This window comes from Pristiophorus japonicus, unplaced genomic scaffold (genome assembly GCF_044704955.1).
Source record: "Pristiophorus japonicus isolate sPriJap1 unplaced genomic scaffold, sPriJap1.hap1 HAP1_SCAFFOLD_433, whole genome shotgun sequence".
Lineage (NCBI taxonomy): Eukaryota > Metazoa > Chordata > Chondrichthyes > Pristiophoridae > Pristiophorus > Pristiophorus japonicus.
The window spans coordinates 271,364-343,452 of record NW_027254235.1 but is presented as its reverse complement, the minus strand read 5'-3'; the positions used below and the strand labels follow the sequence as shown (position 1 = coordinate 343,452).

The 72,089-nt window shown below is 46.9% G+C and overlaps 2 protein-coding genes across 15 annotated transcripts in view; both read right to left on the bottom strand.

Annotated features, from left to right (window-relative positions):
* Positions 1 to 8,427, bottom strand: part of LOC139251723 (uncharacterized) — a 128,983-nt gene extending 120,556 nt beyond the window's left edge. For 12 of the 13 annotated variants that reach the window (XR_011591407.1, XR_011591406.1, XR_011591404.1 and 9 more), the window contains exons 1-3: positions 8,088 to 8,427; positions 6,669 to 6,824; positions 1,058 to 1,325 (exon numbers count right to left, since the gene is read on the bottom strand). Coding sequence is in view for 3 of the 13 variants with exons in the window: in XM_070873273.1 (XP_070729374.1) it covers positions 1,060 to 1,325; positions 6,669 to 6,824; positions 8,088 to 8,355 (690 nt within the window). In the remaining 10 variants the exon portion in view is untranslated. The remainder of the gene's footprint in view (positions 1 to 1,057; positions 1,326 to 6,668; positions 6,825 to 8,087) is intronic. The other variant, XM_070873274.1, reaches the window with a different exon arrangement.
* Positions 8,428 to 14,888: 6,461 nt separating this feature from the next.
* On the bottom strand, positions 14,889 to 48,387 carry LOC139251722 (interferon-induced protein 44-like). 2 transcript variants are annotated; one of them, XM_070873271.1, is made up of 7 exons: positions 48,283 to 48,387; positions 48,152 to 48,197; positions 47,828 to 48,029; positions 46,428 to 46,556; positions 23,553 to 23,715; positions 23,362 to 23,459; positions 14,889 to 17,345 (listed from the first exon to the last, which is right to left on the bottom strand). In XM_070873271.1, the coding sequence occupies exons 1-7, from the start codon at positions 48,290 to 48,292 to the stop codon at positions 17,181 to 17,183; spliced, it is 813 nt and encodes a 270-aa protein (XP_070729372.1). In that variant the 5' UTR covers positions 48,293 to 48,387; the 3' UTR covers positions 14,889 to 17,180. The 2 variants fall into 2 exon arrangements, with proteins under 2 accessions (XP_070729372.1, XP_070729373.1); XM_070873272.1 differs by lacking the exon at positions 48,152 to 48,197 and having other exon boundaries at positions 48,283 to 48,376.
* Between the last annotated feature and the right edge of the window lie 23,702 nt (positions 48,388 to 72,089).

Genomic DNA, 72,089 nt, shown 5'->3' with positions numbered 1-72,089 from the left:
TTACGAGAATGACACCAGAATGGAGAGGTTATACCCATCAGGAAAGATAAAAAGTCTGACACTCTTCTCTAGGAAAGAGACTGAGGGGAGACCCAATACAGGTCTTTATGAAAGGGTTTGATAGGGTAGACAGAGAATTTGTTTCCAATTGTGGGAAAGACCAGAACTAGGGACCATAAATATAAGATGGTCATTACTGAATCCAATAGGGAATTCAGGAGAAACCTCTTTACCCAGAGAGGGGTGAGAATGTAGAACTCGCTCCCACAGGGAGGGGTTGAGGTGAATAGCAGAGATACATTTAAGGGGACGCTGGATAAACACATGCAGGAGACAGGAATAGAAGGATATGTTGATGGGGTGGGAGGGGGCTCGAGTGGAGCATAAACATCGTCATGGATCTGAGAGTTGAATGGCCTGTTTCTGTGCTGTAAAGACTATGTAATAGAATGCAATGCAAGATGGTGGGTCTGTGTATTTGAAGACATAAATAGATGAGTGAAGATGCCAAACAGCTGCAGAGCATCGAGGGCAAGGCTCACCATCGACCATCAACACATTGTGGCTGCAGTGTGTACTATCCACAGGATGCACTGCAGCAACGCACCAAGGTTTCTTAGACAGCACCTCCCAAACCTGCGACCTCCCCACCTAGATAGACAATTATAGCAGTTGCATGGGAACACCATCTCCTCCCAGTCACACACAGTCCCAACATGGAGATATATCGGCCGTTCCTTCATCTTCATTGGGTCAAAATCCTGGAACTCCCTCCCTACCAGCACTGTGGGAGCACAGTGGCTCAAGAAGGGCGACTAGGGATAGGCAATAAATACCAGCCTTGCCAGAGACATCCACATCCTGAGAATGAATATTGAAAAAGACATTGTGTGGTATCTGAATGGCTCAGTTATGACACCTGACTGCCCCAACAGTTCTGTGAAGGCTAATGACTTCCATCTGCAGCGGAAGTGTAAACGTTATGTATGAAAACATTACATCAACAGTTCCTGTACCCCCTGTAAACGCGCACCTTGCATGTCACGATAGTAGTTACCTTCACTCACGCTGCCTCTTCTTGATGCTCTCAGTGACTTTGTACATCGCGTCCCGGTATCTGGGCCCCTCCTGAACTTTGTCACAGTATTTCCAGAAAGGAGGAAACCACTGCTGTAGGCTTGTCCCTTTCCAGAGAATTCGCACAACCGCAGTCTGGTCATCGAACACACCTCCGTGATTTACTTCTACCGGCTTATCGTCTTGATTCGAAGTCTTTTCCAGCAGGACCACAGCACATATGTCTTCCCTTTTTATCATCCGATCCCCTATTATGGAATTAACACTCATTTTAATAGCTTGTCCATTTGTGTATTTTTATTGCAACTATTCCCATGTCACAACAGATTAATATAAAAGAATCGTAGAATGATACAGCGCAGGAGGCCATTCGGTCCATTGTGCCTGTGTCGGTTCTTTGAAAGAGCAATCCAATTAGTCCCATAATCCGCTCTTTCCCCATAGCCCTGAAAAATGTTTCCTTTTGAAGTCTATCCAATTCTCTATTGAAAGTTCCGATTGAATCTGCGTCCGCCGCTCTGTCAGACAGTAAATGCCAGATCACAAGCCAGAAAAAAAAATCTTCTCGTGATCTCTTACAGCACAGGAGGCCATTCGGCCCGTCATGCCTATGTCGGTTCTTGGAAAGGGCGATCCACTTAGTCCCATATCCCAGCTTTATCCCCATAACCCCTGAAAATTTGCCCTCTTCAAATACATGTTCGATTGCTTTTTAAAAGTTCCTATGGAATCTGATTCCACCACTCTTTAGGTCGTATCCCCCAGATCATAACAACCCACTGTGTGAAAAATTCCTCTCACTAGTTCTTTTGCCACTTATTTTAAACCTATGAGCCCTGTTGACTGACCCACTTTCCAGAGGAAACAGTTTCTCCGGACTTGCTCAAACCCCTCACTATTGTGAACACCTGTATTAGATCTCCCCTTAGACTTCTCTGCTCAAACAATCCCAGCTTCTCTGGTCTCGCCACATAACTGCCACGTCCCTCGTCCCTGGTATCATCCTGGTAAACCTCCTCCACACCCTCTCCAGGGAACATCCTTCCTAAACTGCCCAGAATGGTCACAATACTCCAGCTGAGGCCTAACCAGACATTTGTAAAGTTTTAGCATGGCTTACTTGCTTTTGTATTCAATTCCTCCAATTACAAAGCCATGTATCCCATACACTTTCTTAACTGCCTTATCAACTTGCCCTGCCACCTTCAAAGATTTGTTAATATGCACCCCCAGGAACCTCCCTCAAAACAGTAAAATTAAGATTATATTGTTTCTCCATGTTTTTTCACCCCACTTATCCACATTAAATTGCATCTTCCATGTGTCTGCCCATTTCACCGGTCTGGCTATGTCCTCCTGAAGTCTGCTATCATGCTCACTATTTACAACATCGGCAAGTTTTTATCGTCCGCAAACTTCAAAACTGTACTCCCTTGGCAAGTCATCACACCAGGCGCTTCTATTTTCTGAATAAGTCTGTTATGTGGTACGTTATCAAATGCCTTTTGAAAGTCCATATATACAACATCCACAGCACTGCCTTCATCAACCCTCTTTGTTACTTCATCAAAGAACTGTGTCAGGTTAGTCAGACATGATTTGCCTTTAACAAGTCCCCGTGCTGGCTGTTCCTCAGTAACCCATGCTTCTCCAAGTGAGAATTAATCTTGTCCTTGACAATGGTCTCTCGTAGTTTCCCCACCACAGACGTTAGACTGATTGGCCTGTAGTTATCAGGTTTATCCCGCTCCCCTTTTTTGAACCATGGTGTTCAACAGTTCCAATCCTCCATTCCTCCGGCATCCAAGGAAGATTGAAAGATTCTAGTCAGAGCTTCTGCAATCCATACTCTAGCTTCCCTCGGCAACCTAGGATGCATCCCATGTAAACAGGAAATTAGGGATGAGTGCAATAAAGGTTCAGCAGTTATCACGGGCGACTTTAATCTACATATAGATTGGGCTAACCAATCTGGTAGCAATACGGTGGAGGAGGATTTCCTGGAGTGTAATAGGGAGGTTTTCTAGATCAATATGTCGAGGAACCAACTAGAGGGCTGGCCATCCTAGACTGGGTGTTGTGTAATGAGAGAGGATTAATTATCAATCTTGTTGTGCGAGGCCCCTTTGGGAAGAGTGACCATAATATGGTAGAATTCTTCATTAAGATGGAGAGTGACACAGTTAATTCAGAGACTAGGGTCCTGAACTTAAGGAAAGGTAACTTCGATGGTATGAGACGTGAATTGGCCAGAATAGACTGGCGAATGATACTTAAAGGGTTGACGATGGATAGGCAGTGGCAGGCATTTAAAGATCACATGGATGAACTTCAACAATTGTACATCCCTGCCTCGCGTAAAAATAAAACAGGGAAGGTGGCTCAACCGTGGCTGACAAGGGAAATTAGGGATAGTGTTAAATCCAAGGAAGAGGCATATAAATTGGCCAGAAAAAGCAGCAAGCCTGAGGACTGGGAGAAATTTAGAATTCAGCAGAGGAGGCTAAAGGGTTTAATTAGGAGGGAGGGAAATAGAATATGAGAGTAAGCTTGCAGGGAACATAAAAACTGACTGCAAAAGCTTCTATAGATATGTGAAGAGAAAAAGATTAGTGAAGACAAACGTAGGTCCCTTGCAGTCAGAATCAGATGAATTTATAATGGGGAATAAAGAAATGGTACACAGGAAGACACAAGTAACCTTCCGGAAAAGGGGGAACTGAAGGAAATCCTTATTAGTCAGGAAATTGAATTAGGGAAATTGATGGGATTGAAGGCCGATAAATCCCCAGGGCCTGATAGTCTGCATCCCAGAGTACTTAAGGAAGTGACCCTAGAAATAGTGGATGCATTGGTGGTCATTTTCTATCATTCTATAGACTCTGAATCAGTTCCTATGGATTGAAGGGAAGCTAAATGTAACCCCAATTTTAAAAAAAGGAGGGAGAGAAAAAACAGGGAATTATAGACCGGTTAGCCTGACATCAGTAGTGGGATAAGTGTTGGAATCAATTATTAAAGATGCATTAGCAGCGCATTTGGAAAGCAGTGACTGGATCGGTCCAAGTCAGCATGGATTTATGAAAGGGAAATCATGCTTGACAAATCTTCTAGAATTTTTTGAGGATGTAACTAGTAGAGTGGATAAGGGAGAACCAGTGCATATGGTGTATTTGGACTTTCAAAAGGCTTTTGACTAGGTCCCACACAAGAGATTAGTGTGCAAAATTAAAGCACATGGTATTGGGGGTAATGTATTGATGTGGATAGAGAACTGGTTGGCAGACAGGAAGCAAAAAGTAGAAATAAACAGGTCCTTTTCAGAATGGCAGGCAGTGACTAGTGGGGTACCGCAAGGTTCAGTGCTGGGACCCCAGCTATTTACAATATACATCAATGATTTAGACGAAGGAATTGAATGTAATATCTCCAAGTTTGCAGATGACACTAAGCTGGTGGCAGTGTGAGCTGTGAGGAGGATGCTAAGAGGCTGCAGGGTGACTTGGACAGGTTAGGTGAGTGGGCAAATGCATGGCAGATGCAGTATAATGTAGATAAATGTGAGGTTATCCACTTTTGTGGCAAAAACAAGGCGGCAGAATATTATCTGAATGGTGACAGATTAGGCAAAGGGGACGTGCAACAAGACCTGAGTGTCATGGTCCATCAGTCATTGAAAGTTAGCATGCAGGTACAGCAGACGGTGAAGAAGTCAAATGGCATGTTGGCCTTCATAGCGAGAGGATTTGAGTATAGAAGCAGGGAGGTCTTACTGCAGTTGTACAGGGCCTTGATGAGGCCACACCTTGAATATTGTGTCGAGTTTTGGTCTCCTAATCTGAGGAAGGACATTCTTGCTATTGAGGGAGTGCAGCGAAGGTTCACCAGACTAATTCCCGGGATGGCAGGACTGACATATGAAGAAAGACTGTATCGACTAGGCTTATATTCACTGGAATTTAGAAGAATGAGAGAGGATCTCATAGAAACATAAAATTCTGACGGGATTGGACAGATTAGATGCAGGAAGAATGTTCCCGACGTTGGGGAAGTCCAGAACCAAGGGTCACAGTCTAAGGATAAGGGGTAAGCCTTCACGAGAGAATTTGAGTATAGGAGCAGGGAGGTCTTACTGCAGTTGTACAGGGCCTTGGTGAGGCCACACCTTGAATATTGTGTCGAATTTTGGTCTCCTAATCTGAGGAAGGACATTCTTGCTATTGAGGGAGTGTAGCGAAGGTTCACCAGCTTAGTGTCATCTGCAAACTTGGAGATATTACATTCAATTCCTTCGTCTAAATCATTAATGTATATTGTAAATAGCTGGAGTCCCAGCACTGAACTTTACGGTACCCCATTAGTCACTGCCTGCCATTTTGAAAAGGACCCATTTATTCCTACTCTTTGCTTCCTGTCTGCCAACCAGTTCTCTATCCACATCAATACATTACCCCCAATACCATGTGCTTTAATTTAGGACAGAGATGAGGAGAAACTTCTTCACTCAGAAAATTGTGAACCTGTGGAATTCTCTACCACAGAAAATTGTTGAGGCCAGTTCGTTAGATATATTCAAAAGGGAGTTAGATATGGCCCTTACGGCTAAAGGGATCAAGGGGTATGGAGAGAAAGCAGGAAAGGGGTACTGAGGGAATGATCAGCCATGATCATATTGAATGGTGCTGCAGGCTCGAAGGGCCGAATGGCCTACTCCTGCACCTATTTTCTATGTGACTTGTCATCTGTCCCCTGGTTCTTTTGCCAATTACTTTAATTCGGTGTCCTCTACCACAACCCTTCAAATTTTGAACAGCTCTATCAAATCGCCCCAATCCCAGCTTCTCTAGTCCTTCCACGTAACTGAAGTCCCTCAATTCTGGTACCATTCTAGTAAAGGTCTGCACCCCCTCAAAGGGATTGACATCCTTCCTAAACTGTGGTGCCGAGAATTGGCCACAATACTCCAGCTGGGGCTAACCAATGATTTATAAAGGTTTAGCATATCTTCCTTGCTTTTGTACTCTATGCCTCTATTTATAAAGCCAAGGATCCCCCTATGCTTTTTTTTTTAAGCAGTCTTCTCAACTGGTCCTGAAACTATCAAGATTTCTGTAAGCAAACCCCCAGGTGTCTCTGTCCCAGCACCATCTTTAAAATTGTACCATTTTGTTTATATTGCCTCTCCTCATATCTCCTTCCAAAATACATCATCACATTTCAGACTTGCATTTAAACAGCATGTTTCACAACCTCAGGATGTCCCAAAGCGTTTTACAACCAATGAAGAGCTTTTGTTGTAAAGTAGGAAACGCAGCAGCCAATTTGCGCACAGCAAGCTCCCACAAACAGCAGTGAGATGAATCTGTTTTCAGTGTTGTTGAGGGATAAATATTGGCCCAGGATACCAGGGAGAACTCCCCTGCCCTCCACCTGAGGTGTTGGTTTAACATCTCATCAGAAAGATAGCACCTCCCGACAGTGCAGCACTCCCTCAGTACTGCACCGGAAGTGTCAACCTGAAATATGTGCACTACTTATGAGAGAGAGAGAAACAACAAGAAAGGCAAAGTGAGACAGAATAAAAATATTACTTTGAATCCAACGTAGAGCGTTGCGGAAATCCTCAGTGTCACGCGAGACTTTGTAAACGAATAGAACATATGGAATCCCAGGATCCTCTCCACATCTGGGAATGCCGATTCGTTTTACAATGTCGTCATGTACATTTCCTTGCCCGTAGTATTCCACTGGTATAAAACAGAACTTTTGCTGAATAATTCATCAATATACAGGGGCATTTTATTCAGTACAAGCAACAATATGATACTCGGGGACAGAGACGAGGGTCCATTAAATTTACAGCAATAGGAATGCAAGGTAATATCTTACACTGTCCAAACCACCACCCTCCTGTCTTCCTCCTTGCCCCTCCTCCTATCTCCTTCTCCCCTCCTCTATCTTTGCCCCCTACCCTCCTCCTGCCCTCCTTCCCCCCCATCCTCCTCGCTCCTTGGGAGGAAAAGCAATGTGTGAGGAGGACACAAAAAATCTGCATAAGGACATAGACAGGCTAAGTGAATGGGCAAAAATTTGGCAGATGGAGTACAATGTTGGAAAGTGTGAGGTCATGCACTTTGGCAGAGAAAAAAAAATCGAGGAGCAAGTTATTATTTAAATGGAGAAAAGTTGCAAAGTGCTGCAGTACGCGGAACCTGGGGGTACTTGTGCATGAAAAACAAAAGGTTAGTATGCAGGTACAGCAAGTGATCAGGAAGGCCAATGGAATTTTGGCCTTTATTGCAAAGGGGATGGAGTATAAAAGCAGAGAAGTCTTGCTACAGTTATACAGGGTATTGGTGAGGCCACACCTGAAATATTGCATACAGTTTAGGTTTCCATATTTAAGAAAGGATGTACTTGCTTTGGAGGGAGTTCAGAGAAGGTTCACTCGGTTGATTCTGGGGATGACTTATGAGGAAAGGTTGAGTAGGCTGGGCCTCTACTCATTGGAATTCAGAAGAATGAGAGGTGATCTTATCGAAACGTATAAGATTATGAGGGGGGCTTGACAAGGTGGATGCAGAGTGGATTTTTCCAATGATAAGGGAGACTAGAACTAGGGGGCATAATCTTCGAATAAGGAGCCGCTCATTTAAAACTGAGATGAGGAGGAATTTCTTCTCTCAGAGGGTTGTAAATCTGTGGAATTCTCTGCCCCAGAGAGCTGTGGAGGCTGGGTCATTGAATATATTTAAGACAGAAATAGCCAGTTTCTTAACCGATAAGAGGATAAGGGGTTATGGGGAGCGGGCGGGGAAGTGGAGCGGAGTCCATGATCAGGCTCGAGGGGCCGTATGGCCTACTCCTATTTCTTATGTATTTTCTTATGTGCTTCCCACCCCGCTCCCTTCCCCCCTTTCCACCCCGCTCCCTTCCCCCCATTCCACCTTCCCCGCTTCCCACCCCGCTCCCTTCCCCCTTCCTTCCCTCTTCCACTCCCTGTTCCGTACCTGTGTAACGGAGTTCCGGTGTGGCGCGGCCCCGGGAAGACAAGAGCCACCGCAGGATCCCGGTCGCGATGAGGAACCCGGTCCCGATCCACAACCCGCTCCCGTTCGGGTTCCAAATCCAGATCCCGATTCCGGTCCAGATCCCGATCCCGGTGCTGATCCTGATCCGGAACCCGGTCCGCTTCAGAATGACGATCCCGGCCCCGATGAGGATCCCGGTCCCGATGCATGTCTTGATGGGATGGACCGAGGCCCAGTTCCTCATCATGTCCCCGCTCTGTGAGTCATCGCGCGCGCATTGCTCCCAGCGACTGCCGCGCTGAACCCGCCCAGCACCATTGGTCCGATTCACACCCCGGGCCCTGATTGGCTCCCACACACCGGGCACTGATTGGCTCTCACACACCTGGCCCTGATTGGCTCTCACACACCTTCTTCATAGGCAGTCCCTTGTGTCATTTGGGGAATTCACAAAGAAGGGAAATTGTACAACTTAAGAGCATGCTGCAAAAAGTACACCTTCCTGGTGATGGAAGAAACAAGAGTATTTAAGCAAATAGTAGACAACAACTGCACTAACCCAGGAGAGGCCGAGGGCCCAGGGGCAGCACGGGCCAGCCCACACTATGATCTATTGATAGTAGGAGCATGCGTGCGCACTAGGTCCGTGCAACAGAGCTGGTCTCCAGTCGTCTTGGTTAACCCTTGCCACTGGACCAAGACCTAGCTCTGTCAAGCCCGTGTGGTGGTTGGTGTGCAATGGCCACCCCATGTTAAAAGAATCCATGCACAGGCATCTTCCACCCTTCAGTATCTAGTTCGGGACCTAGAATGTCATGTCCCTCATTGAAACACCTGTGAACTCATTCCTTTTTGGTGTGGAAGCAAGTCATCCTCGATATGAGGGACTGCCTAATACTACTATACCCTCGGAGTCGAGGAAGACTTGCTTCCACTCTAAAAGTGAGTTCCCAGGTGACTGTACAGTCCAATACGGGAATTATAGTCTCTGTCACAGATGGGACAGACAGTGGTTGGAGGAAAGGGTGGGCGGTGTAGTGTATGAAATGATACAATGAACTCCGTACGGTGAGCCAGTGACTAGGTGTAACCTGGTTATGAGCTTGGTGACAGTTTTGAGGGCCTGATCTTCAAACACTCTTTTCCTCAGGTGGCCGAAGGCTGTACTGGCACACTGGAGGCGGTGTTGGATCTCGTCGTCAATGTCTGCTCTTGTTGATAAGAGGCTCCCGAGATAAGGGACGTGGTCCACATTGTCCAGGGCCGCGGCGTGGATATTGATGACTGGAGGGCAGTGCTATGCGGCGACGATAGGCTGGTGGAGGACCTTTATCTTACTGATGTTTAGCGTAAGGCCCATGCTTTCATACGCTTTGGTAAATACGTCGACTATATCCTGGAGTTCAGCCTCTGTGTGTGCACAGACGCAGGCGTCGTCCACGGACTGTAGCTCGACGACAGAAGTTGGGGTGGTCTTAGACCTGGCTTGGAGACGGCGAAGGTTGAACAGCTTCCCACTAGATCGGTAGTTTAGTTCCACTCCAGTGGGGAGCTTGTCAACTGTGAGACGGAGCATGGCAGTGAGGAAGATTGAGAAGAGAGTTGGGGCAATGACACAGCCCTGCTTGACCCTGGTCCGGCTACAGTGCCGTAGTAATACCCACCCTCCTGTATGGCTCAGAGACGTGGACCATGTATTGTAGACACCTCAAGTCGCTGGAGAATTACCACCAGCGTTGTCTCCACAAGATCCTACAAATCCCCTGGGAGGACGGACGCACAAACATTAGCGTCCTTGTCCAGGCCAACATCCCCAGCATTGAAGCACTGACCACACTTGATCAGCTCCGCTGGGCAGGCCACATAATTCGCATGCCAGACACGAGACTCCTAAAGCAAACGCTCTACTCGGAACTCGTCCATGGCAAATGAGCCAAAGGGGGGCAGAGGAAACGTTACAAGGACACTCTCTAAGCCTCCCTGATAAAGTGCGACATCCCCACTGACACCTGGGAATCCCTGGCCAAAGACCGCCCTAAGTGGAGGAAGTGCATCTGGGAGGGCGCTGAGCTCCTCGATTATCATCGCCGAGAGCATGCAGAAACCAAGCACAGGCAGCGGAAGGGGCGTGCAGCAAACCAGGCTCCTCGCCCACCCTTCCCCTCAACGACTCTGTGTCCCACCTGTGACAGAGACTGTGGTTCCCGTATTGGACTGTACAGCCACCTAAGAACTCATACTAAGAGTGGAAGCAAGTCTTCCTCGATTCCGAGGGACTGCCTATGATGATGATGATGATGGTAACCTGGTCAGTCCTTAATGGCTTCCAGAAGTGAAGGTACAAAGGTGAAGTTCAGGTTATATACCGGGCCCAGCACGAGTGTACCTATGACCATAGGACCTCTGACGGTAGTGCCCTCTGTTGGTGAGCAGACCTTATGTACATACATTACATCATTCCCCCCCAGCTCTTGGCACAAGTCCATATTACAAGTTCAGACGGTCCGGAGCCCTTCCCTCCCTGGTTGACCGTCTCAGTACAATCCCAGTGCTTTCCAAGTCTCTCACGACTTCGGGCTGGGCGTTGACCACAGTGGGTTCTTCTGATGGTTGGATGTGAGTTGGTTGGTCATCTAAGCTCGCGGTGTCTTCTTCCAACTGTCCGGTGTCTTAGCTTGATTTGATCAATGTGTTTCCTACACATCTGCCCATTCTTGAGCTTAACCATATACATTCAGTTACCCTTCTTATCCGTAACATAGCCCGGGAGTCACTTGGGCCCTTGACCATGGTTAAGTACATACACTGGGTCGTTTACAGATATGTCCCGTGACACTGCGGCGCGGTCGTGATACCACTGCTGGCGTTGACGTTAGGTTTTGACATGATCATTAAGGTCAGGATGGACTAGAGAGAGCCTGGTTTTAAGGTCTCTTTTCATCAACAGTTCCGCATGCGAGACCCCGGTGAGCATATGTGGCCTTGTCCTGTAACTGCACAGTATGCATGACAGGCATGTCTGCAAGGAACCGTGAGTTACGCGTTTCAGGCACTGCTTGATGGTTTGAACTGCCCGCTCCGCTTGACCATTGGATGCGGGTTTGAACGCGGCTGACGTGTTTTATGCTGTTGCGTTTCATGAACTCGTGAAAAGCTCCAGGTTCGTGAAACACGGTCCACTGTCGCTGACAACGATGTCTGGCAGACCATGTGTGGCAAACATGGCTCTCAGGTTCTCAGTGGTGGCAGTGGAAGTGCTGGATGACATGATCACATGTTCTATCCATTTGGAGTATGCATCCACCACCACAAAAAACATTTCACCGAGGAAGGGGCCCGCAAAGTCGATTTGGATTCTACACCACAGTTTGGATGGCCATGACCACAGACTGAGCGGAGCTTCCTTTGGGGTATTGCTTAACTGCTTGCAAGTGCTGCACGCATGACCCTAAGTCTGAGTCAATGCCAGGCCAACAAACATGGGACCTGGTGATGGCCTTCATAATGACAATACCAGGATGTGTACTATGTAACTCCCGTACAAATCTCGCCCTGCCTTTCTTGGGCATTACAACATGATTACTCCAAAGTAAACAGTCGGACTGGATGGAAAGCTCATCCTTGCAATGGCTGTACGGTATGGTTTCATCACCCTTTTCCTTGGGGATAGTCAACCAGTCCCCGTTAAGAACTGAATATTTTACAACCGATAGAGTCGGATCCTGGCTGGTCCGGATCTTAACTTGTTGAGCAGTGACAGACGACCCTTCACTCTCAAAGGCATCCATGACCATGAGTAGCTCTGCGGGCATTGGCGTTTCCACCTCCGGGGTGGGCAACGGTAACCGGCTCAATGCATCAGTGCAGTTGTTGGTGCCTGGTCTATGGCGAATGACATAATCATGGGCAGATAATCTGCCGCCATTCAGTTAATATTCTGCCTTCGTGTTTTTGCCCCCAAAATGGATAACCTCACATTTATCCACATTATACTGCATCTGCCATGCATTTGTCCACTCACCTAAGTTGTCCAAGTCACCCTGCAGCCTCTCAGCATCCTCCTCACAGCTCACACCGCCACCCAGTTTAGTGTCAACCGCAAACTTGGAGATATTACACTCAATTCCTCCATCTAAATCGTTAATATATATTGTAAAGAGCTGAGTCCCAGCACTGAGCCCTGCGGCACTCCATTAGTCACTGCCTGCCATTCTGAAAAGGACCCGCTGATCCCGACTCTCTGCTTCCTGTCTGCCAACCAATTCTCGATCCACGTCAGTACATTACCCCCAATACCATGCGCTTTGATTTTGCACACCAATCTCTTGTGTGGGATCTTGTCAAAGGCCTTTTGAAAGTCCAAATACACCACACCCACTGGTTCTCCCTTGTCCACTCTGCTAGTTACATCCTCAAAAAATTCCAGAAGATTCGTCAAACATGATTTCTCTATCATAAATCTATGCTGACTTGGTCCGATCCTGTCACTGCTTTCCAAATGCGCTGTTATTTCATCCTTAATGATTGATTCCAACATTTTCCCCACTACTGATGTCAGGCTAACCGGTCTACAATTACCCATTTTCTCTCTTCCTCCTTTTTTAAAAAGTGGTGTTACATTAGCTACCCTCCAGTCCATAGGGACTGATCCAGAGTCAATAGACTGTTGGAAAATTATCACCAATGAATCCACTATTTCTAGGGCCACTTCCTTAAGTACTCTGGGATGCAGACTATCAGGCCCCGGGGATTTATCGGCCTTCAATCCCATCAATTTTCCTAACACAATTTCATGTCTAAGGATATCCTTCAGTTCCTCCTTCTCACGAGACCCTCAGTCCCCTAATACATTCAGAAGGTTATTTGTGTCTTCCTTCGTGAAGACAGTACCAAAGTATTTGTTCAATTGGTCTGCCATTTCCTTGTTCCTCATTATAGATTCACCTGAATCCGACTGCAAGGGACCTACATTTGTCTTCACTAATCTTTTTCTCTTCACATATTTATAGAAGCTTTTGCAGTCTATTTTTACGTTCCCTGCAAGCTTCCTCTCGTACTCTATTTTTCCCCTCTTAATTAAACCCTTAGTCTTCCTCTGTTGAATTCTAAATTTCTCCCAGTCCTCAGGTTTGTTGCTTTTTCTAGCCAATTTAATGCTTCTTCCTTGGCTTTAACACTATCCTTAATGTCCCTTGTTAGCCATGGTTGAGCCACCTTCCCCGTTTTATTTTTACTCCAGACAGGGATGTACAATTGCTGAAGTTCATCCATGTGACCTTTAAATGTTTGCCATTGCTTATCCACCGTCATACCTTTAAGTATCCTTTGCCAGTCTATCCGAGCCAATTCACGCCTCATACCCTTCTTTAAGTTCTGGACCATGGTCTCTGAATTAACTGTTTCATTCTCCATCCTAATGTAGAATTCCACCATATTATGGTCACTCTTCCCCAAGGGGCCTCGCACAATGAGATTACTAATTAATCCTCTCTCATTACACAACACCCAGTCTAAGATGGCCTCCCCCCTAGTTTGTTCCTCGACATATTGGTCTAGAAAACCATCCCTAATACACTCCAGGAAATCCTCTTCCACCGCATTGCTACCAGTTTGGTTTGCCCAATCAATACGTAGATTAAAGTCGCCCATGATAACTGTTGTACCTTTATGGCGCACATCCCTTATTTCTTGTTTGATGCTGTCCCCAACCTCACTACTATTGTTTGGTAGCCTGTACACAACTCCCACTAGCGTTTTCTGCCCTTTGAAATTCCGCAGCTCCACCCATACCGATTCCATATCATCCAGGCTAATGTCCCTCCTTACTATTGCATTAATTTCCTCTTTACCAGCAACGCCATCCTGCCTCCTTTTCCTCTCTGCCTATCCTTCCTAAATGTTGAATACCCCTGGATGTTGAGTTCCCAGCCTTGGTCACCCTGGAGCCATGTCTCCGAGATGCCAATTACATTATATTCGTTAATTGCTGTCTGCGCAGTTTATTCGTCCACCTTATTCCGAATACTCCTCGCATTGAGGCACAGAGCCTTCGGGCTTGTCTTTTTAACATACTTTGCCCCTTTAGAATTTTGCTGTAATGTGGCCCTTTTTGTTTTTTTCCTTGGGTTTTTCTGCCCTTCACTTTTACTATTCTCCTTTCTATCTTTTGCTTCTGCCTCCATTTTATTTCCCTCTGTCTCCCTGCATAGGTTCCCATCCCCCTGCCATATTCGTTTAACTCCTCCCAAACAGCACTAGCAAACACTCCCCCTGGGACATTGGTTCCGGTCCTGCCCAGGTACAGACCATCTGTACTGGTCCCACCTCCCCCAGAACCGGTTCCAATGTCCCAGGAATGTGAATCCCTGTGTTCTGCACCACTCCTCAAGCCACGTATTCATCTGAGCTATCCTGCTATTCCTACTCTGACTAGCACGTGGCACTGGTAGTAATCCTGAGATTACTACTTTTGAGGTCCTACTTTTTAATTTAACTCCTAGCTCCCTAAATTCATCCTGTAGGACCTCATCCTGTTTTTTACCTAAATCATTGGTACCTATATACACCACGACAACTGGCTGTTCACCCTCCCTTCACGTTGACAATGTGGTGACAAAAAGACATCAGCAGGCACAAATCACACATCCTGCAACCCACACCCTGAACCTCAGCAGAAGCTGAACAGCAGTTAGCTAAATTGTACCGTCACATTAAACTCTAAAGCGTCCTGAAATGAACAACTTGAACTATTTCATCATTTCTAGCTTCAGTGAGATAAAGTACAACAACAACTTCTTGTGTTTATTTTATGGTGTCTTTAACGTAGTGAAACGTCCCAAGGCGCTTCACAGGAGCATTTTAAGACAAAACAGATAAATTTGATGCTGAGCCACACAAGACGAAATTACAGATGACCAAAAGCTTCGTCAAAGAGGAAGTTTTTAAGGAGCGTCTTAAAGAGGATAGAGAGGCGGAGAGGTTTAGGGAGGGAATTCCAGAGCTTGGGGCCCAGGCAACAGAAGGCACGGCCACCAGTGATTGAGCGATTATAATCAGGGATGTTCAAGAGGGCAGAATTAGAGGAGCGCAGACATCTCGGGGGAGTTGTGGGACTGGAGGGGGTTACAGAGATAGGGAGGGGTGTCGGGCCTGGAGGAGGTTACAGAGATAGGAAGGGGTGTAGGGGCTGGAGGAGGTTACAGACAGAGATAGGGAGGGGCAAGGCCATGGAGGGATTTGTAAACAAGGATGAGAATTTTGAAATCGAGGCGTTGCTTAACCAGCAGCCAATGTAGGTTAGCGAGCACTGGGTGATGGGTGAGTGGGACTTGGTGCAAGTTAGGACACGGGGCAGTGAGCACAGTGGGTGATGGGTGAGTGGGACTTGGTGCAAGTTAAGACATGGGGCAGTGAGCACAGGGGGTGATGGGTGAGTGGGACTTGGTGCAAGTTAAGACATGGGGCAGTGAGCACAGGGGGTGATGGGTGAGTGGGACTTGGTGCGAGTTAGGACACAGGGCAGTGAGCACAGTGGGTGATGGGTGAGTGGGACTTGGTGTGAGTTAGGACACGGGGCAGTGAGCACAGGGGGTGATGGGTGAGTGGGACTCGGTGCGACTTAGGACACAGGCTGCCGAGTTTTGGATGACCTCACGTTTACGTGGGGTAGAATGTGGGAGACCAGCCAGGAGTGTGTTGGAATAGTCAAGTCTGGAGATAACAAAGGCACGGATGAGGGTTTCAGCAGCAGATGAGCTGAGGCAGGGGCGGAAATGGGCAATAAGAACATAAGAACATAAGAAATCGGAGCAGGAGTAGGCCATACGGCTTCTCAAGCCTGCTCTGCCATTTAATACAATCATGGCTGATCTGATCATGGACTCAGGTCCACTTCCCTGCCCGCTCCCCATAACCCTTATTCCCTTATCGGTTAAGAAACTGTCTATCTCTGTCTTAAATTTATTCAATGTCCCAGCTTCCACAGCTCTCTGAGGCAGAGAATTCCACAGATTTACAACCCTCAGAGAAGAAATTTCTCCTCGTCTCAGTTTTAAATGGGTGGCCCCTTATTCTAAGATCATGTCCTCTAGTTCTAGTCTCCCCCATCGGTGGAAACATCCTCTCTGCATCCACCTTGTAAAGCCCCCTCAATCTTATACGCTTCGATAAGATCACCTCTCATTCTTCTGAATTCCAATGTGTATAGGCCCAACCTGCAGGAGGGAAGAGATGAGGAGATGTTTTTTTTCAAATGCAGTGAGTTGTTATGATCTGGAACGCGCTGCCTGAAAGGGCGGTGGGAGCAAATTCAATAGTAACGTTCAAACTGGGAATTGGATAAATACTGGAAGGGGAAAAACATTTCAGGGCTACGGGGGAAGAGCAGGGGGAGTGGGACGAATTGGATCGTTCTTTCAATGAACTGGCACAGGCTCGAGTGGCCGAATGGCCTCTCTTTGTGCTATATCATTCTATAAATACATCTGCCATAAAAGTGCATAGAACAGAGAGTAAATACATCGGACACTCACATACCACTCACCCGTAAACTGACTCATAGAAACGTTTAAAATTCTGACGGGTTTAGACAGGTTAGATGCAGGAAGAATGTTCCCAATGTTGGTGAAGTCCAGAACCAGGGGTCACAGTCTAAGGATAAGGGGTAAACCATTTAGGACCGAGATGAGGAGAAACTTCTTCACCCAGAGAGTGGTGAACCTGTGGAATTCTCTACCACAGAAAGTAGTTGAGGCCAATTCACTAAATATATTCAAAAGGGAGTTAGATGAAGTCCTTACTACTCGGGGGATCAAGGGGTATGGCGAGAAAGCAGGAAGGGGGTACTGAAGTGCATGTTCAGCCATGAACTCATTGAATGGTGGTGCAGGCTAGAAGGGCTGAATGGCCTACTCCTGCACCTATTTTCTATGTTTCTATGTTTCTATGACTGTGCTAAAGCACAAATTAGAGGATAATGGTTTTCGAGTTCAGACTTTTAAGTGGACTTATTCAGCCACTATGATAGAGCAATAGGATTTGTTACACAGTTCTGTACAAGGTTAGGTTTGTCCATTAGTCTGTCGCTTTGAAGTATTGGTCAATGTTTCTGACTATATTATCCAGGGCGTACAAAGTGAGAATGCATTTTGTCAGCCCTATCGTATCGCCATTCCACTCATTTGAAATTGCAAACATGATGCGCTGTTTCATCCCGGTATCTTTTGAGAACTTTCCAAACTAAAAGAAAAAGGAGAGACAGGTTTTAAAAGTATTCAAAACTGGTCAAGGTGATTAAATGTTCTACATCACAAATCTGAACCAACATTCACTAAAAAAAATTATCTGGTCATTTATCTCATTGGCTGCCACGTTTCCTATATTATCAGTGGGTAACCTTTGGCATTGTTGCCAAATTAAGTTAATTTAAGGGTTAAGTCATGACAGGAGAGCCCAGACCCCTGTCATGCTCCTCCTGTGCTATGTGGGAAGTCAGGGACGCTTCCAGTGTCCCTGACTACAATGGGTGCAGGAAGTGTGTCCAGCTGCAGCTCCTGACAGACCGCATTGCGGCACTGGAGCTGCACATGGACTCACTCTGGAGCATTCACGATGCTGAGGATGTCATGAATAGCACGTTTAGTGAATTGGTCACATTGCAGGCAAAGGTTACATAGGCAGATAGGGAATGGGTGACCATCAGGCAGAGCAGTGGAAGGAAGGTAGTACAGGGGTCCCCTGTGGTCATCTCCCTCCAAAACAGATATACCGTTTTGGGTACTGTTGGGGGAGATAACTCATCAGCGGAAGGCAGCAGCAGCCAAGTTCATGGCTCTGCTGCACAGGAGGGCAGGAAAATGAGTGGGAGAGCTATAGTGGTAGGGGATTCTATTGTAAGGGGAATAAATAGGCACTTCTGTGGCCACAATCAAGACTCCAGGATGGTATGTTGCCTCCCTGGTGCAAGGGTCAAGGATGTCTCGGAGCGGCTGCAGGACAATTTGGAGGGGGAGGGTGAACAGCTAGTTGTCGTGGTGCATATAGCTACCAACGATATAGGAAAAAAAAAAAACAGGATGAGGTTCTACAAGCTGAATTTAGGGAGTTAGGAGTTAAACTAAAAAGTAGGACCTCAAAGGTAGTAATCTCAGGATTGCTACCAGTGCCACATGCTAGTCAGAGTAGAAACAGCAGGAAAGTTAAGGTAAATACGTGGCTTGAGGAATGGTGCAAGAGGGAGGGATTCAAATTCCTGGGACATTGGAACCGGTTTGGGGGGAGGTGGGACCAGTACAAACCGGACGGTCTGCACCTGGGCAGGACCGGAACCAATGTCCGAGAGGGAGTGTTTGCTAGTGCTGTTGAGGAGGGCTTAAACTAATATGGCAGGGGGATGGGAATCTATGCAGGGAGACAGAGGGAAGTAAAATGGGGGCAGAAGCAAAAGGTAGAAAGGAGATGAGGAAAAGTGGAGGGCAGTGAAATCAAAAGGTAAAAGTCAAAAAGGGCCACATTACAACAAAATTATAAAAGGACAAAGAGTGTTTAAAAAAACAAGCCTGGAGGCTCTGTATCTCAATGCGAGGAGCATTCGTAATAAGGTGGACGAATTAACTGCGCAGATAGCTGTTAACAAATATGATGTAATTGGGATTACGGAGACATGCTCCAGGTTGACCAAGGCTGGGAACTCAACATCCAGGGATATTCAATATTCAGGAAGGCTTGACAGGAAGGAAAAGAAGGTGGGGTAGCGTTACTGGTTAAAGAGGAGATTAATGCAATAGTAAGGAAGGACATTAGCTTGGATGATGTGGAATCTGTATGGGTAGAGCTGCGGAACACCAAAGGGCAGAAAACGCTAGTGGGCGTTGTGTACAGACCTTCAAACAGTAGTGAGGTTGGGGATGGCATCAAACAGGAAATTAAGTATGCGTGCAATAAAGGTACAGCAGTTATCATGGGTGACTTTAATCCGCATATAGATTGGGCTAACCAAACTGGTAGCAATACGGGGGAGGAGGATTTCCTGGAGTGTATAAGGGATGGTTTTCTAGACCAATACGTCGAGGAACCAATTAGAGAGCTGGCCATCCTAGACTGGGTATTGTGTAACAAGAGATGATTAATTAGCAATCTTGTTGTGCGAGATCCCTTGGGGAAGAGTGACCATAATATGGTAGATTTCTTCATTAAGATGGAGAGTAACACAGTTAATTCAGAGACTCGAGTCCTGAAGTTAAAGAAAGGTAACTTCGATGGTATGAGACGTGAATTGGCTAGGATAGACTGAAGAATGATACTTAAAGGGTTGTCGGTGGATTGGCAATGGCAGACATTTAAAGATCACATGGATGAACTTCAACAATTGTACATCCCTGTCTGGCGTAAAAATAAAACGAGGAAGGTGGCTCAACCGTGGCTAACAAAGGAAATTAGGGATAGTGTTAAATCCAAGGAAGAGGCATATAAATTGGCCAGAAAAAGCAGCAAACCTGAGGACTGGGAGAAATTTAGAATTCAGCAGAGGAGGACAAAAGGTTTAATTAGGAGGGGGAAACTAGAGTATGAGAGTAAGCTTGCAGGGAACATTAAAAACTGACTGCAAAAGCGTCTTATCGATATGTGAAGAGAAAAAGATTAGTGAAGACAAATGTAGGTCCCTTGCAATCAGAAGCAGGTGAATTTATAATGGGGAACAAAGAAATGTTCTTTGGTTCTGTCTTCACTAAGGAAGACACAAATAACCCTCCGGAAATACTAGGGGACCGAGGGTCTAGCGAGAAGGAGGAATTGAAGAAAATCCTTATTAGTCAGGAAATTGTGTTAGGGAAATTGATGGGACTGAAGGCCGATAAATCCCCAGGGCCTGATAGTCTGCATCCCTGAGTAGTTAAGGAAGTGACCCTAGAAATAGTGGATGCATTGGTGGTCATTTTCCAACAATCTATAGACTCTGGATCAGTTCCTATTGACTGGAGGGTAGCTACGGTAACCCCACTTTTTAAAAAAAGGAGGGAGAGAAAACAGAGAATTATAGACTGGTTAGCCTGACATCGGTAGTAGGGAAAATGTTGGAATCAATTATATAAGATGTAATAGCAGCGCATTTGGAAAGCAGTGACAGGATCGGTCCAAGTCAGCATGGATTTATGAAGGGGAAATCATGTTTGACAAATCTTCTGGAATTTTTTGAGGATGTAACTAATAGAGTGGACAAGGGAGAACCAGTGGATGTGGTGTATTGGACTTTCAAAAGCTTTTGACAAGGTCCCACACAAGAGATTGGTATGCAAAATTAAAGCACATGGTATTGAGGGCAATGTATTGCCGTGGATAGAGAACTGGTTGGCAGACAGGAAGCAGAGAGTGGAATAAACAGGTCCTTTTCAGAATGTCAGGCAGTGACTAGTGGGGTGCCGCAGGGTTCAGTGCTGGGACCCCAACTATTTAGAATATACATTAATGATTTAGATGAAGGAATTGAATATAATATCTCCAAATTTGCAGATGACACTAATGTGAGCTGTGAAGAGGATGCTAAGAGGTTGCAGAGTGACTTGGACAGGTTAGGCGAGTGGGCAAATGCATGGTAGATGCAGTATAATATAGATAAATGTGAGGTTATCCACTTTGATGGCAAAAACACGAAGGCAGAATATTATCTGAATGGTGACAGATTAGGAAAAGGGGAGGTGCAACGAGACCTGGGTGTCATGGTCCATCAGTCATTGAAAATTGGCATGCAGGTACAGTAGGCGGTGAAGGCGGCAAATGGCAAGAGGATTTGAGTATAGGAGCAGGGAGGTCTTACTGCAGTTGTCCAGGGCCTTGGTGAGGCCACACCTTGAATATTGTGTACAGTTTTGGTCTCCTAATGTGAGGAAGGACATTCTTGCGATTGAGGGAGTGCAATGAAGGTTTACCAGACTGATTCCCGGGATGGCAGGACTGACATATAAGAAAGACTGGATCGACGAGGCTTATATTCACTGGAATTTAGAAAAATGAGAGAGGGGATCTCATAGAAACATATAAAATTCTGACGGGATTGGACAGGTTAGATGCAGGAAGAATGTTCCCGATGTTGGGGAAGTCCAGAACCAGGGGTCACAGTCCAAGGATAAGGGGTAAGCCATTTAGGACCGAGATGAGGAGAAACTTCTTCACTCAGAGAATTGTGAATCTGTGGAACTCTCTATCACAGAAAGTTGTTGAGGCCAGTTCGTTAAGATATATTCAAAAGGGAGTTAGATGTGGCACTTACAGCTAAAGGGATCAAGGGGTATGGATAGAAAGCAGGAATGGGGTACTGAAGTTGCAAAAATGATCAGCCATGATCATATTGAATAGTGGTGCAGGCTTGAAAGGCCGAATAGCCTACTCCTGCACCTATTTTCCCTTTTTTTATGTTTTTATTACAACAGTTACTACATTTCATTGTCTGTGAAGCGCTTTGGGACAATCTGAGATGGAGAAAGGCGTTATATAAAAACCAGTCTGTCCAAATATGTGGCAGCCAATTTCTGCACAGCAAGCTCCCATAAATAACAATTAAATAAATCACTCGATAATCTGTTTTTAGTTCTTGATTGACGGATAAATGTTCACCAGGACACCTCGAGACCTCCGCTGCTTTTCTTCAAGCTAGTGCCACGGGAAATTTTACATCCACTTTGAGAGTTTAATGTCTCAGCTGAAAGATGGCACCTCCGACAGTGCGGCATTCCCTCAATACTGCACTGGAGTGGCAGGCTGGATTTTCAGCTCAAGTCTCTGGGGTGGGACTATTAACCCCCAACCTTCCGACTCAGAGGTGAGAGTGCTACCCACTGAGCCATGGGTGACACCCTTGAGAAGGCCATGCATGTCGTGTTGGCTGCCTGCGTTACCTCACTGTGACAGGTCTCACAACTAAACCTAGCCTCCTGTATTGCATGCATTTCAGTGACCCTTCAGTACTGCCCTCCTCCTCCCCGGAGATATGTACCCGACCAACTTGGGGAGGGGAAGAAAGCCCTGGCCAATGTCTATACTTTGGGGCTTACTGTATCAATACAACTATTTTCAGTGAGCGAACCTTGTTTTTAATCGCACACGTACTGTGACTGAAAGCAGCTAACACCATGATCCATGCCTCTAGCCAAGCTGTTCCAGTACAGCTACAGCACTTGCATCTACCCGACAATGTGGAAAATTGCTCAAGTATGTGCTGTCTACAAAAAACAGGACATATCCAATCCAGCCAATTACCGCCCCATCAGCTTACTCTCAATTATCAGCAAAGTGATGGAAGTGTCGTCGACAGTGCTATCAAGCAGCACTTACTCACCGATGCTCAGTTTGGGTTCCGCCAGAACAACTCGGCTCCATACCCTATTACAGCCTTGGTCCAAACATGGACAAGAGCTGAATTCCAGAGATGAGGTAAGAGTGACTGCCCTTGACATCAAGGCAGCATTTGACCGAGTGTGGCACCAAGGAGCCCTAGTAAAACTGAAGGAAATGGGAATCGCGGGGGAAAACTCTGAACTGGCTGGAGTCATACCCAACACAAAGGAAGATGGTTGTGGTGGTTGGAGGTCAATTGACCAGAAACCTAACTGGATCAGCCACATAAATACTGTGGCTACAAGAGCAGGTCAGAGGCTGGGTATTCTGCAGTGACTGTCTCAACTCTGCAAGGCACAAGCTAGGAGTGTGATGGAATACTCTCCACTTGCCTGTATGAGTTGCAGCTCCAGCAACACTCAAAAAGCTCAACACCATCCACGAAAAAAAAGTCATCTTGATTGGCACCCCATGCAGCACCTTAAACATTCACTCCCTCCACCACCGTGCAATGCCGCTGCAGTGTGTACCATCCACAGGAAACACTGCAGCAACTTGCCCAGGCTTCTTCGACAGTACCTCCCAAACCTTTAACTCTACCATCTCGAAGGACCATGGTCCAAGGCACGTGGGAACACTATCACCTCCAAGTTCCCCTCCAAGTCATCCTGACTTGGAAATATATCGGCCGTTCCTTCATCGGCGCTGGGTCAAAATCCTGGAACTAACAGCACTGTGGGAGCACCTTCACCACACGGACTGCAGCGGTTCAAGGTGGCGGCTCACCACCACTTTCTCAAGGGGGATTAGGGATGGGCAATAAATGCCGGCCTTGCCAGTGACGCCCACATCCTGAGAACAATTTAGATTTCAATTGTATTAATATCAATGCACCTGATTCTACAAATTAAAACACACTCATTACCTTCTGCTGTAGTGGTTTGTATTCATAAATGCGATGATAGTCTTTCTCTGATATTTCTAATCGGTCAATGTTGGTCCCAATCACAATCCTGTAAATATCTGAAAAGAGACATTTGATAAAAATATGAATGTTAAACATAAAACTGAATGGCGACAAAGGTTACGTAGGCAGAAAGAGAAACTGAGACATACATTTCTTCGCCACAATGGTTTGTAGTTCCTGAAACTGCTTCATCAAATCATCAGAAATGTTGTCCATGGTGTTGGTGTCAACAACGAATACGACTCCATGAATTACATTTTCCGGAACGACGGGATACTTGGCATAATTTGAATCAGGATTGAATTCCTGCATCTAAGTTAGAGAAAAGTGAATGGGTTATACTAAAAGCTACCAACGGCACAATGTTTACATCTACTCAGCACAATGGTGAATGATGACTGGAGGGGTTCCTAGTCCCATCAGACAAGGTCCATGCATCTCATTCACCAATCCTACTGAGATCCAGAGGGGTCGCGACCTCAGTCTTGGGTTTCGGTGTCAGTAAGGGTCTCCCCCACCCCTCCCCCCCCACCCGCCTCTCACTGTCAAACTCCAGCTGTGCCTATGCCTCTCCTACTTTCTGTATTTTTCTGTTTCATTCCCTTTGTGCATTTATCTTTTTATTACTCTGTCCCTGTGTGATACTCTGTAACCTCTCTATGTGTTTCTCTGTGTGTTACTCTCGGACTTTTCTCACTGTTTCTCTATTATTCTGCCTTGGGTTTGGTGTTTTCCTGACATTTTCACAGCATTGTTTACACAGCATTTTCCACTGCTACATATTTTAAAATATAACCTGGAATGAAACAACTTAATTGAAATCCATGAAAACTTGCTTTAACATAGAGGCTATTTTAATATTTCTATAATCTAAAGATTAATATGCCTTGTATCTAGCATGCTCCCTCAGATGATTTTTCGATGTTAAATGATTTTAAATATAAACCCAGTTACGAATGCCCTTTAACTGATTTCAGCAGTTTACAGTAGCACAGAAAAGCTAGGAATGGGAGGTGTGTCTTGTGTTTGGTACAGATTGTTGGTAGGAGAGTGATTGAGGGTGTGGGGGTCATGCATTGAGCAGTGTGTGAGGCTAGTGGTGCAGCTAGTAGGAGACTGCTTTTGAAGCAGCATTCACTGACCTTGACCAGTGGCCTGAGGTCATGTAGCTTCTTTGGCACTGGAGCCATGTGGTGGGGAGGGGTGGGGCGATGGCAGGGGGGTGGGGGCACGACACTGCTGGCAGCGAGGGCATTGGTGATGTGGTCCCACAACCTCCTTGCTTGAGGGCCTCCTGGCCCTTGTGGGTAGAGGGCCTGTTTTGCAGTGCTGATCCTCTGCACAAAGCTGGAGTGCTGAGTGAAAGCCCCTGGATGCCCCTTCCCTGACTTGCTGAGCCACTATTGTTAGTGCTGAAGCACTTTTCCCATTTTACAAGGTACGGAAGGCAATGCAGCTTTAAGAGCTGAAGACTCCCATTCGGGGATTCTTTTTAACGTAAATTTTTTTGTGAGAAGGCAGTTGAGCCTTAAGGGCTGAAAACCACTTATTGTTACATGATTTTTATCATATTTCAGTTTATGTTCCTGTGAAGAATCATCATGTCTGGAAGAGTTAAAAGGAGGCAAAGGACTGGGAAAAGGCGGAGACACGCGGGGTGCTGAAGGTTTTCCTGAAGAATGTGATCAGGGATGCGGTCACCTACACTGAGCACGCCAAGCGCAAGACGGTCACTGCCATGGATGTGATGTACGCTCTGAAACTGCAGGGCAGCACTCCCTATGCTCGACCTGCGTGAGAACACCAGCGGCAGGTCAGGGCCATAAAAGGAGCGGAAGTGCGATGCCTGGGAGCAGCGTGGAGGCATATGCCACTTCAGGGAGCAGTGTGAGCTGGTGCAGGAGGGCGAGCGAAGAGAGACATCATCAAGAACCAGTTCGGTGATTGGAGAGTGGGCAGATACAGCAGGAGCGGCGAGAGACTGTAGAGGGATGTGATCGAGGCCCAGGAGAGGCGTGAGTTCTAGGCCTTCAAATCTACCACCAAGCTCATGGTCTACAGGACTGTAGTAATACCCGCCCTCCTGTATGGATCTGAGGCATGGACAATGTCTAGAAGGCACCTCAAGTCGCTGGAGATATATCACCAACGATGTCTCCGCAAGATCCTGCAAATCCCCTGGGAGGACAGGCGCACCAACATCAGTGTCCTCGACCAGGCCGACATCCCCAGTATTGAAGCACTGACCACACTTGATCAGCTTCACTGGGCAGGCCACATAGATCACATGCCAGATACGAGAACCCCAGCCTCCCATAAGCAATAAGCAAATGCTTTATGCGGAGCTCCTTCTTGGTAAACGAGCCAAAGGAGGACAGCGGAAGCGTTACAAGGACATCCTCAAAGCCTCCCTGGTAAAGTGCGACATCACCACTGACACCTGGGAGACCCTGGCCGCAGACCGCCCGAGGTGGAGAAAGTGCATCCGGGAGGGTGCTGAGCTCTTCGAGTCTCAACGCAAAGAGCGTGAAGAGGCCAAGCGCAGGCAGCGGAAGGAGCGCACGGCAAACCAGTCCCACCCACCCCTTCCCGCGACAAATGTCTGTCCCACCTGTAACAGGGTCTGTGGCTCTCGTATCGGACCGTTCAGCCATCAAAGAACTCACTCTGGGAGTGGAATCAAGTCTTGCTCGATTCCGAGGGATTGCCTATGATGATGACACAAGGTCTTGCAATTGTGTGGGACGGGCTTGATGGACCAGATGGTCTTTACTTGTCCTTCATTGTTTGTATAGTGTGGAGCCCACAGTACTCAAACTGAGGGCTTAAGGTTTTCTATCAGCTGATCATTACCTCTTGGCTATTTTTATTCTACATTTCTTCTAATAAAATCGAGAATGCCACTAGTTTCTGTATGTTCTCATCAACCTGACTTTCTGCCTCTTTAATTCCTGTGAACCTGTGCCTTCCCAATTCCTCTGCTCTTCCACAGTGTTATGTATGTAAACTTTATAATAGTGTAAGTCTTGCCACCAGGGGGCACACCTGTTGGAGACCGAAGGGTCACCTGCACACCTCATGCAAGCAAGTATATAAAGGTTGTCTGTTATGCTGTTTCTTCACTCTGGAGTTTGATTAAAGAGACTAAGGTCACATCAGTTTGAGCTTACAGCATACAGTCTTGTGGAGTTATGCTGAACATAACAATTGGCGACGAGTAACAGATCACGACCTTTCACACGGTTATGGCTGCTGTTGGCATTCTTGAGAGATTTGTTGAGGGTGATGATTGGGAAGCCTTCGTTGAGCGTGTTGACCAGTACTTCGTGGCCAATGAGCTGAATACAGACAGTCACGCGGTCAAGCGCAGGGCGATTTTCCTCACCGTTTGTGAGTCCACGATATACGGCCTCATCAAAAATCTGCTAGCATCGACGAAACCAATGGACAAGGCATATGCAGAGTTGCGTACGCTGGTTCGGGAACGCCTCAAGCCGAAGGAGAGCATCTTGATGGCCAGGTATCGCTTTTATATGCACCATCGCTCCGAGGGCCAGAACGTGGCGAGCTATGTCGCTGACCTAAGACGCCTTGCGGGACCGTGCGAATTTGCTGGATTTTTGGGGGAAGTGTTGCGGGACTTTTTCGTGCTTGGAATCGGCCACGAGATCATTCTTCGCAAACTGCTGTCTGCCGAATCCCTAGATCTAAACAAGGCCATCACAATAACCCAGGCTTTCATGTTCACGAACGATAACGCTAAACAGTTATCTTCTCAGCATCGAAGCTCATCGGCAAGTACTGTGCATAAAATAATGCCTTCAGCAGGCAGAACTGTACACGGCAGGGCCCACACGCCTGCAGAGGCCAGACCTAGGATGACGGAGTCTGCCGTGGGGCGTGAATGCGAATCCATTAACACCATGTTGGCGCTGCGGGGGTAATCATAGAGCCCATCAATGTCGATTCAAGCACTACGTGTGCAAGGGCTGTGGAACAATGGGGCACCTCCAGCGAATGTGCAAACGTGCTGCGACTCACCACGGGGCAGAGTCGGCAGAAGATGTCCGATCTGGCACGGATCACGCTGAATGAGTAAGAGAGGCAACTCAACCCAAGGCTGAAGAGGAAGTGTATGGGGTACACACCTTCACCACCAAAAGCCCTCCGATAATGTTGAAAGTCAAATTAAACCACATTCCAGTTTCCATGGAATTGGACACAGGGGCGAGTCAGTCAATTATAAGCCAGAAGGCTTTTGAGAAACTGGGGCATCAAGGCACAAAGGCCGATTCATACAAAGCTGTGCACTTACACCAAAGAGCTCATACCAGTGACAGTGAAGGTATCGTATGATGGAGCTGTGCATGATTTATCACTATGGATTGTACCAGGCGATGGCCCAATGCTGTTCGGCAGAAGCTGGCTAGGAAAGATCCGATGCAACTAGAATGACATCAAAGCGCTGTCTTCGGTGGATGGCGCTTCGTGCCCTCAAGTGCGAAAAAATTTCTGTCGCTATTTGAGCCAGACATTGGCAACTTCACAGGCACCAAAGTGCAGATCCATCTACTCCCTGATACACGGTCCGTTCAACACAAGGCCCGAGCAATATCATAAATGATAAGAACATAAGAATTAGGGACAGAAGTAGGCCATCTAGCCCCTCGAGCCTGCTTCGCCATTCAACAAGATCATGGCTGATCTGGCCGTGGACTCAGCTCCACTTACCCGCCCGCTCCCCGTAACCCTTAATTCCCTTATTGGTTAAAAATCTATCTATCTGTGACTTGAATACATTCAATGAGCTCGCCTCAACTGCTTCCCTGGGCAGAGAATTCCACAGATTCACAACCCTCTGGGAGAAGAAATTACTTATCAACTCGGTTTTAAATTGGCTCCTCCATATTTTGAGGCTGTGCCCCCTAGTTCTAGTCTCCCCGACCAGTGGAAACAACCTCTCTGCCTCTATCTTGTCTATCCCTTTCATTATTTTAAATGTTTCTATAAGATCACCCCTCATCCTTCTGAACTCCAACGAGTAAAGACCCAGTCTACTCAATCTATCATCATAAGGTAACCCCCTCATCTCAGGAATCAGCCTAGTGAATCGTCTCTGTACCCCCTCCAAAGCTAGTATATCCTTCCTTAAGTAAGGTGACCAAAAACTGCACGCAGTACTCCAGGTGCGGCCTCACTAATACCCTGTACAGTTGCAGCAGGACCTCCCTGCTTTTGTACTCCATCCCTCTCGCAATGAAGGCCAACATTCCATTCACCTTCCCGATTACCTGCTGCACCTGCAAACTAACTTTTTGGGATTCATGCACAAGGACCCCCAGGTCCCTCTGCACCTCAGCATGTTGTAATTTCTCCCCATTCAAATAATATTCCCTTTTACTGTTTTTTTTCCCCCAAGGTGGATGACCTCACATTTTCCGACATTGTATTCCATCTGCCAAACCTTAGCCCATTCGCTTAACCTATCCAAATCTCTTTGCAGCCTCTCTGTGTCCTCTACACAACCCGCTTTCCCACTAATCTTTGTGTCATCTGCAAATTTTGTTACAGTACACTTTGTCCCCTCTTCCAGGTCATCTATGTATATTGTAAACAGTTGTGGTCCCAGCACTGATCCCTGTGGTACACCACTAACCACCGATTTCCAACCCGAAAAGGACCCATTTATCCCGACTCTCTGCTTTCTGTTAGCCAGCCAATTCTCTATCCATGCTAATACATTTCCTCTGACTACGCGTACCTTTATCTTCTGCAGTAACCTTTTGTGTGGCACCTTATCAAATGCCTTTTGGAAATCTAAATACACCACATCCATCGGTACACCTCTATCCACCATGCTCGTTATATCCTTAAAGAATTCCAGTAAATTAGTTAAACATGAATCCATGTTGTGTCTGCTTGATTGCACTATTCCTATCTAGATGTCCCGCTATTTCTTCCTTAATGATAGCTTCAAGCATTTTCCCCACTACAGATGTTAAACTAACCGGCCTATAGTTACCTGCCTTTTGTCTGCCCCCTTTTTTAAACAGAGGCGTGTTACATTAGCTGCTTTCCAATCCGCTGGTACCTCCCCAGAGTCCAGAGAATTTTGGTAGATTATAACGAATGCATCTGCTATAACTTCCGCCATCTCTTTTAATACCCTGGGATGCATTTCATCAAGACCAGGGGACTTGTCTACCTTGAGTCCCATTAGCCTGTCCAGCACTACCCCCCTCGTGATAGTGATTGTCTCAAGGCCCTCCCTTCCCACATTCCCGTGACCAGCAATTTTTGGCATGGCTTTTGTGTCTTCCACTGTGAAGACCGAAGCAAATGATGTGGGAGAAAGTCGAGATTGAGCTGGACAGACTTTGATGAGAGGGAATTATATTGCCAGTGGAGTTCAATGAGTGAGCCAGTCCAATTGTTCCGGTGTTGAAAAGCGATGGCACGGTCAGAATCTGCAGAGACTACAAAGTAACGATCAACCAAGTCTCGTTACAGGACCAGCACCCACTACCCAAAGCGGAGGACCTGTTTGCAATGTTAGCAGGGGGAAGTCGTTCACCAAGTTCACCAAGCTGGATCTAACCTCTACTTACATGACACAGGAGCTGGCTGAATCTTCATAAAGATTGATGTGCATCGACACGCACAAAGGACTGTTCATATACCACAGATGCTCTTTTGAGATTCGTTTGGCTGCTGCCATCTTCCAGAGGAACATGGAGAGTCTGCTGAAATCGGTTCCGCGCACCGTGGTGTTCCAAGACGACATCCTGATCACTGGCCGCAACACCACCGAACACTTGCACAACTTGGAAGAGGTTCTAAAGCGACTGGACAGAGTGGGACTCGGGCTGAAACGCTCCAAGTGTGTTTTCCTGGCGCCAGTCGTCAAATTTTTGGTGAGAAAGATTGTGGCAGACGGCATCAGACCCACGGACTCTAAGACGGAGGCCATCAAGAATGCGTTCATTGCTGGGACTCCTCAACTATTTTGGTAACTTTCTACCTGGGTTGAGCACTGAAATAACCAAATTTATGTAGTGCTTGAATTTATGTATAAATATGTTGAGCTATAGTATATCACCAGTGTGCTTGGTGAAACGGGACAAGAGGTAACGAATTGATCCATGATTAAAAGGACTTGAGGACTTGCTCGGGCAAGGCACCGGTCCGCACAATTAAACGGTAAAGGATGCACTGTGTGGATAGCAACATGACTTACAGCTGAAGTCTGATAAAATTAACCCCGATATGCTTTCCTTACAGAATTTACATGAGCATGTTACCGTAAGAAAACATGCTATCGGACAAGGCCATCTGGCAAAAACAAAGGGCGATTGTTACAGCAACGAAGTTGCAAGAATAGTTAAGAGGAAGGCCCCAATGACAGAAGGAGCGGAAAATAAGCTTACAAGAAGAAACAAGATTAACCGCGAATATAAAGAATAGCGTAAGGTGTCACGCTGGATAGGCTACGGAGGTGATGGACTGTTAAATGTACAAATAGGAAATTCGCTAACATCTCGATGGAGTTGGATCAGAGAGCGGTCTCAGAAAGTTCTCCCCAGGCTTGTGAATAAAGACCGTTTTGAACCTCCAATCGAAGTCTGTCATCTCTACTAGTCGGGGCGTCGACTTTGTATTTCACTTAGTCCGTCCAGAGGGGTATCAAGGCTAAGCGTCGACCTTGTATTTCACAAGGTCCACTCAGCTTACATCATTTGGCGCAGTCGGCTGGATCGTAGGCTCTTGCCGGTTCACTGGAACGTTGAGCCAGAGAGGGTGAGTACATTTTAAGTTACCACCCATAAATTAAAAAGCTCAGAACGTACTGTGAGAACCTGTAAGGCTGAGACTAAAAGAACCAGGGGAGACAGACTCGAGGAAGAGGTGCGGTCTGGTAAGCCGGGAAGGCGGCAAAATCCTCTAAGTCGGATAGGCAGCAAAATCCTATAAATACGCGCGAGGTAAAATAAGAATTCTTGGAAAGACGGTTAAATTCTAGGATGTCTAAGAAGGACTTGAAAATAAAGGAGGAGGGACCATCTTGCGGAGATCCCGACTCCGTCACCCGCTATTTAGCGGACAAAAATAAGAAACTAATTGAAATCATGAAAAAGAAAGGGTGGGATCCCAAAGACAGTGCAGAAAACCAAAGGGCTTGGTGGAGGGGACAAACCAAAGATAAGGAGGGAAAAGGGGGAACTGTAATCTTAGCTTGCTATCAGAAACAGTGTAAGGAGTTGAAACAAAGGGAAGAGGATGAATGGACAAGGAAGGGAGCAACATCTCCCAAAGGGGGAGAGAAGGGAAACCCGATAGCAACCGCCACCCCTAGCAGTACGCCTTTGTATCTGAAAATACCCAGGGATGATACCGTGGATTGGGATAGGTTGGGGAAGGAAGCATTCGAGTATAATAGGGAAAAGGATTGGCCGGAACCACCGTCCTGGTCAGAAGAAAATAATCTCCCACCACCCTACAATCCAGTGCCCCGTGAGGTAAAAGCGGCCTCGATAAAGACCCAGTTGATCCCCGGAACACCCGCAATCCCGGGCGACCAACAAACAACCCCCCCCCACCCCCCTCCGGTTCCACAAGGGCCCCCGGTAATCCGAACCATGTACCAACCTTTTAAACCACGAGAGAGACAAATGTTGGTGGATAAATTACCCCAACTACAGCCACGAGAAAATAACGAACCGTTTTGGCAAAAAATTAGGGAATTAAGGATTAGCCATAATTTGCACAATAAGAACTGCGACCAGTTAGTGCGAGCAAAACTCCCGGATGACCACTGGGACCAATTAGGCCAGAATTTTAGGGACGGAACCTGGTGTCAGACGTTAAATATCCCACAACAACAGGAGGACAATGACTATAACGCCTTTAAACTTGCAGTAGAGGGGGTGATGGGACCAGCTCCGGTAAACTGGGCAGCTATAACCAATATAACTCAAGACAAAGGAGAATCTGCTGTAGATTATAGCAAACGGAAATGAGGAAAATTCGTGGGCTGTTCCGGCGTTCTAAACCCCACTAGGGATAATCAATGTTTTCTACAATCATTTAAGGCCGGGTTAGGTCGCGCACATCAGGCAGCCATACGATTAGGAATTGTTACAATGAACAACTATGATGATTTAATTAGATGGGCAACCGAGGTGGATAACATGCAAAAGGCTAAGATAGCTAAAGCCGAAGAGTTGAGGGGACAGGAAGAAGCCGTAGGAATGCAAACAGAAACGGGGGGGGAATGTCCGGCGAGCATCAGATTCAAGACCCACTTGCCATAATTGTAACAAGCCAGGACATAAGAAGGTAGATTGTTGAAACAAAGGAGGAGGAAGAGAGGGACTAGGGCCGAAACAGAGAGGATATTTAACGTCTGACACCAGGTTCCATCCCTAAAATTCTGGCCTAATCGGTCCCAGTGGTCATCCGGGAGTTTTGCTCGCACTAACTGGTCGCAGTCCTTATTGTGCAAATTATGGCTAATCCTTAATTCCCTAATTTTTTGCCAAAACGGTTAGTTATTTTCTCGTGGCTGTAGTTGGGGTCATTTATCCACCAACATTTCTCTCTCTTGTGGTTTAAAAGGTTGGTACGTGGTTCGGATTACCGGGGGCCCTTGTGGAACCTTGTGCAGGGGACAACCCGGAGAAGTGGGCCATCAAAGGAAGATTTCAAAAGGTGGATGAGGGAAGAGAGAGAAGAGCAGGAGAATAGGGATAGGGAGAGACAGCGGCGACGGGACAGGGAAGAAAGGGAGGATGGAGAATATAGGAACAGGACCAATGCCCGAGATGAGAGGCGATACAGGTGTAACTCAGAGAAGGAGACGGTATGCACCATGAGACAAATGGAAGACATGATGAAGAAGTTGAATACTAAATGACAGGTAGCAACCCTCGGGGTAAATGATGAGGAAGACCCAAGGGTGTTTGTTGACGCATTGATAGGGGGCCGGCAGTGCAAAATGTTAATAGACACGGGAGCCTCAAGCTCACTGACAGATTTGCCCTTGCCCCGAACCAAACTTTCGATCAATGTGGCGGCAATAGGTGGAAAAAGACTTGAGGCTTATAAGAGCGAAACAATTCTATTAGAAATTGGATGTATAATGATACCTACCCATTTGTGGGTATGTGAGAATACTGAAGGAACAATCCTAGGGATAGACTTACTGCAGGAAGTAGGAGCTTTAATCGATCCTAAAGCGAATAAAGTGATGTGGCCACCAGATCATAAGTTAAACAAACAAGTAGCCCTGGGAAACAGAACAAATCAGGTAGGAGCAATTAAGATTATCGACCCAGAATGGGATAAGAAGGGACCATGGGCGATCCCATGCAGAGAGTATATTGGGGTGTGGGCAATGTATAAGCAGGATTGTGGGTCAGTCCAAACCCCCCCGGTAAAAATACCGGGACAAATGCATCGCCCACATAAACAATATCCTTTAAAGGAGGAAGCCAAAGCAGCAGTACGGGACAATGGGCCCAAGTTTCCACACGATAAAAAAGGGGCGCCCCTCCGAGCTGGGCGCCCGTTTTTCGCGCCAGAAACAGCAGCGGAAAAAGACGCGCGATTCTGGAGCGCCCTGCAGCTCCATGTCTGCTTGGCGCGGCGCCCAGGGGGGCGGAGCCTACACTCGCGCCGATTTTGTAAGTGGGAGGGGGCGGGTACCATTTAAATTAATTTTTTTCCTGCCGGCAACGCTGCGCGTGCGCGTTGAAGCATTCGCGCACGCGCAGTGTGAAGGAAACATTGGCACTCGGCCATTTTTGTAGTTCTTTGTAGCTGTTTAATTTTTGAACATTTTTTAATAAAAGCACATTGCCATCAGCACATCAGCACTGAGGCTTCTTGCAGCAGTGAGAAGGCTGCAGGAAGCCTCAGAAAGTTGAGGCAGCCGTTTCCCTCCTCCCCCCCCCCGCAGGAACGAATGGCTTCCTCCTCCCCCCCCCCGGGAACGAATGGCTTCCTCCTCCCCCCCCGCAGGAACGAATGGCTTCCTCCTCCCCTCCCCCCCCCCCCGGGAACGAATGGCTTCCTCCTCCCCCCCCGCAGGAACGAATGGCTTCCTCCTCCCCCCCCCCGGGAACGAATGGCTTCCTCCTCCCCCCCCGCAGGAACGAATGGCTTCCTCCTCCCCCCCCGCAGGAACGAATGGCTTCCTCCTCCCCCCCCGCAGGAACGAATGGCTTCCTCCCCCCCCCCCGCAGGAACGAATGGCTTCCTCCCCCCCCCCCGCAGGAACGAATGGCTTCCTCCTCCCCCCCCCCCGGGAATGAACGGCTGCCTCCTCCCCCCCTCCCCCCGTGGGAATGAACGGCTGCCTCCTTCCCCCCCCCCCCTGCAGCCCTCTCCCTGGCTGAAGCACTTTCACACAGGTAGGAAGATGGTTTATTTAATCTTTTCTTTGCTTATAAATTTTTATTCAGGTTGGATTTATTTGTATAATATTTGTATAAGTATAAATAAAGATTTATTATAGAATTTAATGACTTCCCATCCCCCCCACCTCGTTCTGGTCGCCTAATTTGTAACCTGCGCCTGATTTTTTTATGTGTAGAACAGGTTTTTTCAGTTCTACAAAAATCTTCACTTGCTCCATTCTAAGTTAGTTTGGAGTACGTTTTCACTGTGGAAACTTTGAAATCAGGCGTCAGTGGGCGGACACGCCCCCTTTTGAAGAAAAAATTCTGTTCCAAAGTGGAACTGTTCTACCTGACTAGAACTGCAGAAAAAAAAATGTGGAGAATTGCGATTTCTAAGATAGTCCGTTCTCCACCAGTTGCTCCTAAAAATCAGGCGCAAATCATGTGGAAACTTGGGCCCATAGTGTTGGAATTAACCAAACAGAGACACTTACGGGAAACTATATCCGAAACTAATTCCCTAGTATGGCCAGTGAAGAAACCAGATGTATCATATCGACTGACAATTGATTATATGGCATTAAATAAGGTGACCCCAAAGGAATACCCGATAGAGCAAGCCCAGCTACAATTTGTAATGGGCTAAAACCAGAACACAAAATGTTTACATTACTAGACATTGCAAACGGATTCTGATCCATACCACTGGACAAGGAATCGCAAGAGAAATTTGCCTTCACACGAAATGGGAAACAATATACTTGGACGAGGGTCCCCCAAGGGTTCCATAATAGTCCAGCTATATTCCATCAACACATGGCCAGGGCCCTGGAGGAAGTAGAACTAGAGGAGGACGGCAGTACCGTGTTACAGTATGTCGACGATTTACTGATAGCTTCCAAAAACACTCAAGGGCATTGTCCAAGATTCTGAAGGCACTCCAGGGTGCAGGATTTAAAATAAACCCCAGCAAGGCTCAAGTAGGGAAACCAGAGGTAACCTATCTGGGCTATCATATTAACATGGGCAAGAGAGCCATGCCAGAAGATTGGAAAAGGACCATAAACGGTATGTCCAAACCTGTCAATGTAAGGGGAATGCGACAAGTCCTGGGACTATTTAATTACAGCAGAAACTTTATTGAGGGGTTTTCACAACTAGCTGCACCCCTGTATGAATTGACCAAAGGGGAAAAGCTGCAGAGGAACCCATTGAATGGACAGATTTGCAGGTGGGGGCCTTTACTAAGCCAAAACAAGCACTAACTGCCGCACCAGCCTTAGGGTTACCCGACATGGGGAGGCCATATCATATCTTTTGTCACAATCATGGGGGACATTACAGTGCGGTGGTAGCGCAAAAACATGGGGATTACATGAGACCCGTAGCCTACTATTCGGCACGAAGATCCCCAATAGTGGCTAGCATGCCAAGATGTGCTGCCGTGATTGATTTACTGACCACGGTGCACAAAGTGAGTGAACCCGTCGTAATGACGGGGGATATTGTGATACATACACAACACACCTTAGTGGAATTGTTGAACACTGGATGATTAAAAACCGTCTCGAACGGCCGGAAGGCTGTTCTGTTACCCAAAGATAAATCTGTACAGATAGTTAGAGATATGAGCCAAAACTCGCCATCTATGATGGGAATGGAAGGAGAGGAACACTGCTGCACCAGTGAAGAGGAATTAGAGTATGTAGATATGATCAGGGAGTTACCTTTGATGGAACCAGACTTAGAGTTATATGTGGACGGGTTCCGTAAATATGTTAACGGGACACCATGGACAGGCTGGGCTGTGGTAGTGGGAGATGGCACCTTCCAGAGGGAAGGAATATTACCAGGGGATAATTCAGCACAAGTTGCAGAGCTAACGGCATTGATAGAAGCATTGAAATAGGCAGAAGGAAAACGGGTGAATATCTATACCGATAGCCGCTATGCTTTTGGCATAGTACACGATTATATGGCAGCCTGGAGTAGAAAGGGGTACATCTCCTCGGGGGCAAACGCATACAGCATGAGGACTTAGTAAAGAAATTAGTAGCCACCTCAGAATTACCCACTGAAACCGCGGTAGTAAAGGTAAAAGCCCATCAGCGGGGGAAATCCCCCATAGAAAAGGGAAATAGAGCCGCAGATCACGCAGCCAGAGAGGTGGTAGAGCAACAGATTGCGACAGTAAACGAGATCGGAACAGAACCAGATCTGCTATTACGGCATTGCCAGAGGATATAGACATATCCAAATTACATAAGGAAGTATCCCAGGAGGAGAAGCAAGAGAAAGGGCGGGGGGAATATGGAGGAAAGATCAATTAATATATACACCCAGCTGTATACAGCAAAGGGTAATGGAATTATACCATGGTAGACAACACACAGGTATATCCAATATGTTGAACAAGCTCCAGCGATGCTGGTGGTGGTCCGGAATGAAACAAGCGGTGGACAGATTCTGCAGACATCGCCACATAAGTGCACAATATAACACAGGGAAACCTGCCAAGGTAAAGTGGGGACATCAGCCGAGACCAAGAGGCCCATGGGAGAAGTTGCAGATAGACTTCACTGGACTCTTACCAAAATCAAAAGGAAAGACTTATTGTTTGGTAATGATAGATCAGTTTACTAGATGGGTTGAAGCATTTGCTACTAGAGATTGTACAGCTAGAACAGTGGCATAAATAATGGCAGAGGAGGTAGTACCACGATGGGGAATCCCGGTACAGATTGATTCAGACCAGGGAAAGCACTTTACGGGAAAGGTCATAAAGGAGACATGTGCCCTATTGGGTATTAGACTGAGGTTTCACATACCATACCACCCTCAGAGTTCAGGGATGGTAGAAAGGATGAACCGAACGTTGAAATTATCATTAGCTAAAGCAATAGAAGACACAGGGAAGGAATGGACAGAATTACTTCCAAGTATATTAATGAGACTTAGGGCAACTCTGAGTAGAACGACAAGGCTGACACCATTTGAACTAATGACCGGACGAGGAATGACACTGCCAGAAGGAGTCGTCACCGGAGGAGAGGATCAGGAGGTTTATTAAACAATTACACGCTCTCAGACATGAGGCCAAAAACCAACAGATTATACGGGACCTAGAGCAGGATACGCAAAATGACAAGGAGGTCCCGGCAATAGGTAGCAAAGTGAAGGCAAAAATACCAGTCAAACCAGGGCTAGCACCCAAGTGGTCAGGACCCTACGAAGTATTAATGAATAGTTACATATGTGAGTGTATAGATGAGTCCGAAACGAGTAAAGGAAGGTGGAAACACTGGACTCAGCTAAAGGTATATAAGGCCGATGAGTAGATCGGGAATGGAGATATTCACGCGATGGGAGGAACAACGCGAAGGGGGAAAATGTATCTCAGTGCAGTTTAGAGGGGCAGATAAGAATAGAATGATTCTAACCGGCTGGTGACGACTGGCCATTTGTTTTCCTTGCAGGAATAGCGAACTCGTAAGAAGAAGTGGAGCATCACTATCACGATTCTAGGGATAGGTTCGAGCACGGTGGTAAGGAAAGGGGACATGACACCCACCCTAATTTTCGGCACAAGCGGCAGCGCAACCTGTGCCAAAGGTGTAATAAAGGCCCCAAGAGGGATAATTTTCCCTGTGGACCCTCTAATTGTTTCATCCACAGGGAGTCCCATAATTGTTTGGTATAACTATTACACATCGCGGGCATAGCAAAAGTACTCACATCGATAGCAAGTTCGTGTAGGATGTACCTCGGACACCCCTAGTTTCACCGGATAAACGGCAACAACGGGAGAGACGTGGGCATGCACGAACAGCACCAACGGGTGGGAAAGTGGGTGCACAGCTGTGCAATGTGTAGAACGGGGGTCCGATAATAGTGGCCGTCCTGTGTCCTCCCCGGATGGAAACGAGGAGATGTGCGATGCACTGCCAAATAGCCAGGGTTACTGGAGGATCTGCGGAGCACACCCATCATCAACTACCACCTGCCACGACGACCACCCCGCAACCTTCCACAACCCCATTAACATGCCCGTCAATGGAAGAAGGGACATGAAGAGGTTTAATAATAAGGAAAACACAGGATGTGATGTATTTTAGTGCGGCACAAGGAATCGTTAAACTTGCTATCGATATGAGTACTTTTGCTATGCCCGCGATGTGTAATAGTTATACCAAACAATTATGGGACTCCCAGTGGATGAAACAATTAGAGGGTCCACAGGGAAAATCTATCTTTTAGACGTAAGAAGCGGTGAGTATTGGAAATGGCCGGAGTAGGATATGCGGCCGGGTTGGCAACAGTTAATAGCTTTGACATAGAAGGAGTGGGGGAAGAAGTAGAAGAACTACAAGCGAAAAGAAAGAAGCTACTAAAACAAGATACTAAAGCTGGCCAACAAACGGCAGTGACAGGAGAACAAACGGCAAAACAATTGTTGGGGGTGGAAAGGATAGTAGCCCCCCCAAGGCAGAAACAATTAACACGATTATTGATCGGGTCAGCTTGCCAAACCCATAAGGAATTGGTATGCGCCATGTATGGCTCATGGCTATTATCCAATGCCCAGCATAACGTGAAGCAAATAAATAATGGACAGATCCCCGATTGGATTACTAATAAGGATCTGGAACCTTGGATCGACACAAATAAGAGCCTATGCAAGGGGCGTGAAATGGCAGCCAATTGTCTGCTCCCACGGCCTAAGGTGATTGGCTTTGTATTGGCCATCCCACAACTCCCAGAAGAGGGCCAGCCCCTGAATGATGTGATTAATATAGGAGAGGTACAGAGGAAGAGTTGGGTTAAATATCATGGTGTCCTTACCAAGGCCATATGGGGAGGTGACGAAGATAATAACCAGAAGAATGGAACCTTAAGGAGGGTGGTGATGGATGGGTGCCACCGCCAGGGAAGGACATGGGTGTGCACAAACACCCCCAGCAAGGGAGACACAGCCGAGTGCGGATTTACGAGAACCATTAATTGCAACCTCAAAATACACCCAAGCGGAATACACCGAACAAGGGTAGCACCTAGGAACACCTGAACATTTTGTGTCACCACCACTGAACAGAAATATGAATACCAAGATCTGACTTGTCCCATTCCCCAGCCAAACTTTTGTTTTTACCCAAAGATACCTACACAGATAGGACACCAATATATACACCCACAAAGACTGCAAGGAGAGAAAAGTTTTTCCCTTAATAATACAGGACTTAATAGGGAAATTGAAACTTATGTCATACCAGAGCCCAAGGCAATTCCGGCATTACATGAACAGGAGAACTGGAAGGAAGGAAATTATAAAACATTATCATAAAATAGAAGATCTAAAGAAACAACTTAAAGACATCGAAACAGACTTAAGGGAACGGCCTTGGTATGAGAAGATCTGGAACTGGGGACTGAATGGTAACGTACATCCCTGGATTAGGATTATGTCGCACGTGCTGGTAATAGTTCAATTATTAATGTCATTATACGTTCTGGTGGATTGTTGCAGGAGATATCGTAGGGAACATTCAGGAAGGATAGAATAAAAGGAAAAGGAGGTGTGGTAGCATTGCTGGTTAAAGAGGAGATTAATGCAATAGTTAGGAAGGATATTACCTTGGATGATGTGGAATCTATATGGGTAGAGCTGCAGAACACCAAAGGGCAAAAAATGTTAGTGGGAGTTGTGTACAGACCTCCAAACAGTAGTAGTGATGTTGGGGAGGACATCAAACAGGAAATTAGGGGTGCATGCAATAAAGGTGCAGCAGTTATCATGGGTGACTTTAATATGCATATAGATTGGGCTAACCAAACTGGAAGCAATACGGTGGAGGAGGATTTCCTGGAGTGCATAAGGGATGGTTTTCTAGACCAATATGTCGAGGAACAAACTAGGGGGGAGGCCATCTTAGACTGGGTGTTGTGTAATGAGAGAGGATTAATTAGTAATCTCGTTGTGCGAGGCCCCTTGGGGAAGAGTGACCATGATATGGTGGAATTCGACATTAGGATGGAGAATGAAACAGTTAATTCAGAGACCATGGTCCAGAACTTATAGAAGGGTATGAGGCGTGAATTGGCTAGGATAGATTGGCGAATGATACTTAAGGGGTTGACTGTGGATGGGCAATGGCAGACATTTAGAGACCGCATGGATGAACTACAACAATTGTACATCCCTGTCTGGCGTAAAAATAGAAAAGGGAAGATGGCTCAACCGTGGCTATCAAGGGAAATCAGGGATAGTATTAAAGCCAAGGAAGTGGCATACAAATTGGCCAGAAATAGCAGTGAACCTGGGGACTGGGAGAAATTTAGAACTCAGCAGAGGAGGACAAAGGGTTTGATTAGGGCAGGGAAAATAGAGTACGAGAGGAAGCTTGCAGGGAACATTAAGACGGACTGCAAAAGTTTCTATAGATATGTAAAGAGAAAAAGATTAGTAAAGACAAACGTAGGTCCCCTGCAGTCAGAATCAGGGGAAGTCATAATGGGGAACAAAGAAATGGCAGACCAATTGAACAAGTACTTTGGTTCGATATTCACTAAGGAGGACACAAACAACCTTCCGGATATAAAAGGGGTCAGAGGGTCTAATAAGAAGGAGAAACTGAGGGAAATCCTTATTAGTCGGGAAATTGTGTTGGGGAAATTGATGGGATTGAAGGCCGATAAATCCCCAGGGCCTGATGGACTGCATCCCAGAGTACTTAAGGAGGTGGCCTTGGAAATAGCGGATGCATTGACAGTCATTTTCCAACATTCCATAGACTCTGGATCAGTTCCTATCGAGTGGAGGGTAGCCAATGTAACCCCACTTTTTAAAAAAGGAGGGAGAGAGAAAACAGGGAATTATAGACCAGTCAGCCTGACATCAGTAGTGGGTAAAATGATGGAATCAATTATTAAGGATGTCATAGCAGCGCATTTGGAAAGAGGTGACATGATAGGTCCAAGTCAGCATGGATTTGTGAAAGGGAAATCATGCTTTACAAATCTTCTGGAATTTTTTGAGGATGTTTCCAGTAGAGTGGACAAGGGAGAACCAGTTGATGTGGTATATTTGGACTTTCAGAAGGCTTTCGACAAGGTCCCACACAAGAGATTAATGTGCAAAGGTAAAGCACATGGGATTGGGGGTAGTGTGCTGACGTGGATTGAGAACTGGTTGTCAGACAGGAAGCAAAGAGTAGGAGTAAATGGGGACTTTTCAGAATGGCAGGCAGTGACTAGTGGGGTACCGCAAGGTTCTATGCTGGGGCCCCAGCTGTTTACATTGTACATTAATGATTTGGACGAGGGGATTAAATGTAGTATCTCCAAATTTGCGGATGACACTAAGTTGGGTGGCAGTGTGAGCTGTGAGGAGGATGCTATGAGGCTGCAGAGTGACTTGGATAGGTTAGGAGAGTGGGCAAATGCATGGCAGATGAAGTATAATGTGGATAAATGTGAGGTTATCCACTTTGGTGGTAAAAACAGAGAGACAGACTATTATCTGAATGGTGACAGATTAGGAAAAGGGGAGGTCAACGAGACCTGGGTGTCATGGTACATCAGTCATTGAAGGTTGGCATGCAGGTACAGCAGGCGGTTAAGAAAGCAAATGGCATGATGACCTTCATAGCGAGGGGATTTGAGTACAGGGGCACGGAGGTGTTCATACAGTTGTACAGGGCCTTGGTGAGGCCACACCTGGAGTATTGTGTACAGTTTTGGTCTCCTAACTTGAGGAAGGACATTCTTGCTATTGAGGGAGTGCAGCGAAGGTTCACCAGACTGATTCCCGGGATGGCAGGACTGACATATCAAGAAAGACTGGATCAACTGGGCTTGTATTCACTGGAGTTCAGAAGAATGAGAGGGGATCTCATAGAAACGTTTAAAATTCTGACGGGTTTAGACAGGTTAGATGCAGGAAGAATGTTCCTGATGTTGGGGAAGTCCAGAACCAGGGGTCACAGTCTAAGGATGAGGGGAAAGCCATTTAGGACCGAGATGAGGAGAAACTTCTTCACCCAGAGAGTGGTGAACCTGTGGAATTCTCTACCACAGAAAGTTGTTGAGGCCAATTCATTAAATATATTCAAAAAGGAGTTAGATATAGTCCTTACTACTCGGGGGATCAAGGGGTATGTCGAGAAAGCAGGAATGGAGTACTGAGGTTGCATGTTCAGCCATGAACTCATTGAATGGCGGTGCAGGCTTGAAGGCCCGAATGGCCGACTCCTGCACCTATTTTCTATGTTTCTCTGTCTATGTTTCAAAAGAACCAGAACCTAACCAGAGCCATAACTATACGGGTAAAGAAGGAGGAAGAGGAAGGAAAACTGTTGCTAACCACCAACAAACTTGGGGGAGGATGGGAGAGAAATTACTATGAAAACTGTGTTTAGGATTGTGAGACTATGAGTACCAGACACCCTGGGTTGGTACCACCAGGGCGACGGGCACTAGACAATCTTAAACTGTAGAATACTGGCCATATTGGGTCAAGGTGACCAATGGGCCTTAAGGGGGGGTTGAAATCACCAAATTTATGTAGCGCTTGAATTTATGTATAAATATGTTGAGCTATAGTATATCACCAGTGCGCTTGGTGAAACGGGATGAGAGATAGCGAATCGATCCATGATTAAGAGGACTTGAGGACTTGCTCGGGCAAGGCACCGGTCTGCACAATTAAACGGTAAAGGATGCACTGTGTGGATAGCAACATGGCTTACATCTAAAGTCTGATAAAACTAACCACGATATGCTTTCCTTACAGAATTAACATGAGCATGCTACCTTAAGAAAACATGCTATCGGACAAGGCCATCTGGCAAAAACAAAGGGCGATTGTTACAGCAACGAAGTTGCAAGAATACATAAGAGGAAGGCCCCAATGACAGAAGGAGCAGAAAATAAGCTTACAAGAAGAAACAAGATTAACCGCGAATATAGGGAGTAGCATAAGATGTCACGCGGGATAGGCTACAGAGGTGATGGACTGTTAAATGTACAAATAGGAAATTCACTAACATCTCGGTGGAGTCGGATCTGAGAGCGGTCTCAGAAAGTTCTCCCCAGGCCTGTGAATAAAGACCGTTTTGAACCTCTAATCAAAGTGCCATCTCTATTAGTCGGGGCGTCGACTTTGTATTTCACTTAGTCCGTCCAGAGGTGTATCAAAGCTAAGCGTCGACCTTGTATTTCACTAGGTCCACTCAGCTTACATCAAGCACTTTGCTGGAACCTTTGCATTTATTGCTACGCAAGGGTGACGACTGGGTCTGGGGTAAATCTCAAGAGACAGCCTTCGATAAGGCCAGAAACCTGCCATGTTCTAACAAGTTACTTGTATTGTATGACCCGTGTAAACATTTAGTACTAGCTTGTAATGCATCCTCGTACGGGGTCGGTTGTGTGTTACAGCAAGCCAATGTGTCAGACAAACTGCAACCGGTTGTATATGTGTCCAAACATTTATCTAAGGCTGAAGGAGCCTACAGTATGATTGAAAAAGAAGCATAAGCATGCATATACGGGGTTAAGGAAATGCACCAATATCTATTTGGACTCCGGTTCGAGCTCGAAACCGACCACAAACCGCTCATTTCGCTGATTTCAGAAAGCAAAGGTATTAACACCAATGTTTCGTCCCGCATCCAAAGATGGGCACTAATATGATCTGCGTATGACTATGTAATCCACCATAGACCAGGCACTGAGAACTGTGCTGATGCCCTCAGTCAGCTACCATTGCCCACCACCAGGGTGGAAATGGTGCAACCCGCAGACTTGCTTCTTGTATTGGATGCTTTTGAGAGTGAGGGGTCACTTCGTCACGGCTCGCCAGATCAGGACCTGGACTAGCCAGGACACTGTGTTATCACTAGTAAAAAACTGCGTCCTTAATGGGAGCTGGTCGGCTGTTCCCGGGGAAATGCAAGATGAAATTAAGCCGTTTTACCGACGCAAGGATGAAATGTCCATCCAATCGGATTGTCTCCTATGGGGGAATCGCGTGGTTTTGCCAAAAAAAAGGCAGGGAAACGTTTATAAGCGACCTACACAGTACCCACCCAGGCATAGTCATGATGAAGGCTAATGCCAGGTTGCACGTTTGGTGGCCCGTTATTGACTCGGAATTGGAGTCATGCGTACACCAATGTAACACTTGTTCACAGTTGAGCAATGCACCAAGGGAGACTCCCCTGAGTCTGTGGTCATGGCCCTCCAAACCGTGGTCGAGGGTCCACGTAGATTTCGCTGGCCCCTTTCTAGGAAAGATGTTCCTAGTAGCAGTGGACGCTTACTCTAAATGGACTGAATGTGTAATCATGTCATCATGTACATCCACTGCCACCATTGAAAGCCTCCGGGCCATGTTCACCACCCATGGTTTGCCTGATGTCCTTGTTAGTGACAATGGACCATGTTTCACCAGCTCGGAATTCAACGAGTTCATGACCCGCAATGGCATCAAGCATGCCAGGTCTGCGCCGTTTAAGCCCGCATCCAATGGTCACGCAGAACGGGCAGTCCAAACCATCAAGCAGAGCTTGAAACGCGTGATGGATGGCTCCTTGCAGACCCGGTTATCTCGGGTTCTGCTCAGCTACCGGACGCAACCTCACTCGCTTACCATTCAGACCAGCCGCGATGCAGTGCATCAATGATCCGACCGACTTACTCATGCCAGGACTTCAACTCAGGCGATCAACCCAGGAACGAAGAGCCCCTGATCACCTCAACTTGTAAATAACTTGTATCTAAGACTTTGGGGGCGGGGTGGGGAAGAGTGATGTTATTTATGTCAACTTTATAATAGTGTAAGACTTGCCACCAGGGGGCGCACCTGTTGGAGACCCAAGGGTCACCTGCACACCTCATGCAAGCAAGTATAAAAGGTTGTCTGCTATGCTGCTTCTTCACTCTGGAGTTTGATTAAAGAGACTAAGGTCACATCAGTTTGAGCTTACAGCATAGTCTTGTGGAGTGATTCTGAATATAACACACAGCACCGAGCCGACTTCCAGAGTAGAGGGAGGGAGAGAGGAAAGAAAGAACTTGCATTTATATAGCACCTTTCACAACTTCAGGATGTCCCAAAGCACTTTACTGCCAATGAAGTACCTTTGAAGAGCAGTCACTGTTGTAATATAGGAAATACAGCAGCCAATTTGTACACAGCAAGCTCCCACACACAGCAATGGAATCATGACCACATTTAGGGGTTGCTTTAGGGATAAATATTGGCCCCGCCACGTGAGAGAGCTCTCCTGTTCTTTGTTGAATCATGCCATGGGATCTTTTACGTTCACTTGAAAGGTTAGACAGGGCATCAGTTTAACGTTTCATCCAAAAGATGGCACATCCGAAAGTGCAGCCCTCCCTCAGTACTGACACCGGGAGTGTCAGCCTAGATTATGGGTTCAAGTCTCTGGAGTGGAACTCGAGCCCACAACTTTCTAACTAGAGGCGAGAGAGAGCTACCCTCTGAGCCATGACTGACATATAGGAATTTTCTTCCTGTAAATATTGCTCATTTTTACATGCCAAAGAGTTTTTTGAGTTTATTGAGACTCCCTATAATGGTGTAAAATAGTTAGGTAAACTCACGTTGCTTTTTGGTGGCACCCTTCCTTCCAGGACCATTGTTAACACTTTCGTTGCCTGATTTGCATTCTTCAGTGAATTCCAACCGGACAGATCCCAAAACTTCAACGAGTGTGACTTGAAGGACCTGAGCTGTTAAATAATTTTTTTAAAGACTTGCATTTACATAGTGCCTTTCACGACATCAGGACATCACAAATCACTATGGCTGTGTAGTCACTGTTGTAAGTAGGAAATGTGGCAGCCAATTTGTGCACAGCAAGCTCCCACAAACAGAAATGTGATAATGACCAGATCATCTGTTTTAGTGATGTTGGTTGAGAGATAAATATTGGCCCCAGGAAACCGTGGAGAACTCCCCTGCTCTTTTTCCAATAGTGTCCACCATTACGTCAAACTGAGAGGGCAGACAGGACCTGGGTTTAACGTCTCATCTGAAAGATGGCCCCTCTGACAGTGCAGCACTCCCTCAGCACTGCCCCTCCGACAGTGCGGCGCTCCCTCAGTATTGCCCCTCCGACAGTGCGCCGCTCCCTCAGTACTGCCCCTCCGACAGTGCGCCGCTCCCTCAGTACTGCCCTTCCGACAGTGCGCCGCTCCCTCAGTACTGCCCCTCCGACAATGCGCTGCTCCCTCAGCACTGCCCCTCCGACAGTGCAGCGCTCCCTCAGAACTGCCCCTCCGACAGTGCGGCGCTCCCTCAGTACTGCCCCTCCGACAATGCGCTGCTCCCTCAACACTGCCCCTCCGACAGTGCAGCGCTCCCTCTGTACTGCCCCTCCGACAGTGCTGCACTCCTTCAGTACCGCCCCTCCGACAGTGCGGCGCTCCCTCAGAACTGCCCCTCCGACAGTGCGGCGCTCCCTCAGTACTGCCCCTCCGACAGTGCGGCGCTCCCTCAGTACTGCCCCTCCGACAGTGCGGCGCTCCCTCAGTACTGCCCCTCCGACAGTGCGGCGCTCCCTCAGTACTGCCCCTCCAACAGTGCGGCGCTCCCTCAGTAAGGGTACGGTGGCGTAGTGATTACATTGCTGGACCAATAATCCAGAGTTCTGGAACAATAATCCAGAGAATGCGAGTTCAAATCCCTCTGTGGGCAGTTTGAGAATTTGAATTCAGTTTTTAAAATCTCAATGAAATGCTGATCTCAGTAAAAGTGACCATGAAGCTGTCGGATTGTCGTTAAAACCCTTCTGGTTCACGAATATCCTTTCGGGAAGGAAATCTGCCGTTCTGACCCGGTCTATATGACTCCAGACCCACACTAACGTAGTTGACCCTTAACTGTCCTCTGAGGTGTACACTCAATTGTCTCAGGGTGACTAAGGATGGGCAATAAATGCCAAACTTGCCAGCAATGTCCACATTCTAAGAATGAATATTGAAAAACAGGCAGTAGGTACCTCGGATGTGAGAGAGCGGGGATCATTCCCAGTCGGGACACAGTCCATCGTTCTTCCATGTGGATCCAGAGCTGAGAGGAATGTATTAATGGTGGCCGATTTACCAGCCCCCACCATGCCGAATAGCAAGATGTTTACACAGTCCGGACATCCTTTGGGAGGGTTGTAGTCGCACAGTTTGCCCCTCAGAGAATCCAGGGTTCTGTCAAAGAACAGGAAGAGAGGAAAGAGTTAGATCTCAAGATTAATGTGTTTGAACAAAATAATCATTTTCCTATCGGTGTGTCTGCTGCAGAAAGGCACTTCCTGATTAAAGCGGCCTACCCTTTGTCGAAAGTCGGATAGTGAATGGCATCGTCTTTTGAAAACCCTGAAATGAAAGTTGAATGCATTAAATTATATGTTTTTAAAGACGAGAGTACGATCGCAGTGACATTGTAACGTTATAAACTTACAGCTCCCCATGTCTGGATTCACAGCGCAGTTGCAAACCGAATAACTTGCGAAAGAGAAACTAACTGTCCGGGTTTTGGAAATCCCCCAAGTCTATTTCTCACTTCCGCCTTTTGTTTTTTCAGCGTTGGGATTGGTTGATGAATAAAACCAACATGTTGCGAGGAAGAGGCAGGAATGGAGAAAGGGCTTTTATTTGTGTGTGTCTGCTCTGGCATCTTATACAGGTCTCAAACATCAACTCCTAAACAAATGTCATTCCCTTTTACAATATATCCCCTCTCCTCTCCTAATTGTAAATAAAGGACTGGGATTGTGCACTGGAGTTGGGCACACAGTGGGCAGAGGTGGGGATTATCGGGGAGTGTGTATCCCAGCTCCCCACTCTCCCCTACCATCCCCAGGACCCTTGATTCAGAGGTCAGAGTTCTACAAACTGATCCATATGAATCATATTCAAAAGAGCATAGAAATCATAGGAATAGGTTATCCAGCGTGCTTTATCATTTGCAATCATAGAATCCTACAGCACGGAAGGAGTCAATTTGGCCTGTTGTCCCTGTGCCGGCTCTTTGAAAGAGCTGTCCAATTTATTCCCACGTCTCAGGTTATTTTCCCAGAGAATACTAGACCTTTGGAACAAGCTGCCCTCTCATGTGGTGGATGCAGACTCATTGAATTCCTTCAAGTGAAAGCTGGAATTGTTTCTGGATGTGGCAGAGATCACCTCTTACACAAGGCCGGCACTGCAGGGAATTTAATGGTCAGAGTGATCTCCTGGACTAGTTTCGATCATCTAGATGGGTCAGAGAGGAATTTCCCAGATTTTTCCCCCCCCAAATTGGCCTGGGTTGTTTATCTGTTTTTTTGCCTTTCCCGGGAGATCACATGGTTTCGAGTGGGGTGGAGAGTATATAACCTGATATACAAGGTATTGCAATTGTGTGGGACAGGCTCGATGGACCAGATGGTCATTACCTATTTTTCAGTGTTCGTATGTATGCTATTCCCATAACCCTGCAAATTAGTTTTCTTCAAGTACATCTCCAATTGCCTTTTGAAACTCCCCATCGAATCTGCTTCCAGCACCCTTTCAGGCAGTGTATTCCAGATCATAACTGTAAAGTCCTGACCCTGCAGTACAGACTTACACGAGGCACATGCTGAAGTCAAGGTCACTCAGGACCTGCACCTTTATTTCACAGTTCTGGAATGCCACACTTGAGACCTGCCTTTATATACCTGTGTGAGACAGGTGTGCAGTGTCTCCTGCAAGTGCACTCCTGGTGGTAAAGTATGCTTGTGGTTACAGGTCATATCCAGTTACAGTCATGTATAGCATGGTAAGATACAGTTATATACAGTGGTGTGAGATACATGACAATAACAAACCCAAATCCTCTCTGCATCTACCCTGTCGAGCCCCCTCAGTATCTTAGACGTCTCAATAAGATCACCTCTCATTCTTCTAAACTCCAATGTGCATGGGTCCAACCTGCTCAAACTTTCCTCATAAGTCAACCCCTTCATCTAGGAATCAACCGAGTGAACCTTCTCTGAACAGCCTCCAATGCAAAATATCCTTCCTTAAATATGGAGACCAAAACTGTACACAATACTCTAGGTGTGGCCTCACCAATTCCCTATACAATTGTAGCAGGACTTCTCTGCTTTTATACTCCATCCCACTTGCAATAAAGGCCAACATTCCATTTGCCTTCCTGATTACTTGCTGTATCTGCATACTCTCTTTGTGTTTCACGCACAAGGACCCCAAGGTCCCGCTGTTCAGCAGCATCTTGTAATCTCTCTCCATTTAAATAATAATTTGCTTTTTTATTTTTCCTGCTAAAGTGGATAACCTTACACGTTCCCACATTATACTCCATCTGTCAAATGTTTGCCCACTCACTTAGCCTGTCTATATCCCTTTGCAGATTATTTGTTTCCTCTTCACAATTTGCTTTCCCACTCATCTTTGTATCATCAGCAAATCTGGCTACAGTACACTCAGTCCCTTCATCCAAGTAATTAGTAGAGATTGTAAATAGTTGAGGGCCCAGCACTGATCCCTGTTGCACCCCACTAGTCACTGTTTGCCATATGGAAAATGACCCATTTATCCCAACTCTCTGCTTTCTGTTAGTTAGCCAATCCTCTATCCATGCTAATATATTACCCCCAACCCCATGAACTTTTATCTTGTGCAGAAACCTTTTATGTGACACCTTATCGAATGCCTTCTGGAAATCCAAATACAGCGCATCCACTGGTTCCCCCTTATCCACCCAGCTCGTTACATCCTCCAAGAACTCCAGTAAATTTGTCAGACATGATTTCCCTTTCATAAAACCATGCTAACTCTGCTTGACTGTATTATGCTTTTCCAAATGTCCTGCTACTGCTTCCTTAATAATGGACTCCAGCATTTTCCCAACAACAGATGTTAGGCTAACTGGTTTATAGTTTCCTGCTTTCTGTCTCCCTCCTTTTTTAAATAGTTCTTTTGCCAATTATTGTAAATTGATGATCTCTGGTTAATGAACCACTTGCCAGAGGAAACTGTTTCTCCCTATTTGCTCTTTCAAAACCCCTCATGATTTTGAACAGCTGTATCAAACCTCCCCTTAACTTTCTCTGCTCCAAGGAGAACAATCCCAGCTTCTCCAGTCTCTCCACGTAACTGAAGTCTCTCATCCCTGGTATCATCCTGGTAAATCTTCTATGTACAGTCTCCAAGGCCTTGACACCTTCCTAAAGTGTGGTGCACAGAGTTATACTCAATACTGATAGCTGATGCCTAACCAGTGATTTGTAAAGGTTTAGCAGGACTTATGGTAGAGATTCCGGTGTCCTGTGTTCTCTTTTCCACTTTTCCTTCTCCAGTTATAATCTTTTTTCACTCGTGAATATCATCTACTTTCATTCATCTCACAATACCGTGGGGTGAATTCAGTTTTCCTGATCTTCGGCTTGTCCCTTTGGGCAGTGGAAACTGGGTGGCTCTCAATTCTTGGACAGCACAGTTTCTTCACGTTGCTCCTGCAAGTCCAATCCAACAGCTCCACTTCTGGTCCCTCATTATCAGCTGATATTCTTAAGACTTCCCACTTCCTCAGATCCCAAATGGAATTCCTATGTCTTTCCAAGGCTGCAGCAGTCTCCCAAACAGTTCATATTCCCTCTCAAACATGGGCTGAAACCCCAACAAGTCTTTCTTTAAACCAGTCAAGTGTGCCCGAGACTGGAATACTACTTTGGGAAATGGAGGAGCCTCTTCTAGCAAGAATTGGATAGGTTACAGGAAAAAGCTCATGTGAAACTTGATGCTTCTCTCATCTGTCTCCCTCCCAGCTTTGATTGTCTGCATTATATTGATACGCAGGGCATTACTCCTCTTGTGTTCCTCTCAGGTACGTACTAACTCCTAAAATGTATGTCAACAGCAACATCCATGTACAGAGCACCTTTAATGTAGTAAAACGTCCTATGGAGCTTCACAGAAGCGTTATCAGACAAAATTTGAGACCGAGCCACGTAAGGCGATATTCGGGGAGACTTGGTCAAAGAAGTAGGTTTTAAGGATAATGGTGAAGGAGGAAAGAGAAGCGGAGTGATTTCGGGAGGGCCCAGGCAGCTGAGGGCACAGCCACAATGGTGGAGCGGTTAAAATCAGACTTGCTAAGGTGGCCAGAATTGGAGGAGAGCTGAGATCTCGAGGGGTGTAGGGGCTGGAGGAGGTTACAGAGATAGGGAGGGGTGAGGCCATGGAGGGATTTGAAAACAATGATGATCAGTTTAAAATCGAGGCATTGCTCAACCAGGAGCCAATGTAGGTCATCGAGCACAGGGGCTGATTGGTGAACGGGACTTGGTGTGTGTTAAGATACGGGCAGCAGAGTTTTGGATGAGCTTAAGTTAATAGAGGGTAGAAAATGGGAGGCCAGCCAGGAGAGCATTAGAATAGTCCAGTCTAGAGGTAACAAAGGCATGGATGAGGGTTTCAGCAGCAGATGAGCTGAGGCAGGGATGGAGTCAGGCGATGTTACGGAGGTGGACGTAAACGGTCTTGGTGATGGAGCGTGTTATGTATTTAACCCCTTGTACCCTGTATTACACTACCACCAGAGGGCCCATCTGTTGGAGTCCCAAGGGATCCCAGCATCCCTTGGGAGCACGGTATACAAGCAGGCCACCCACGAGGTACCTGCACTCTGGAGTCTCATTAAAGGAGCTAAGGTCACACTTGCTCATTGTACACAGTGCTCAGTTTCATCCTTTATTATGAGCTTATCAATTGGCGACGAGGTAATGAACAACCGCGCGAAAATGCAAAGAACAGTCGGTATCCTGGAGAAATTCTCAGAAGGGGACGATTGGGAGGCCTTCGTGGAGAGACTCAACCAATACTTTGTGGCCAACGAGCTGGAAGGGGATGAGAACGCTGCCAAACGAAGGGCGATCCTCCTAACTGTCTGTGGGGCAACAACCTATGGCCTCATGAAGAATCTATTAGCTCCGGCAAAACCAACAGCTAAATCCTATGCAGAATTGTGTACGCTGGTCCGGCACCACCTAAATCCGAAGGAAAGTGTTTTGATGGCAAGATATCGGTTCCACACGTGTCAACGGTCGGAGGGTCAGGAAGTGGCGAGCTACGTCGCCGAACTAAGGCACCTTGCAGGACATTGTGAATTTGAGGGATTCTTAGAACAAATGCTCAGAGACTTTTTTGTGCTTGGCATTAGCCATGAGGTAATCCATCGCAAACTATTGACTGTTGAAACTCCGAACCTAAGTAAAGCCATAACGATAGCCCAGGCATTTATGTCCACCAGCGACAACACCAAACAGATTTTGCAGAGTAAAGAAGTTTTGGCCAGAACAAAGTAACGTCGGTCTCGAGCAGGAATATACATGGCAGGACGTACACGCCGGCTGCTGCTGCCCGACCTCAGATGACCCAGAGTCCACCATCAATCGTTAATGTGAGGCAGTTAATACCTTGTTGGTGTTGTGGAGGTGATCATTGGCCCCATCGATGCCGCTTCAAGCACTATGCGTGCATCGGTTGCAGAACAGTGGGACACCTCCAGCGAATGTGCAGGTGAGCTGCAAACCTTGCAAACCACCACATTGCAGAGGAATCTCGATTCACTGTGGATCAGGCTGAATTGGAGACTCGTACCGAGGAGGCAGAAGTGTACGGGGTACACACATTCACCATGGAATGTCCACCAATAATGTTGAAAGTTGAACTGAACGGAATTCCAGTGTCGATGGAACTGGACACAGGTGCGAGTCAGTCCATAATGAGTAAAAAGGCCTTCGACAGGCTGTGGGGCAACAAGGCACACAGGCCCAAGCTTAGCCCCATTCACACCAAACTAAGGACTTACACCAAGGAACTAATCCCTGTAATTGGAAGTGCAGAAGTCAAAGTCTTCTATGATGGAGCAGTGCATGAACTCCCGTTGTGGATTGTGTAAAGTCCTGTCCCTGCAGTACAGATTCACATGAGGCACATACTGAAGTCAAGGTCACTCAGGACCTGCACCTTTATTACACAGCTCTCCAATGCCACACTTGCCTGAGACCTGTCCTTATATACCTGTCTGGGACAGGTTTCCAGTGTCTCCTGCAAGTGCACCCCTGGTGGTAAGGTAAGCTTGTGGTTACAGGTCATCTCTAGTTACAGTCATGTATAGCATGGTAAGATACAGTTATGTACAGTAGTGTGAGATACATGACATCACCCTCCCCCAAGGTCTTCTTGTCTTTATAGGTTCAGTCTCTCAGGTGGTCTACCCTCTCGCGTGGAGCGGCTTAGTTGTGGTTCAGTTGTTTGCCTTGGTGCCTGTTTTTCTTTCGGTGTGATTGCTGGTATCTCGCCTGGGTTGTCTGTTTCGTTCAGTATGATTGTTGGTGTCTCGCCTGGGCTGTCTGTTGGGATTGCCCTTTCCTCAGGTTGTTCCCTCTGTCTGTCCACCAGGTGTGGTGTGAGTTCCACATTGTAGTCTGCCTCTGGTTCAGCAGTGTTGTTGGTAAATCTACTTTTGACTTGGTCTACATGCCTCCGGCAGGTTTGGCCATTGATCATTTGTACCACCAGTAGCCTGTTTCCTTCCTTGCTTGTTACTGTCCATGCAAGCCCTGCCATTTGGGACCCCTGCCATAGTTCAGCACAAACACTTTGTCCCCTATCTCATTCCACCTCCCCCTCGAATTTCGGTCATGGTACTCGGTTAGCTTACGGCGCTTTGCCTCAACGATTTCATGCATATCTGGGAGGATTAATGAGAGCCTTGTCTTTAAGGTCCATTTCATTAATAGTTGCGCGGGGGGGAACTCCATTCAGTGAATGCGGACGAGATCTGTATGCCAGCAGCAGTCGCGACAGGCGGCCCTGCAGCGTGGGACCTTGGATTTTGAGCATGCCTTGTTTAATGATCTGCACTGCTCGCTCTGCCTGGCCGTTGGAGGCCGGCTTGAACGGTGCCGTCTTCACGTGATTGATGCCGTGGTCACTTATAAAATCTTGGAATTCTGCGCTGTGAAGCACGGACCATTATCACTAACCAATATGTCAGGAATGCCGTGCGTTGCGAACATGGTTCCAAGGCTCTCCACAGTGGTGGAGGTGGTGCTCGAGTTTAAAATGGTGCATTCGATCCACTTAGAAAATGCATCTACAACTACAAGGAACATTTTGCCCATGAATGGGCCCACATAGTCTACGTGCACCCGCGACCACGGTTTGGTGGGCCAGGGGCTCAGGGGGGCCTTCCTGGGTGCATTACTGAGTTGGGCACAAATGGTGCACCGTCGGATGCAGAGCTCTAAGTCCGCGTCAATGCCAGGCCACCAGACGTGGGATCTGGCTATTGCCTTCATGAGAACGATCCCCGGGTGCTCGCGGTGGAGCTCCCGGACAAATACCTCTCTGCCTCGCAGAGGCATAACTACTCGGCTGCCCCACATTGTAAATGTAGATTCTTTTCTCTCAATCTGGTTCAGCAAAATTACTGAAACGAATACCGTTTGTGCTTTAAACAAAGCAAGCTTTTATTTAAAAAGCAAATCCCGATCGGGGACCTTATCAGACAGAAGGAATGCAACTCTGATAGAACGCACTCACTTCCTACGGACAAAGTGACGTTACATTGTAAAGGGACGACGGTTATACATTTTCGGCAAAAGATAACAAGATAGGGCTAGAGTGACATCCTAGTTCAGCCTATCCCTTTTGATCCCTCTTTCCCTTTGTCCACTCATAAGCCAACCTCAGTATGGTCTGATTTTAAACAAAGACCTTCTGTTAATGTTTCAGGTTTATAACATGATTTAATAAGACCTTGAGGTTTTTCTGCAAGCTGTGGGTTTTGTTTCAATATGTGTTAGTGTTGTAACATTTCGCAGTCTCGAGTCTGAGATGTCATGGCTATTCCTCCATGAATTCTTTGTTAGCTTATACTGTCCCTATACAATTCCCACGTTCTCAACTTCAATGTCTCTATACATTTTTAAACATTCACATCCCCCCCTTTTATCATTCCATGATAACCCTGGTGACTATTCCAGGAGTATCACATTCAGCCGTTCGCACTCTCTTTCCTGATCCATATTGTTGTTATTGTCGAGTAGTTCTTTAGTTCGTTGGATCATAACTTGGGAGCCCTTGACCACAAGAGGGTTTGCTAACCTTGCCATCATTACTTTACAACAAAGGTTAAGGCAACCAACAATTAGATAGGATCTCCAAGATCCATCTGATAGCCAATCAAACCAGCTAGATCCTTCTGCTGGTGTGGATAACTTCTTCACCTCCCTTCTTATGTGATCAGCGAGATAGGTTATGTTTTCTGACTTATCAGGAATGTAAGTGCAACATTCAGATCCTATCAGGGCACACGTTCCCCCTTTCTCAGCTAACAGGTAATCGAGGGCCATTTGGTTTTGTAATGCTACGGTCCTTATTGCTACCATTTCAGCTGTGATGCCCTCCAGAGCTTCAGCAGTATTGTTAGCTATCTGTTCCAATATCGTCCCTAGGTTCTGTACTTCATCCATGAGACGTCCTATCCTGATTGGGAACATCATGACCCCAAAGAACTTGTCGGCGGGGGTGATGGCTCGCTTGTATCAGCTGGAGGCATGTGCTTCCGCCAGGGTACGTACTTGCCGCACAAATGGCACCACATATCCCAGATAACAGGACCCTGTCCATCTTCCGGGTCCCAGGACTGGGCCCACAAACCTCCACCTGTTTTATTCGGAAGGTGAGAGAGGATGGTGACTCGTGCACCTGTGGTGATGTTGAGACTGTTTGGGCATTTGCTGTACCGTATGATATGTCCCTTGTTACTGGTGTAATTTCGGGTTAGTCATATTACCCCGGTTGGCCTCCCCAATCCCCGAGGTATTGGTCAGGACTAAGAATGGGGGTTCTTTTCCACGGTCGTAGGTTGGTTGGTACCATCCCTGGAACGTCTGACTAATTGTATTGGCCCCCCTCCTCTCGTGATAGTTTGGCTCTGAATCCATCTGACAGTCTCAGTTAGGGTTAGTGGAACGGGGCGCAAAGGAATTCCCCCTTTGGAATGTATAGGGATATGTGAACACACCCAACATCTAGAAAAGTTCCCATTTTGCGCATGGAGCTCTCGTCTCTGTCTCCCCTCCCATGTGCCGAAACTGTCATATATCAACACTATTATACAGACTGTGGCATACAGACACAGTTACATCTTATGGCTCAGGATTCAGATAAATAGTCCAATTATTTTGCTGATTAAAAGAGTTCAGTTTTCCCGTCTCTCTTCTCAGGTCACCGTCGGTGTAGCTGGCTGTCTATCACTACGGGTAAAAGTTCAAACTGGTCCACGTTCCAATTAGGATGCCAACGGCCTTGTTCAGCTATGGAGAAGAGGAAGTCTGGAACAGAAACAGGAGTTAGAATAACCAGTAAAATAGGTTCGTTAGAGGGTGGTGAGCTTGCAGTGGTGCAGGTGAACCCAGGCACTTTTCCCCTCAACATTGGCTGCAGTGGGGGTAGTGAGTAACACCTGAACAGGCCCCTCCCATTGTGGCTCTAATCCCTTCCGAATCCATACTTCCCTGGTGCCACGAGGGACAATTCGGGTAAAACTGGGAGGTCGAGGTGAGCATCTTGAACCTGGTTGTGAGCTAGTCGCAGAGCCTGAGTCAGAGAAAGAACATAGGTGGTCATCAGTCGAGCTGAGATCTCATATCTAGGAACAATTTCCCTCATTAACACCTTAACAACAGTTTGAGCCTTATTATCCAGGGTAGGGTAGGCTTCAATTCATCTGCTAAACACATCTACTATTACTAACACATATTTGTAACACTGAACTTTTTGCAACTCAATGTAGTCCAACTGAAATGTCTCAAAGAGACCTTCGGGTAGGGGCATTTTACCCCAATCACAGGGGACTCCCTTCCCTGGATTATGTTGCTGGCAAACCAGGCAATGACTACCGATATTCTGGGCGAGCGCCTGGAGTCTAGGGTGCCACCAAGTAGCCAAAAGTGTATCACTCGTGGTCCTTGCTCCACAATGAGTAGCAAAATGCATACATTCAATAACCCATAGAGCCAACTCGTCAGACATGCAAGTCTGTTCCGCGGGAGCGGTCCAGAGTTTATAAACATTGTCATAAGTACATGCATAATATTTCCACAACAGTTTATCTTTTTCAGGTGCGTCCTCCTGTGCTTTTATAACATCTTGGATGGTTGGCATTGGTTTTTCCGAGGCTAACTTATCCTTCGCAGGATTTTTAGTCTGACTCATCATTTTGGGCACTACCATCTGTTGGTCACGAGAGGCCTGTTTAGCCTCTTTGTCAGCACAGTGGTTCCCTATATCAACCGGGGATTTTCCGGTGGTGTGGGCGGTGCATTTAACAACGGCAATGTGCTTGGGGAGCATGAGGGCTTGCAACAAATCAGATACTAGTTGCTTATGGGATATCTCATTCCTCTGTGAGGTTAGGAATCCCCTATTTTTCCATAATTGTCCGAAATCATGGGCCACCCCAAAGGCATACCTAGAGTCGGTATAGATATTGACTTTGAGATCTTTGGCCAAGATACAGGCTCGGGTGAGGGCGAATAGTTCAGCTTGTTGGGCAGAATAGGCAGTTTCAAAAGCGGCAGATTCCAAGACCTGATTCTCCTGGTTTACTATGGCGTATCCTGAGATTCGTGTACCTTCTGGATTAATAGAAGAACTTCCGTCAACATACATAATACAGTCTGGATCTTCCATTGGTACATCAACTAAATCTTCCCTGACTGATGTGGCCTCTTGAATTAAAGATAAACAATCATGACTGGGTTCTTCCTCATCTTGGGGTGGCTCAGTAAGAAAACAGGCCGGATTAATGGCAGTACAGTGCCGAAAGGTCAGCTTAGGATTGTTTAGTAAGTAGATCTCATATCTGCTTTGCCTGGCCATGGTAAGGTGTTGAGTCTGCAGTTGGCCCAGGAGGGCAGCTACGGAGTGAGAGGTGTTAAGACAACGGTAGCACAGTCTTTCAGAATTGTACAATACAGTTGAAAGGGCCGGTCATAGAGGGGCCGGCCCAAAGCCGGAGCTTGCAGCAGGGCTGTCTTTAGTTCCTTAAAGGCTTGGACGTCTGCGGTTTCTATTTCAAAGCTGCCTTACTTATTTGTATACGGGGTGAGGTGCTTAGTCATCAGGGCAACATTAGGGATCCAGGATCTGCAGTAATTGATCATCCCCAACCACTGTCGCATTTGTTTAGCCGTGCTAGGGACTGGAAACTGGCAAATTGGTTCGACTCGGCTAGCCTCCAAAGCTCGGTGGATACTCGGTATTGCCTGTGATTTCAGTGGGTACTGTCGGATAGAGGGCCAGTCCACATTGCCCTGCACTGGGATCTCAATCGGATCAATGGGAGTATAACCCACTTGGGAGGGGTCCTCTGCCCACACATGAGGATCCACATAGTCAGGTATGTCACAGCCAGTATGATGCTGCAGAGTCGTTAAGACCTTCTCGGGGTCCCCGTGGAATTGGACTGTTCGGCCATGTTTTACAATTTGCACATCCCGGCTGGTAGGGTCAGCCCCGTCTATAGCCTGGCGCACCATAACTCCCAAATCTTTAGCGTGGTGGGGAGGTAATACTTCACAAGTAATATGTGGTGCCACCGTTGGGGCTGTCCATTTCCACAAAATCTGCCTTCCCTTCCGGTCCAGTCACTCTAGCCCTTAATAGAATTTCCTTCACTTCCCCTTCGTGATCCTGATAAAAGTTCTGCAGGTCCTGATTCTTTCCACTGGGATTGTATGCTAGGGTCACGTGATAGGGTGCCTGCGGCAGGTCCAGAGACTTACCTATTCTAACCTATCTTTCCAAGTCGCCGCTTGGTTTGCGTCACCGCGCAATTTCCCTATCTCTATCCCTATTCTAAGTTTGAAAGGTATTCACCAGATTGTCCTGGATCTCGTTCAGACACTACCTGAGAACCAGCGAGTGGCTAAACTTTCCTCAGACTTTTGAAACCGGGGGAAACTGGAGCAGTATTGAAATCATACTCACTCCAGTGGCCACTTTCCCCTCATCTCGTCCAAGACTAGTCTGGCTCTTAATTCGCAAGTTTTCGGCAGTCGTCCGTTGAGATCCCACTTCTGACACCAAATGTAAATGTAGATTCTTTTCTCTCAATCTGGTTCAGCAAAATTACTGAAACGAATACCGTTTGTGCTTTAAACAAAGCAAGCTTTTATTTAAAAAGCAAATCCCGATCGGGGACCTTATCAGACAGAAGGAATGCAACTCTGATAGAACGCACTCACTTCCTACGGACAAAGTGACGTTACATTGTAAAGGGACGACGGTTATACATTTTCGGCAAAAGATAACAAGATAGGGCCAGAGTGACATCCTAGTTCAGCCTATCCCTTTTGATCCCTCTTTCCCTTTGTCCACTCATAAGCCAACCTCAGTATGGTCTGATTTTAAACAAAGACCTTCTGTTAATGTTTCAGGTTAATAACATGATTTAATAAGACCTTGAGGTTTTTCTGCAAGCTGTGGGTTTTGTTTCAATATGTGTTAGTGTTGTAACATTTCGCAGTCTCGAGTCTGAGATGTCATGGCTATTCCTCCATGAATTCATTGTTAGCTTATACTGTCCCGATACAATTCCCACGTTCTCAACTTCAATGTCTCTATACATTTTTAAACATTCACAACATCAGACAGTCTGCTTGTAGTGACAGTTCATGCATACACCTATGGAAAGGTTTGATCTCTTCGGGGCAGGCATCGCGAGCCTCTGCCCAGTCACCAGTTAAGACACATCTTTTTACTGGGGATAATGTGGGGTCGCTGGTCGTCCAGGCTCTGATATGGCGAGCTGTCATGGGCGAACCTGTGGACTCAAAGGCATTGATTGCCATGACTATCTCACAGTCCTGTTCATCAGACCCTTCCGTGGTCACCAGGGGTAGCCTGCTAAGCGCGTTGGCACAGTTGTCTGTGCCTGGTCTGTGCCTTATGGTGTAATCGTAAGACGCCATCATGAGTGGCCACCGTTGAATGCGTGCTGAGGCGTTTGCATTTATTGCCTTGCTCTCGGATAGTAGGGACATGAGGGGCTTGTGGTCAGTTTCTAACGCGAACTTGGCCCCGAAAAGGTATTGGTGCATTTTTTTGACACCATACACGCACGTGAGCGCCTCCTTCTCCACCATTCCGTACCCGCGCTCCGCCCGCAAAAGTGATCTGGAGGCATAAGCTATGGGTTGTAATTTACCCGCACTATTGACATGTTGTAAAACGCACCCGACCCCGTATGCTGACGCATCACATGTAAGAACTAGCTTTTTACCTGGATCAAAGAAAGCCAAAACACTGTTGGAACACAGAAGGTTGCGTGCCTTATTGAAGGCGTGTTCCTGGGCGTCCCCCCAAAACCAATCGCACCCCTTTCTGAGTAGCACGTGGAGAGGCTCCAGCAGCGTGCTTAAGTTCTGCATAAAGTTCCCAAAGTAATTGAGTAGCCCGAGAAAGGCGCGCAGTTCTAAGACATTCCGGGGCCTGGGTGCCAGGCGAATTGCTTCGGTTTTGGACTCTGTTGGGCAGATTCCATCAGCGGCAATCCTTCTGCCCAAAAATTCAACCTCGGGCGTGAGAAACAGGCACTTGGATTTCTTAACTCTTTGGCCTACCCGATCCAACCGCTTTAGTACTTCCTCCAAATTGCGGAAATGGGAGTCGGTGTCCCTGCCTGTGATAAGTATGTCGTCTTGAAATATAACCGTCCCCGGGATGGACTTGAGCAGACTCTCCATGTTGCGCTGGAATATAGCAGCTGCCGACCTGATGCCGAATGGGCATCGATTGTACATGAAAAGGCCTCGATGTGTGTTGATGGTGGTGAGTAGCTTGGATTCATCGGTCAATTCTTGCGTCATATATGCAGATGTGAAATCTAGTTTTGAGAAAAGTTTTCCTCCAGCCAATGTGGCAAATAAGCCCTCCGCTCTGGGCAACGGGTATTGGTCCTGTAGGGAGACTCTGTTTATGGTAGATTTGTCGTTCCTACAGATTCGTACGGATCCATCAGGCTTCATGACTGGGACGATGGGACTTGCCCAGTCGCTAAATTCCACGGGTGAGATAATGCCTTCCCGCAGAAGCCTGTCCAGTTCATGTTCAATCTTTTCCCTCATCACATAGGGCACAGCTCTAGCCTTGTGATGGACTGGTCTAGCATCCTGCGTGATGTAGATTTTGACTTTAGCCCCTTTGAAGGTGCCCACACCTGGCTGAAAGAGATGTTCAAATCGACTTAGAACTGTTGAGCAGGAGGTCTGTTCCTCTGACGACATGGCATGAACATCATCCCATTTCCAGTTTAGTTTTGCCAGCCAGCTTCTCCCCAGCAGTGCTGGGAGATCTCCGGGGACAATCCACAGGGGAAGTCGGTTCACTGTCCCTTTGTGTGTGACTGAGAGCATGGCGCTGCCAAGGACTGGGACAATTTCTTTGGTATAGGTCCTTAGTTTGGTGTCGACCCTTGTAAGTTTTGGTCTGTCTCTTTTGTGCGGTCACAGCTGTTCAAATTGTGGAGCGCTCATGAGAGATTGACTCGCTCCCCTATCCAGCTCCATGTTGACGGGTATCCCGTTGAGTAGGACCCTCATCATTATTGGAGACGTCTTGTTGTAGGAGCAGTGGCCATTGATCGTGTTGACCCGCTGTACATCGGTGTCCCAGGTACTGTCCCCACCGTCTTCTGGTCCACTTTCCGACCCTTCCGATTCATATACCAGCCGAGCTGCCGTTTTTTTGCACATGCGAGCCAGATGCCCTGTATAGTCGCAGTTTCTGCAAACAGCATGCTGAAATCGACACCCCCTTGATGAGTGCCTTCCCCCACATCTCCAGCACAGACCGCTTCCATTGTTTCCAAAGGATGAGTTGCGTCTGGCTGATCTCTCTTGAGTTTCTCTCAGTTTGTGGTTGATTGCTCGCATTGTGGGTTGATGAGGTGTGAACGGCCGTTCATGTGGCCCTTGATGGCTTCTGGCACCACTGCCTGCTGTTGAGGGCCTGCTCTCCTGCCTTTGTCTGTGTGTGGGGGTAGCGGCTTGTTTCACGCTTTGAACCCCTTGTTCCGATGTTTTGTTAGTTGTCGTACCCGCAGTGTAGATCAACCTCGTTGCTTCTTCTCCTGCCAGGAATGTCTGTGTAACCAGTGCTGCTGCCTCTAGGGTCAGGTTCTTGGTCTCTATGAGCTTTCGGAATATGCCTGCGTGGCCTATTCCTTCAATAAAAAAGTCTCTCAGTACTTCTCTCCTTAGTTCATCGGAGAACTCACATAAGCTAGCCAACCTCCGAAGTTCCGCCACAAAGTCGGGTATGCTCTGGCCCACACAGCGTCTGTAGTTGTAGAACCTGTGTCTGGCCATATGTAAGCTGCTCGCTGGCTTCAGGTGGTCTCTTACCAGTGTGCTCAACTCTTCAAACGACTTGATTACTGGTTTCTTGGGTGCAAGCAGGTCCTTCATTAAGGCGTATGTTTTTGAGCCACAGCTGGTCAAGAGATGGGCTCTTTTCTTTTCTGCCTTATCGTCGCATAACCAGTCTTTGGTTACAAAGCTTTGCTGGGGCCTTTCTATAAAGTCCTCCCAGTTATCTACAGCATTGTATTTTTCATCTGAGTCGTTGGTTGCCATTCTGTGGATTCTGTAATCACGTAACTCGTCGCCACTGTAAAGTCCTGTCCCTGCAGTACAGATTCACATGAGGCACATACTGAAGTCAAGGTCACTCAGGACCTGCACCTTTATTACACAGCTCTCGAATGCCACACTTGCCTGAGACCTGTCCTTATATACCTTTCTGGGACAGGTATCTAGTGTCTCCTGCAAGTGCACCCTTGGTGGTAAGGTAAGCTTGTGTTGACAGGTCATCTCTAGTTACAGTCAGGTATAGCATGGTAAGATACAGTTATGTACAGTAGTGTGAGATACATGACAGATTGTGCCAGGGGATGGCCTCACATTGTTTGGCAGAAGCTGGCTGGAACTGGGACAACATCCGAGCGTTCTCGTCCATCGACGACGCCTCGTGTGCCCAGGTTCTGAGCAAGTTTCCATCGTTGTTCGAGCCAGGCATTGGAAGCTTCTCGGGGGCGAAACTGCAGATCCATTTGGTTCCCGGTATGCGACCAATCCACCACAAGGCACGAGCGGTACCGTATATGAAGCGTGAGGAAAGTGGAAATTGAGCTGGACAGGCTGCAGCGAGAAGGCATCATCACGCCGGTGGAATTCAATGAATGGGCCAGTCCGATTGTCCCGGTACTTAAAGAGGACGGCACGGTCAGAATTTGTGGGGACTATAAAGTAACGATTAACCTTTTTTCGCTACAGAACCAGTACCCGCTACCCAAGGCAGATGACCTATTTGCGACCCTGGCTGGAGGGAAGTCATTCACCAAGCTGGACCTGACCTTGGCCTACATGACGTAGGAGCTGGAGGAGTCTTCGAAAGGCCTCACCTGCATCAACACGCACAAAGGTCTGTTTATTATATAACAGATGCCCGTTTGGGATTTGGTTGGCCGCGGCAATCTTCCAACGGAACGTGGAGAGCCTGTTAAAGTCAGTTCCTTGCACCATGGTTTTCCAGGACGACATACTGGTTACAAGTCAGGACACCATTGAGCACTTGCAGAACCTGGAAGAGGTTCTTAGTCTGTTGGATCGCGTGGAGCTCAGGTTGAAATGCTCGAAGTGTGCTTTCCTGGCACAGGAGGTCGAGTTCTTGGGAAGAAGAATCACAGAAGACGGCATCAGACCCACTGATGCCAAGACGGAGGTCATCAAGAACGCGCCGCGACCACAGAACGTGACGGAGCTGCAGTCGTTCCTGGGACCCCTTAACTATTTGGGTAATTTCCTACCTGGGTTAAGCACCCTGCTAGAACCCCGACATGCGTTACTGCGCAAGGGAGACAACTGGGTATGGGGGAATTCACAAGAGGCTGCCTTTAAACAAGCCAGATATCTGTTATGTTCAAACAAACTGCCTGCCCTGTATAACTCTTGTAAAAGATTAGTGCTGGCTTGCGATGCGTCGTCATACGGGGTCGGGTGTGTTTTACAACAGGCTAACGAATCGGGGATTTTGCAACCGGTCTCTTATGCATCCAGGTGTTTGTCCAAGGGCCTACAGCATGATTAAAAAGAGGCTCTGGCGTGCATTTACGGTGTAAAAAAAATGCACCAGTATTTATTTGGCCTCAAGTTTGAGCTTGAAACTGACCACAAGCTGTTCATTCTCTGGAGATTAACACCAATGCCTCTACCCACCTCCAAAGATGGCGCTCACGCTGTCAGCATATAACTATGTAATCCGCCACAGACCGAGCACAGAGAACTGCGAAGATGCTCTCAGTCGGCTGCCATTGCCCACCACCGGGGTGGAAATGGCACAGCCAGCGGACTTGCTCATGGTAATGGATGCATTCGAGAACAAAAAGTCCCCCATCATGACCCGCCAGATCAGGACTTGGACCAGCCAGGATCCTTTACTGTCCTTGGTAAAAAAACTGTGTCCTCCATGGGAGCTGGTCCAGTGTCCCAGCGGAGATGCTGGAGGCGATTAAGCTGTTCCACAGGCGCAAAGATGAAATGTCCCTGCAGGCGGACTGTCTGTTGTGGGGCAATCGCAAGGTCTTGCCCAAGAAAGGCAGAGATACATTCATTTGTGAACTGCACAGCACCCACCCAGGCATTGTAATGATGAAAGCCATAGCCAGATCCCATGTATGGTGGCCCTGCATCAACTCAGATTTAGAGTCATGCATGCGCCAGTGCAACACTTGCTCTCAGCTGAGCAATGCACCCAGAGAGGCACCGCTAAGTTTTTGGTCGTGGCCCTCCAAACCGTGGTCAAGGATCCACGTGGAACATGCGGGCCCATTTCTTGGCAAAATGTTTTTGGTTGTCATGGACGCTTACGCAAAATGGTTTGAATGTGCGATAATGTCTGTAAGCACGTCCACGGCCACCATTGAAAGCCTACGAGCCATGTTTGCCACGCACGGCCTGCCTGATGTCCTAGTCAGCGACAATGGGCCGTGTTTCACCAGGGCTGAATTCAAGGAATTCATGACCCGTAATGGGATCAAGCACGTCACATCTGCCCTATTCAAGCCCGCATCCAGGCAGAACGGGCAGTTCAGACCATCAAGCAAAGCTTGAAACGTGTGTCGGAAGGCTCCCTGCAGACCAGGCTGTCCCGAGTGCTGCTCAGCTACCACACCAGACCCCACTCACTCACCGGGGATCCCCCAGCCAAGCTGCTCATGAAAGGGGTGCTCAAAACAAGGCTCTCTCTTGTCCACCCTGATCTACATGATCACGTGGAGGGCAGGCGGCATCAACAAAGTGTGTACCATGACTGTGCAAATTTGTCACGCAATATTGAGGTCAATGACCCTGTGTTTGTACTCAGTTATGGAAATGGTCCCAAATGGCTCGCTGGCACGGTCACAGCCAAAGAGGGGAATAGGGTGTTTCAGGTCAAATTGGCCAATGGACTAACATACAGAAAACATCTGGACCAAATCAAATTGCAGTTCACCAACGGCTACGAACAAACCCAAGAAGACACCACCAATTTTAACCCTCCAACACACATACAAGTGGCAACTGACATCACGGTTGACCACGAAGCCGAACTCACCATCCCCAGCAGCCCGGCAAGGCCGGCTGCCCGGCAGCCCAGTGAAGAACTGACCAACCCACCCACACCAGCATTTGTACTGAGACAATCAACAAGGGAGCAAAAAACCCCTGATCATCTCACCCTGTAAATAAGTGTAGTATTGACTTAACGGGGGAGTGATGTTATGTATTTAACTCCTTGCAACCTGTATTACACTGGCGCCAGAGGGTTCACCTGTTGGAGTCCCAAGGGATCCCAGCATCTCTTGGGAGCACGGTATATAAGCAGGCCACCCACGAGGTGCCTGCACTCTGGAGTCTCATTAAAGGAGCTAAAGTCACACTTGCTCATTGTACACAGTATTCAGTTTCATCCTTTATTACCAGAGCGGATAAGTGGTCGGAAGCTTTTCTCGGGGTCAAGTACAATACCACGGTTACAAACAGTCTGGTTCAGACTCAGACAGTTGGCAGGGATGGTTATAAATTCAGTGGCTCGGAAACTGAGTTTGTGGCAGGGACCCAAGACAATGGCTTCGGTCTTCCCAGTTTTTAGTTGGAGGAAATTTCTGCTCATCCAGTACTTATCCAGCATGTCGGTTAAGCAATATTAGAGACCGTGGTGAGATTGAGAATGGTGGTGGTGAGGTAGAGATGGGTGTCCCAGAAGTTGTCCTCTTCCTTACAACTGCATTATGTTGAAATTAGGGCTCACTGCACTGCAATGTACTCCAACTCATTCTTTCCAAACTTCAGAACTGTGGAACTCCTCTGGAGGAATCGTCGAAGGGTCTCACAGTATGCTGTGACAGTGTACAGTGTGCTGAGACCCAGTAAGAAGTTACCAAAGTAGTTCAGGAACGACTGCAGCTCCATCACATTCTGTGGTCTCGGTGCGTTCTCGATTGCCTCCGTCTTTGAATCTGTGGGCCTGTTGCCGTCCACCGCGATTCTTCTCCCCAGGAACTCCACTTCAGGCGCCAGAAAAACTCACTTCAAGCATTTTAACCTGAGCCCCACGTGATTGAGCCGACTAAGAACCTCCTCCTGCAGATGCTCGACGGTGTCCCGATCTGTAACCAAGATGTCATCCTGGAAGATCACGGTGCATGGGACCGACTTCAGTAAGCTTTCCATGTTTCTCTGGAATATCGCTGCAGCCGGTCGAATCCCAAACGGGCATCTGTTGTAAATGAAGAGACCTTTGTGTGTGTTGATGCAGGTGAGACCCTTCGATGATTCCTCCAGCTCCTGCGTCATGTAGGCTGAGGTCAAGTCCAGCTTTGTGAATGTCTTTCCTCCCACCAGCGTTGCAAATAGGTCATCTGCCTTTGGTAGTGGGTATTGGTCCTGCAGTGAGAAATGATTGATAGTTATTTTGTAATCACCACAGATTCTGACGGTGCCATCTCCCTTGAGGACTAGAACAATAGGACTGGCCCACTCATTGAATTCAATTGGCGAAATTATGCCCTCTCATTGCAGCCAGTCCAGCTTGATCTTCAACCTCCCTGTCATCATGTACAGTACTGCTCTTGCCTTGTGATGGATGGGTCGCTGGAATTAGGTGGATCTGCATTTTTGCTCCTTGGAATTTCCCGATGCCTGGTTCGAACTGCGAGGGGAACTTGTTTCGGATCTGGGTACATGAAGTGTCGTCAACGGGCGAGAGCGTTCGGACGTCATCCCAGTTCCAGCGTATCTTCCCCAGCGAGCTCCTGCCAAGCAGCGTGGGGCCATCGCCCGGTACCACCCAGAGTGGTAACTTGTGCACCGCTCCATCGTAGGAGACCTTTACAGTAGCACTGCCAATTACGGGAATCAGTTCCTTTGTATAAGTTCTCAGTTTAGTGCAAATGGGAGTCAGGACTGGCCTTGAGGCCTTACTGCTCCACAATTTATCTAAAGTCTTTTTGCTCATAATGGGCTGGCTTGCACCCGTGTCCAGCTCCATTGACACTGGGAGTCCATTTATTTCAACCTTCAACATTATCTGGGGACACTTTGTGGTAAATATGTGCACCCCATATATCTCTGCCTCCTTGGCCTGAGGCTCTGGTTCGTCATGATCCGCCGTGGATCTGTCCTCCTCTGCAACATGGTGGTTTGCAGGATTAGCAGGGTTTGCAGCTCGCCTGCACATACATTGGGGGTGTCCCATTGTTCCACAGCCCTTGCAAATGTATCCTTTGAAGCGGCATGAATGGAAACAATGATCACCCTCGCAGCGCCAACAAGGTGTTAATGGCCTAGCATTCATCACCCTGAGGGCAGAGAAACCCAAGGCAAAAATCAAAAAGGGCCACATTACAGCAAAATTCTAAAGGGAAAAAAGAGTGTTAAAAAGACAAGCCTGAAGGCTCTGTGCCTCAATGCGAGGAGTATTCGTAATAAGTTGGATGAATTAACTGCACAGGCAGCTATTAACGATTATGATATAATTTGGATTACGAAGACATGGCTCCAGGGTGACCAAGGCTGGGAACTCAACATCCAGGGGTATTCAACATTCAGGAAGGATAGACAGAAAGGAAAAGGAGGTGAGGTAGCGTTGCTGGTTAAAGAGGAAATTAACGCAATAGTATGAAAGGACATTAGTTTGGATGATGTGGAATCTGTATGGGTAGAGCTGCGGAATACCAAAGGGCAGAAAACCCTAGTGGAAGTTGTGCACAGACCACCAAACAGTAGTAGTGAGGTTGGGGATGACATCAAACAAGAAATTAGGGATGCTTGCAATAAAAGTACAATAGTTATCATGGGGAACTTTAATCTACATATAAATTGGGTTAACCAAGTTGGTAGCAATGCGGTGGAGGAGGATTTCCTGGAGTGTATTAGGGATGGCTTTCTAGACCAATATGTTGAGGAACCAACTAGAGAGCTGCCCATCCTAGACTGGGTGCTGTATAATGAGAGAGGACTAATTAGCAATCTTGTTGTGCGAAGCCCCCTGGGGAAGAGTGACCATAATATGGTAGAATTCTTTATTAAAATGGAGAGTGACAGTGTTAATTCAGAGACTAGGGTCCTGAACTTAAGGAAAGGTAACTTTGATGGTATGTGACGTGAATTGGCTAGGATAGACTGGCAAATGATACTTAAAGAGTTGACAGTGGTTAGGCAATGGCAGACATTTATAGATTACATAGATGAACTTCAACAATTGTACATCGCTGTCTGGAGTAAAAATAAAATGAGGAAGGTGGCTCAACTGCGGCTAACAAGGGAAATTAGGGATAGTGTTAAATCCAAGGAAGAGGCATATAAATTGTCGAGAAAAAGCAGCAAACCTGAGGACTAGGAGAAATTTAAAATTCAGCAGAGGAGGACAAAGGGTCTAATTAGGAGGGGGAAATAAAGTATGAGAGGAAGCTTGCAGGGAACATAAAAACTGACTGCAAAAGCTTCTATAGATATGTGAAGAGAAAAAGATTAGCGAAGACAAACGTAGGTCCTTTGCAGACAGAATCAGGTGAATTTATAATGGGAAACAAAAGAAATGGCAGACCAGTCGAACAAATATTTTGGATCTGTCTTCACTAAGGAAGACACAAATAACCTTCTGGAAATACTAGGGGTTCGAGGGTGTAGAGAAAAGGAGGAACTGAAGGAAATCCTTATTAGTCAGGAAATTGTGTTAGGGAAATTGATGGGATTGAAGGCCGATAAATTCCCAGGGCCTGATAGTCTGCAGCCCAGAGTACTTAAGGAAGTGGCCCTAGAAATAGTGGATGCATTGGTGATCATTTTCCAACATTCTATTGACTTGGATCATTTCCTATGGACTGAAGGATAGCTAATGTAGCACCACTTTTTAAAAAAGGAGGGAGAGAGAAAACAGGGAATTATAGACAGAATTATTAGCCTGACATCGGTGGTGGGGAAAATGTTGGAATCAATTTATTAAAGATGAAATAGCAGTGCATTTGGAAAGAAGTGACAGGATCGATCCAAGTCAGCATGGATTTATGAAAGGGAAATCATGCTTGACAAATCTTCTAGAATTTTTTGAGGATGTAACTAGTAGAGTGGACAAGGGAGAACCAGTGGATGTGGTGTATTTGGACTTTCAAAAGGCTTTTGACAAGGTCCCACACAAAAGATTAGTGTTCAAAATTAAAGCACATGGTATTGGGGGTAATGTATTGACATGGATAGAGAACTGGTTGGCAGACAGGAAGCAGAAAGTCAGAATAAATGGGTCCATTTCAGAATTGCAGGCAGTGACCAGTGGGGTGCCGCAGGGTTCAGTGCTGGGACCCCAGCTATTTACAATATACATCAATGATTTAGATGAAGGATTTGAATGTAATATCTCCAAGTTTGCAGATGACACTAAGCTGGGTGGCGGTGTGAGCTGTGAGGAGGATGATAAGAGACTGCAGGGTGACTTGGACAGGTTAGGTGAGTGGGCAAATGCATGGCAGATGCAGTATAATGTGGATAAATGTGAGGTTATCCATTTTGCTGACAAAAACAGGAAGACAGAATATTATCTGAATGGTGACAGATTAGGAAAAGGGGAGGTGCAATGAGACCTGGGTGTCATGGTACATCAGTCATTGAAATTTGATATGGAGGTACAGCAGGTGGTGAAGAAGGTAAATGGTATGTTGGCCTTCATAGCTAGAGGATTTGAGTATAGAAGCAGGGAGGTCTTACTGCAGTTGTTCAGAGCCTTGGTGAGGCACACCTGGAATATTGTGTTCCGTTTTGGTCCCCTAATCTGAGGAAGGACGTTCTTGCTATTGAGGGAGTACAGCAAAGGTTCACCAGATTGATTCCCGGGATGGCAGGACTGACATATGAGGAGAGACTGGATCAACTGGGCTTGTTCACACTGGAGTTTAGAAGAATGAGAGGGGATCTCATAGAAACATATAAAATTCTGACGGGATTGGACAGGTTAGAGGCAGGAAGAATGTTCCCGTTGCTGGAGAGTTCCAGAACCAGGGATCACAGTCTAAGAATAAGGGGTAAACCATTTAGGACTGAGATGAGGAGAAACTTCTTCACTCAGAGAGTGGTTAACCTGTGGAATTTTCTACCGCAGAAAGTTGTTGAGGCCAGTTCGTTAGATATATTCAAAAGGGAGTTAGATGTGGCCCTTACAGCCAAAGGGGTCAAGGGGTATGGAAAGAAAGCAGGAAAGAGGTACTGAGGTTGAATGATCAGCCATGATCTTATTGAATGGTGATGCAGGCTCGAAGGGCCGAATGGCCTGATCCTGCACCTAATTTCTGTGTTTCTATGGACTCTGAGACATCTGCGGATATGCAGCTACAGGCATGTGAAGCCTGCTCTGTAAGTTACGCTTCGAAAACAATATTACTTTGTTCACAGTACTTGTAGCAGCACTCGTGTGCTGAGAGATTTACTTGGTATTGTCACTGGTGTCGATGAACGCCTGGGCTATCGCTATGGCTTTACTCAAGGTTAGGGTCTCTACAGTCAAGAGTTTGTGAAGTATCATTTCATGGCCAATGCCAAGTACAAATAAGTCCCTGAGCATGTGCTCCAAATGTCCTTCCAATTTGCAACGTCCTGCAAGGCAAGGCGTCTTAGC

Excerpts from the sequence above, each read along its gene's own strand:
- LOC139251722 (XM_070873271.1), bottom strand. Across the intron at positions 23,716-46,427 it reads GGGTGCCACCAAAAAGCAAC|ATGCAGGAATTCAATCCTGA; the intron begins GTGAGTTTACCT and ends TCTCTAACTTAG. Across the intron at positions 17,346-23,361 it reads ACAAACCACTACAGCAGAAG|TTTGGAAAGTTCTCAAAAGA; the intron begins GTAATGAGTGTG and ends TTTTTCTTTTAG.